Source organism: Gobius niger (genome assembly GCF_951799975.1).
Source record: "Gobius niger genome assembly, chromosome: 15".
Classification (NCBI taxonomy): domain Eukaryota; kingdom Metazoa; phylum Chordata; class Actinopteri; order Gobiiformes; family Gobiidae; genus Gobius; species Gobius niger.
The window spans coordinates 4,316,497-4,383,750 of record NC_136866.1 but is presented as its reverse complement, the minus strand read 5'-3'; the positions used below and the strand labels follow the sequence as shown (position 1 = coordinate 4,383,750).

Sequence of the window (67,254 nt, the reverse complement as noted above, 5' to 3'; positions counted from 1 at the left end):
AGAGTAAGATTAACGGCAAGAGGACGATGTTTCACAAGCTACATCAGGACTATATCTGCACTAAACAGGGACTACTCTGAAGAAGACTGCCCTGAACAATAAAAAAGGTGCTTCTACCTGAACGCTCACTATAAAAGTCCTGCCCTCCTCCTCCGATCCCGCTCTGGTTGGGGAAGATTTTAAAGCACAGCTGGGATCTAGCCCCGGAAGCAATTTTTTCCAGCCCCTGGACTCTCTTTCCATAATTTATATGATTGTTTTCTGCTTTTTCTTTGCCGAATTGTGTCTATCAGAAGCACCACTGCCACCCCCAGAGTGAGCTCAAATGTCTCTATACAAGTCAATGCAGTTTGAATGAAAAGGAGGATCTTATGATATCTAACGTTCTATTGTTTTTTTTGTATCCTATATTTCTCCAGATATATTTTAGTGCATTTTATATATGGGAGGATCCTGGGTAGAATTTATTTTTGGTGCGACCCTCATTTCGGGTCACTCATGTGGCCCTTTATCAGGGGGCGGACTGGGACTGAAAAAGGGCCCTGGACTCGGACCGGCCTGGCCCAAATGAGCGTAAACGCAGCACTTCCACAAAGACATATGTGAACCTCTCACCTCCCGTCTTAGCCGAGTGCACTTCCTCCAGTTTGGTTTTACCCAAATCTAAAACATGTAAAACATCAACAGCATAACGCCTCATTTGAAAGCTAAGACCTACAAAAGTGATTGTACCCCTTTGTTCATTGTTGCAGCATGTTTTTGTTGTTTTTTCATTACTTCTTTTGTGGCTTTTCGTTGTGTTTTCGTCAGTTTTTTGTCGGTTTTTCGTTGCTTATTTCGTTGCTTTGTTGTCATGTTTTCGTCACTTTTTTGTCACATTTTTGTTGCTTTTCTGGCTCACTCGTTGCTATTTTGATGCTTTGCTTTTAAGCTCTTAGATTTGGGTAAAGCTCGGTTAAGGCGGGGGTTGAAGAGGTTAAGGAGAAAATTTAGACTGGTGGCCCAGGAGCCAGTGGCCCTTCTGTGATCTTCCAGAATGGACACATTCCCCTGCCCTTTATACAAGTGAATTGCCCACCCCTGTTTTAAATGGATCAGCTACTATTGAGCATATCATTTTCACATATTTTTACACATTAGACAACACCAAATACTTAAGAGCTTTTAACTTGCTGCTTTGCAAAGTTTCCGATAATTAAAACAGTGGTTTAATGGCAGGACCGTCCAGCTCCACAGATCCGGTGACGTAGATGAAATTCCAGCACGACAAAGACCTAGAAAAATAAGCCAAATGAGTTTGCTTTGACACTCAGCCCGTAACACTGAGGAATCTGTAACCTTTTCTCTCCAAACGTACTCTGCCGACCCAGAGGAGGGGCAAAGCAGTTCAAATGTCTAAAACAATTGTTATTTTTCGCAGTGCGGTTAGCACTCGTGCTTCACAGCGAGAAGTGTTTCGATGTTTGGAGTTTGCATGTTCTCCCCCCGTGCCAGTAAAGGTTTCCTCCAGATGGTTTCCCTTACCACTAAAAACATGTACAATACGCCAGAATGAATGAGAGTGTGATGGTGGAGGTCGGAGCGGCCGATGGCGCAGATTGGCATCAGTCTACCCCAGGGACAGCTGTGGCTATAATAGAAGCTTACATCCCACAAGTATGGAGAGAATGAATGATTACAGAGCCTTGGTAACACACTGCAAAAAGTGGATTCTCAGCAAGTAAAAAATGTCTTACTGTAATTGATTAATTCTATGTTGATGTTTTATTGATTGTATTTGTTTTCTTATATTTATGCAACTGTGAAGCACTTTGAATTGCCTTGTGTATGAATTGTGCTCTACAAATAAACTTGCCTTGCCTTGCCTTGCCTTACTTTAAGAAATAAGTTTTTATTTTTTCCCTAGAAAGTAATAATGTTTTGCCGAGCAAAGTTTTCTTGAGAAAAAAAATCTTATTTTAGGGAATAAAATCTAGCCATTTCTTGTTCAGATAAATTTACTAAAAACATGCTATTTTTTCTTGTAACAAGAAAGAAAAACTTATTGAATCTTCTTCAGCTTTAGACAAAGAATATTTATTCTTGTTTTAAGAAAAAATAAGATCACAACAACTCTTAATGTAAGAACTGATTCTCACAGAGAGATAATACATTCCATTCTTTAAAGTGGGCGGCTCGGTGGCACAGCGGTTAGAGCCTCAGCTTCACAGCTCAAAGGTCCTGGGTTCGATTCCCACCAGGACGGGGCCTTTCTGTGTGGAGTTTTCATGTTTACGTAGGTTTCCTCCAGGTACTCTGGTTTCCCTTACCACTAAAAACATGTGCAATAGGTGAATCTTCTGGCCATCTGGCTCCACATCATGGCGATGGGTCCCCAATATTTTCCTTAAATATTAGTATTTATTAAGAACATTTTGCTCAAAAATGTGTGTAATTTAGAACTTAAATCAAGCAACATTTAAGTAAAATATCCCACAATTTTTTACTAAATAAGAATGTTTTCCTTAAATTACTCCATCTTAGGACATTTTGCTCAATTCTAGCTATTTGTTTGCTTAAATTTAGTGTTTCTTTCTCGTTTTATGATAAGAAAAATATTCTCGAAATAAGAATTCTTAGCAAGAAAAAAATGCTGACCCCACTGGCAGAATTTTTTCCTTAAAACAAGACAAAAGGCCTTATTTTAAGATTTTTTTCCTTGTTTTTAGTAGGGCAATTTTTGCAGTGCACAGAGTTTAACAAAATATTAGTATCATTATGTTCTTTTAAAACACATGAAGCAGCACGACTTTGGCTGACAATGCAAGGTCACTTCACCTTGTCTGTGCAAACACAACTCCAAAAATATTTATGTGTGAACAATAATATAATAGCCTTCAGATTCAAAGCTGCCACCAGTTATTTCCAGCCCCGGCAAAATAGCAGCCAATAAAACAGAATTAGAAGAATATGAGCGAACATTCCTGACTCATGCCCACACCCTCCCTCTCCATGGCATTGTGTGGGTTTCCTCTGCCATAAAGTCCACACAGGAGTCCAGCCGGGGAGGTTTTCAGTCGTCCAGAGCGCAAATATTTACAAGGAGCATGACTTTTATTGTGTGCACTGACCTCTGGAAATGGACAGTGGTGGCCTATGTTTCCTGTATGTTCACTAGGTTTGGCTTGTTTGACAGAAATGCCCCACTGCCCTCCAATAAAAGCACCCATGACGGACATTTTTGTTTTTTGAATGATATCAGCGGCAGGGGTTGTAGGAGTTACTGTTGTTTGCTTGCGAGAAACATAACTGTGTTTTTTTTTTCAATAACACACGTTTTAAGTGTTTTTTGGCATTGAGCTGCTGAGGCCTGAAAGTCATTTGCCAGTCGACGCGGCCTCTTCTGCAGCCTGTTGTTGCTTCAATTTATTCATCAACAAACTGACAGATTTTATTTTCAGTTTTTAGAATTTGAGTTTGGCAAAGATGCACAGAAGTTTGTAAATGACCAAAGACTATTGTGTCAGAGACTCTTCGGGTCGACAGTGGTGTAGATGGTAAAGCGGATCAGAGGGTTGGGGGTTTGAATCCCGGCTCCTGCAGGTGCACGTTGATGTTGTGTCTTTGAGCAAGACACTTCACCCACCTTGCCTCGAGTGCATGAACGAGAGTGTGAATCGGTGAGTGGTTCCTTTGAGCAGCTACTGTAGGTGGAAAAGGGACACGTTCTGTACATCAGACTTATGTCACAGTTGCCTCGGGCCTTGAGATCCTCAGGGAGGGGTCTCTCTGGTTCCTCGGGTCAAATCTAAACTTGGTGAGGCGCGTTTCAGCTCCGTGCAGGCCTGGAAGAGCCTCCGAGACGACGTGAGACAGGCCTCAACTCTGAGTATGTTTCAGTCCGTGATGAAAACACACTTATTTACTTATATATATGCGGCACGGTGGCGCAGCGGTTAGCGCTCACGCCTCACAGCAAGAAGGTCCCGGGTTCGATTCCCATCTGGACGGGGCCTTTCTGTGTGGAGTTGGCATGTTCTCCCCGTGTCTGCGTAGGTTTTCTCCGGGTACTCCGGTTTCCCCTACCACTAAAACATGTACAATAGATTCCCCTCTGGGGCCAGGACTCCCCTGAAAAAGAGATTCTTAATCTCAGTGGGACTATCCTGGTTAAATAAAGGTCAATAAATATATATATATAAATATATATACTGCCTCTCGAAAGTATTCATACACCTTGAACTTTTGCACATTTTGTCATGTTTACAACCCTAAACATAAAGATTTTATTTTTATCTTTTTACTGAACGTTCACACACAAGTATCAGACAACTGTGAAGTGAAAGCAAAATGATACATGATTCTGTTATTTTTCAAAAAATAGAAAAGTGAAAAGTGGGGCGTGCATAAGTATTCATACAGCATTTTCTGAGTGCATTAAATTGCCTTTAAAACATTCCTAATGACTCCAGAATGTTCACACCTTGGCCTAACGGTTAAATAGAGGCACCTGTGTGTAATCTACTCTCAGTATAATTTCAGCTGTTCTTTTAGGCCCTCAGAGCTGTGGTCGGAGTGTGTTGGTCACTGAACAGCATAATGAAGGTCAAGGAGCACCAGAGAGGTCAGGGATAAAGCTGTGGAGAAGTTTAAAGCAGCCTTAAGTTATACAAAGATTTCCCAAGATTTAAACATCTCCCGGAGCAACTGTTCAATCCATTGTTCAGAAATGGAAAGAGTAAAGCACCACTGCAGACTTACCAAGACACGGCCGTCCACCTAAACTAACAAACTGAATAAGGAGGACACTGGTCAGAAATACAATCAAGTGCCCCATGATAACTCTGGAGGAGCTGTGAAGTCCTGCCGCTGAGCTGGGGGAATCTGTACATGGGACAACTATAAGTCATATCTACACAAATCTGGCCTTCATGGACGAGTGGAAGAAGAAAGCCATTATTGAAAGGAGGCCATAAAAAATCCCGTTTGAAGTTTGCTAGAAGTCATATGGAGGACACAGCTCCATGTGTAAGAAGGTGCTTTGGTCAGATGAGACAAAAATTTAACTTTTTGGCCCAAATGCAAAACGTTATGTATGGAGCAAACCTAACACTGCTCATGGTCCTGAGTGCACCATCCCCAGTTTAAAATATACAGGGGGGGAGCATCATGCTGTGGGGCTGCTTTTCCTCAGCGGGGACTGGGGAGACTGTAAGAATAGTTGTGAAGATGGAAGGAGCCAAATATAGAGACATTTTGGAGAAAAACCTGCTGGAGTCAGAAAGAGAACTGAGGCTGGGGCGGAGATTTACCTTCCAGCAGGACAATGACCCAAAGCACAAAGCTAAATCTACAATGGAATGGTTCAATAAAAACATATTAATGTGTTAGAATGGCCCAGTCAAAGTCCTGACCTAAATCCTATTGAAAATCTGTGGAAAGAATTGAAAACTGCTGTTCACAAACGCTCTCCTTCTAATCTGACAGAGCTTGGGTTGTTTTGTAAAGATGAATGGGCTAAAATGTCAGTCTCTACATGTGCAAATCTTGTACAGTCATACCCCAAGAGACTTGTGCTGTTATTACAGCAAAAGGGGGTTCCACAAAGTATTCATTCATGCTGTATGAATACTTATGCAAGCCCCACTTTTCGGTTTTCTATTTTTTGAAAAATAACAGAATCATGTATCATTTTGCTTTCACTTCACAGTTGTCTGTTACTTGTGTGTGAACGTTCAGTAAAAAAAATCAACATAAAATCTTTATGTTTAGGATAGTAAACATGACAAAATGTGCAAAAGTTCAAGGTGTATGAATATTTACGAGAGGCACTGTATATGGTTTGTCCAATGCTCTTGTTATGTCCATATCAAAAAAACAAATAGTAATAACATATTTTTGTATGTAATTATACTGATTGATTAGTTTTCAATGGTTTTCATTGTATTTTATATTGTGTTTGTGTGTTGTGGTGATGCTGTGAGGCACATTGAGTTGTCTTGTATATGAAATGTGCCTTGCCTTACAGATTGTCTATAAGGCAATCTGTCTGTCCCTATCAAATAAACCAAATAAATAAATGTGCTATATACGTTGAAACCATTTACCCTTAGGGACTCAGACTTAAAGGGACTATACAGAGTTTAAAAATGTTAAAACGATGTATGTTCCTCCCCCTACATGTTCCAGCCATGTCCTAATATGTAGAATGAGCTCAGACCTGTTCACCTACCTCTAAAATCCTGCACTGTCACTCAGAAAGCTGTTACTTTGATCCGAAGTGCCGTCATGCACGAGCTTAATATAGAAGGTGCAGTTACACGTGAGACCTGAAGTGGCAGTAGTGAGTATAAAATGACCAACTTGCATCTTATTAAGTCTCTAATATGTCGGCTTGAGGCCTGACTTGAAAAAATTACTAAGATGTGTGACTTGGATTTTAGTAACTTTATACTTGAAAAATTCATCTTATTATATAAAAAGATGCTTTAACTCACATTGATCCTTTAACTCACATCGATGAGGCCTTGAACTAATCCAAATGTAGCATCACTAACACAGTCCAAATGTTTAGTTGGAGGGGGGGATATAAATCTGATTTGTCAGTCTAGAAAGACTTGAAAGGACTTTTAATTTATATTAAAAAACTGCATCATTCATGTAAGATTTAATACAAGTGTTGGTGTTCTTGTAAAGAAAGGTTAATCGATCACCAATATGATCATATGCTTGTGACATCGGTTTTCGGATCAATGCTGGAGTTGTGTCTTTAAGAATGGTCCCTGCCTGTTTACACTGAGTTGGAGGGCAGCTTAAAGTGAGGAGGAGCTTGACCGTGGGGAGGGGGCACTGGGAATGTGCCTCTCTCTCTCGCGTCCCTTCACTTCGGAGCACTTCATTGTGGAGCTGTGGACAGTCCGAAGGCTGATTAGGACTCACTTCCTTCCTCCTCTGAGCCTCATCATCATGGAGACAGCCACTTATAAACGGCGGGGCACTTAGCCACGCTCAAACAGCTCAGAAGATGAGGGCTGTGCTGCTGATTCTCCTTTGGGTGCTCTCCGGGGCAGCCCAGGGGGAGCAGCCCACTGGAGGGTACTGCATTGGGAGCATGTGCTTTGCCCTTTTTGAGACAATGAGTGACTTTGGGGGAGCACAGGACGTATGCAGTCAGCACAGGGGGAACCTGATGACAGTGCGCTCCTCCGTGGCTCATGACACTCTGTCCTTGTTATTGGGCAACACCACCGGGCAGCACTGGGTTGGATTACATCTTCCAAAAGGTGGGTGCAAGTGTGTGCATGTAAGAGGACCTTGATGTCAATGTGTGATTATAGAAAACAGGCTAGAGCACAGAATACTCTCAAGCTATGTTTGATTAGACCAAATCTGATGCAATAGAAACAGAACATTAACATCTGTATAACAATGAATATTGAAAGTGATATACTGTAGATCTGAAGCTCTGACACTTTGTCACTCAGTCAACATTAGCAATGTCCTGAATGAAACTGGGACCACTAGGACCAACGTAGAACTCTGCAAAGCCATTGAGAGGTCTCTTCTCACATAAGTCACTATAATTCTGGGACCTGGACTCAACAGGCAATCTTCAAGTTCTGGCTTGACTACTCTATACATCAAATGCTGCAAAATACATGTGCACACAAAGACAATAAGATTGAAAAAAAGTAAATATCAAACATTGGCTTAAATGACTTGAATTGAAATGTTTCTTGTTTTGAGCGGTTTTCACTCATTTAGACACTTTTCCTGATCGGACCAAGTTTACTTTGCTTGTTTGAGGACATTTCAGACCTAAGGTCAATCTCGCTTGAAATAAGAAAGTAAAATTGCCAATGAGATAAGACCAATTTTCTTACCCCATTGGCAAAGAAAATGACCTGAAATAAGCACGAAATGTATCGAAACGAGTCAGAAACATCTCAGAACAAGTGAAATAATCCAGGACAAATGCCCAAGAACTTCTTAACTAGTCAGAACAACTAAAATTTGGATTATTATGCTCAAATTGAGATGTTTACACTGATCTAGTTAGATTTAAACCTCAGACACATGCAACATTTACGCAATTGTAATCATCATAAGTCTGAGATGCAAAAACAGACGTGAACAACACAGCAGTGAGGAACCTTGTGGGATCAGCAAAAGGCGCTCTTCTCCCTGATTTCTCATACAAATGATCTCGGACAGAGCTCTTCTATCTTCTATAAGAGAAATGTCAAAATGTCGTCCATCATCACAAACATGTCTCTATAAACTTCTCATCTTTGCTCCATTAGTGCAGATTCCATTGGAACAAGTCAAATTCGAACCATGAGGCGTTTGGTGTCACCCTCTGCTGGCAACAGTGGGTAATGGAGCATGTTGAAATAGCTCAATAGCAGCACACACTAGAAAGATATAAAATATTTGGCACAGCTGCGTCTTCCTTTTTGGTGCTCCAACAGCAAGTTATTTACAGATTGTTATTAATACTTAACTCATACGTCTTGGGCTTGTGAGTCACCATATTATACTCTCTTATATCTGTCAGGCCTGGAGCAGTCAAACTCAGTGCACTGGTGAGGACCTATCAGAGTGGCTCTTGTGCCAGGGTACCTAGCAGGAGGAGTAGTCGAAGGTTTTTTTAATGTTCCAACAAAGCTATGTCGCGTGTCAAAAGACTGTTCCTTTTCCATGTCTCTGTGCAGGCTGCCCGGACCTCTCCAAAGAACTACGGGGCTACCAGTGGGTCACGACAGACACCAGCAGCGACTTCTACAACTGGGCAGAAGCTTCACCCTCTGTGAGCGACTGTCCCCCTTCAACCCCTCTCTGCATCACCGTATCCAAGGACAACAAGTTCCAGTGGCAGGAAGACCTTTGTCAACTTCTGACCGATGGATTTCTCTGTGAGTTCGCTTTCCTGGATGGGAAGTGCCAGGGCATCCCAAACACCGACGTCTTTTACACCACGCCCTACGGATTTAGAGTCGATGATGCCGTTAGTTTGCCACCGGGAAGTGTCGCCGAACATCCAGATGAGAGTAAGCAAGTGTGCGCGTCCGGACAGTGGATAGGAGCGCCGTGGAGCTGCGAGATTCAACGTGGCGGTTGCGAACATAGGTGCACGGTAGATCCGGAGAACCGCCCCGTGTGCTACTGCCAGCCTGGCTTCACCGTCAACCCCGCCAACGGGCTAACGTGCGAGCCCGCCATCGACGACCCGTGCGTGAAGCTTCGTTGTGCACACGCGTGTTACAAGTACTCGGACTCGTTTCTGTGCACTTGTCACGAGGGGTTTGTTTTAGCCGACGATAAGACGTCTTGCGTGGACTTGAATGAGTGCTCGGACGAAAGGCAGTGCAAGGACAACGAGAAATGCATCAACACCCAAGGCTGGTTCAAGTGCGTTTGTCAAGATGGCTACCGGCTCAAGGGGGGCACGTGCGTGGACGTAGATGAGTGCGAGTCGGCCCCTTGCGAACACATGTGCAACAACAATCCGGGCGGGTATGACTGTTCATGCTTCGATGGATACAAGGCGGACCCCGCGTCCCCTGACAAGTGTAAACTCTACTGTGGAAAGGAGGAGTGTGTCGCCGAATGTGACCCTAATAACAAATACCAGTGCTACTGCCCGGACGGATACATCAAAGAGGAGCGAGGCGACCATTCGGTTTGTATAGACATGGACGAATGCGAGTTCTACTACTGCGACCAACATTGTGAAAACTCTTTTGGAGGCTACGAGTGCTTCTGCAATCCGGGATACACACTTGTGGGTAAAGTCGTTTGTGAGATAAGTGGGACTATAGGGGTCACAGAGGAAGTCACTGTTGTTACTGTGGCGCCCACACACCGACCCTCTGGTGTGAGCGTCGGAGGCTTCGTAGGAATCATAATATGCACTGTTTTCTTAACTTTACTCGCTGTGTTCTTCATACATCATATATTGTGCGGTAAAGGGAAAACAGACAGTCCTGAGGCCCTCAAAGCCGCTGAGTCCCCTGAAGCACACGGCCTTCATCAGGTGACCACAGACACAACCACGTAAAGGAGAAGACTCAATTTGAGCTGAACATGTATGTGCACTGAAACAGTTTGTTTGGCTCCTCCTTAGAATAAGAGATTAAACACATGATTCAGTAAACAATGGACAAAAGCTGCTGGATATACTTTGAAGCCAACTTTTTTGTGTGTGGGTTGCAAACACACAGTAATATTATTGTAGTGTTCACTTTGACGGAAAGGACAAATCCAGGGCCTAATGAACTTGTCCAGTTTTGAACCTACTGGTTGAACCAATTTCATTACTTCAGAAAATGCTGTGAATAACCTGGTCTATGTACGAATGTTAGAATCACATTTGCAGATGGACAAGTGTCTGGATGTGTTTATAAACTGATTGTATAACATGCACAAACTGGTAATGAAAAGCCTGTATAGAGTTTGTTTACGTCAAAGCACTTTTCCCCCTTTGTTGGCTTGTTCAGTGCCCTGGTGTGACATAATCTGGGCCTGTGGAAAAAAAAAAGAAAAAATGAAAAAGATCTTGACATTTGATTGTACATAAACCATGTGAGCGGTGCATGTCTGTGCTCGCGTGGGGGTTGTTGGGATTTTTACTATTAAACAAGTGAATAAACAGCTCTTTGGTGCCTTATAAAACGCTCCATGATCTTTTTTTTATTGACAAATGCTGCCACCGTGTGGAGAGTTCAGGCAACGACAACTCTCACCAGCTCAATGCAAGTCAAACAAAAGCAAGTGTATAAAACGGCAATATTGTGTCAACTGGAATTAATTGTTACAGTGTTTGTTTGTTTTTTTGCTTAAGCCCTTCAAAACATTAAAGTTAAAAAAGGCCAGTGCGTAACACAGGTCTGTTTGAACGTAAAAGCCAAAACTTAATGTGACACCACGAAGTATTGACAGCAGACCAGAGCTTAACAAAACCATCGGAGGAAGGAGGAGGTTGCAAGGTTTTCGAGGGGAAATTGGGAAACACTGGTTCCAGTTTACTTTGCGGTAATAGAAGAAGGCTCTGCTCCTTTGGCGACGGGGGAGCGCAGGAGGGAGAGGACTAGTCCGTGTGTGGGCAGTGGAGAAGACCTCTGACAGCGATTAAAAACAGAAAGATAGAAGTAGCTTTACAAGTTTGACATTTGCACATCAGATTTTGGAAAAACACTGCGCTGCGTACAGGGAACACTGAGATTGCTAAAGAACCCCCAAAGATTTTGGCCATTGAATCAAAGGAGCAGCACTAGTTTTCTCCAGAAACATTCCTTTGATGTTTAACATGAAGAGGAGGGAGTAGGACAGGTTTAATTCCAACTAGAGGACAGGGTGTTGTCCGAGGCCCAGTGTGACGTTAATGCGGCCGTGCGTCAGAGCGCGCGCTCGGAGACAGTAGGAGTCGGGCTGAGCCTGACTCTAGGGTCATTATTACAGTCGTTTACTACATTTGAACAATGAGCTGAAGTTAGACTGATGTCAGACATTAGTCCTCTGGCTTATGCACGTTTGATACAGCGACGCTAGCGCGGCTGAACCAAAAGCACAAAATCAGACCGTCGGACCTTGGAAGCTCAGCTGGGAAGGGCCTGGTCGGTGCTTGGATGGGAGACCGTTTGGTAACACCAGGAAGCCTAGCGAATGTAGAGAGTGAGTGAGTGGTTGGTGGTGGTCTGAGGGGCCGATGGCGCAGACTGGTTGCCTCGCTTCCGTCAGTCTACCCCAGGGCAGCTGTGGCTACAATAGTAGCTTACCACCACCGAGTGTGGAGTGAACGAATAGTGCAATGTAAAGCGTCTTTGAGTGTCCAGAAAAGCGCTATATAAAACCAATGCATTATTATTATGATTATGATTATGATTATGATTATGATTATTATTATTATTATTATTATTATTATTATTAAAAACAGACAGAGTCCTCCAGCAGCAAGACAAAGTCTGGACGAGGAAAATACGCACAATAGCGGGAAAAAGTCGACTTAAGTCATGAGCGTGTTGCTCTTCTCTCAAGCCGTGGACATCCGTCTGATAATCAGCTCAACTTTAACATTAACTGTGTTCGAGATAGAAGCGGCTCTAGGCAGAGCGTGAGGAGAGCGCAGAGCCACATTCACAAGGACCTGCTCCTCTGGCCACATTCACGAGGACCTGCTCCTCTGGCCACATTCATGAGGACCTGCTCCTCTGGCCACATTCACGAGGACCTGCTCCTCTGGCCACTTGTCCTCCCGGAGTCGACATAAAACCGCCTCACAGGGCTCCTCAGTGCGCGCTGGAGTTAAAGGCAGGCCCAGAGCGTCCCCCTCCTCCACCACAGCACTTTTACCGCTCACGACGCCTTTCTCAGCCCAAAGACTGATGTTCTGTTTGCTTTGTGAACAGAAGATGATGCCTTTGTGGGTGCACGTGCGTTTATTATGTGTGTTTTGTTGTCTTATCGCCCCCAAAATGTAATTTTTTTGTGAGCACCCCCAAGAAAGACCTCGGCTCCCATTGGGACAAATGTCTGGCGCCGCCGCTGGACAGGAGGAGTCCAAACACGCATTCTGGAATAATTTATTGATTATCTGAATTTGGAGCAACATAACCACCTCTTCTACATCATAAAGACACAAGTGAAACGAAAACGCTGTCTGAAAGAGGAGGAAAAGCCCCAGCAACTGTGGTTTGAAGTGCCTTTCCTGAGCTCAGGCGTTCGGATCAATAAACCTATGAAATCGCGGGCGAAATAAAGGACGCACTGGAAAACAAACACGTTTTAAAGGGGATTTTATCATGACATGATCGATGGACAGACAGGTAATGCACACTCACACTCACACACATTGAAATAATATCCAGGAGAGGAGAGAGGAAAGAGGCGAGGTTTGCCTCATGCGTCAGAGAAATGTAGGCTGGTCAAACTATTCCACTGTCACCAAAGTACAACGAAAGAATCAGGAAACTTTTTTCATTCATATCTTGGTGCTTAGCAGCAACAGGGCAGATTGCCCAGCTCTACTCCTCTCTGTGGGCTATATCTGGGCTCCGGGCTGAGGGCACTGACGAAGCCTTTTGGATGAGTGGCGAAATGTTCGACACAACTACAGAGAACAGAAGAGGACTCAAGAACCTTCACTGAGGATGGATAATGTCTGTATGACTGAAAGCCTACACAGACATAGTACATGCATATTGTTCTGTAGATGAGCGCTCTGCCCCATCAAATTTGGCACATATAAATGTGTTTTGATGACGGACACAGTGATATCAGCCTGTGGTTATTGCCTGCCACATGCAGATAAATGTCCTTGGCCACTCCCATAACGACCCAGAAACACTAATTTGCAGGGGCTGCCTCTCTCTTAATGAACTGGCCTCAAGTGAACAGAACTGGTGTTGTCCTAATCCCCCTTTAGCCAGGCTCAAACCGCTCAGAAGATGAGGCGTGTGCTGCTGATTCTCCTTTGGGTGCTCTCCGGGGCAGCCCAGGGGGAGCAGCCCACTGGAGGGTATTGCATTGGGAGCATGTGCTTTGCCCTTTTTGAGACAAAGAGTGACTTTGAGGGAGCACAGGACGTATGCAGTCAGCACAGGGGGAACCTGATGACAGTGCGCTCCTCCGTGGCTCATGACACTCTGTCCTTGTTATTGGGCAACACCACCGGGCAGCACTGGATTGGATTACATCTTCCAAAAGGTGGGTGCAAGTGTGTTATGCATGAATATTGAAAGTGATATACTGTAGATATGAAGCTATGACACTTTGTCACTCAGTCAACATTAGCATTGTCCTGAATGAAACTGGGACCACCAGGACCAACGTAGAACTCTGCAAAGCCATGGAGAGGTCACTTCTCACATAGGTCACTATAATTCTGGGACCTGGACTCGACTGGCAATCTTCAAGTTCCAGCTTGACTACTCTATAAATCAAATGCTGCATAATACATGTGCACACAAAACACATTACAATTGAGTCTCGATTCTTATAATACTTAAATACTTTGTTTTACATAGTTATTAATGCTTAGCACTTAATAATTGTCTTGGGCTCGTCAGTGGCATGAGACAACAGAATTCAAAGTCACCATATTATACTCAGACATGCATGTCTTTAGATGGAGAGGAAGTCCTTCAGTCAGGGTTGGAGCGTTGGTGAGGACCTATCAGAGTAGATCTTGAACCAGGGTTGTGGCCAGGAGTACATACAGCAGGAGGATTACTGTTCCTTTTCCATGTCTCTGTGCAGGCTGCCCGGACCTCTCCAAAGAACTACGGGGCTACCAGTGGGTCACGACAGACACCAGCAGCAACTTCTACAACTGGGCAAAAGCTTCAACCTTTGCCTGTCCCCCTTCAACCCCTCTCTGCATCACCGTATCCAAGCACAACAACTTCCAGTGGCAGGAGGACCTTTGTGAACGTCTGACCGATGGATTTCTCTGTGAGTTCGCTTTCCTGGATGGGAGGTGCCAGGGCATCCAAAACACCGACGTCTTTTACACCACGCCCTTCGGATTCAGAGTCGAGGATGCCGTTAGTTTGCCACCAGGAAGTGTCGCCGAACATCGAGATGGGAACAAGCAAGGGTGCGCGTCCGGACAGTGGATAGGAGCGCCGTGGAGCTGCGAGATTCAACGTGGCGGTTGCGAACATAGGTGCACGGTAGATCCGGAGAACCGCCCCGTGTGCTACTGCCAGCCTGGCTTCACCGTCAACCCCGCCAACGGGCTAACATGCGAGCCCGCCATCGACGACCCGTGCGTGAAGCTTCGTTGTGCACACGCGTGTTACAAGTACTCGGACACGTTTCTGTGCACTTGTCACGAGGGGTTTGTTTTAGCCGAGAATAAGACGTCTTGCGTGGACTTGAATGAGTGCTCGGACGAAAGGCAGTGCCAGGAGAATCAGAAATGCATCAACACTCAAGGCTGGTTCAAGTGCGTTTGTCAAGATGGCTACCGGCTCAAGGGGGGCACGTGCGTGGACGTAGATGAGTTCGAGTGGGCCCCTTGGAGACACCTGTGCAACAACAATACGGGCGACCCCAAGTCTCACTGTGGAAGGGAGGAGTGTGAAGCTGAATGTGACCCTAATAACAAATACCAGTGCTGCTGCCCAGACGGATACTTGTTAGATGAGTACAAGGACCATTCGGTTTGTACAGACATAGACGAATGCGAGTTCGACGCTGACTGCGAACAACATTGTGAAAACTCTTTTGGAAGCTACGAGTGCTTCTGCGATCCGGGATTCACACTTGTGGATGAAATCTATTGCGAGATAAGTGGGACTATAGGGGTCACAGAGAAAGTCACAGTTGTTACTGTGGCGCCCACACACCGACCCTCTGGTGTGAGCGTCGGAGGCTTCGTAGGAATCATAATATGCACTGTTTTCTTAACTTTACTCGCTGTGTTCTTCATACATCATATATTGTGCGGTAAAGGGAAAACAGACAGTCCTGAGTCCCCTGAAGCACACGGCCTACATCAGGTGACTACAGACACAACCACGTAAAGGAGAAGACTCAAAACTCAATTTGAGCTGAACACTGATGTGCAATGAAACAGTGTTGGACTATCCTGGGGTATTTGTACTTCAAGCTTCCGAGACAAATAAAAAAGATGTGGTTGAACCAATTTCATTACTTCAGAAAACGCTGTGTCTATGTACGAATGTTAGAATCACATTTGCAGATGCACAAGTGTCTGAATGTGTTTATAAACTGATTGTATGACATGCACGAACTGAACAAATTAAAATCCTGTATAGAGTTTGTTTAAGTCAAAGCACTTTCCCGCTTTGTTGGCTTGTTCAGTGCGCTGGTGTGACATAATCTGGGCCTGAAAATGTTTGTGCTTGCGTGGGGGGTGTTGGGAGCTTTACTATGATTTAACAAGTGAATAAACAGCTCTTTGGTGCCTTATAAAACTCTCCTTAATCTTTTTTTATTGACAAATGCTGCCACCATGTGGAGAGTTCAGGCAACGACAACTCTCACCAACTCAAAGCAGGTCGAATAAAACTGCAATATCGTGTCAAATAGAGCTGACACAATATGAAACAAAATATTAAAGTTAAAATAGGTCTATGCGTAATACTATTTCGCCATCATCGAGGTCTGTTTGAACGTAATAGTAAATGTAATTATGTGACACCACAAAGTATTGAGACTAGAGCGTCGACAAGCTAAACAAAACCATCGGAGGAAGGAGGTTGTTGCAAGGTTTTCGAGAGGAAATTGGGAAACACTGATTCCTGTTTACTTTGCGGTAAAAGAAAAAGGCTCTGCTCCTTTTGGCGACGGGGGAGCGCAGCACGGAGAAGCCCAGTCCGTGTGTGGAGCTGAGAGCGCGGGGCGCACAGGTGAGAAGATCTCTGACAGCAATTCAACAAAGAAAGAAGATAGAAGTAGCTTTACAGGTTTGAAATTTGCACATCAGATTTCGGAAACAGTCTGAACACTGCGCTGCGTACAGGGAACACTTTGTCTGGAAAGTAGGTGCTCGACAGTCGACCTGCAAACTGCGAGGAATGCGAAACTCCACAAGATAAGACTCGCCCAAACGTAGCCATTAAAAAGATGAAACGGGTTTGATTTTTTTCAGTGGTGGCGCAGAAACAAGGGTAAGCACAAATTGCTTAAAGCAGTACTAGGGAAGCGCACAGAACCACAGTGTTTAACCTCTTAACTCCCGCCTGAACCGAGAGGATCTTTTTCCTCACGTCATCAGATTTTTTTCCATCATTTTTTTGTTGGTTATTCAACGCATTTTTGTAACTTTTTTGTCATTTTTTTTTTTCGTCACATTTTTGTCATTTTTTCGTCAATGTTTTATCACATTTTGGTCACATTTTTTTGTCTTTTTTTTGTTGTCATTTTTTGTCAATTTTTTGTAACTTTTTTGTCAATGTTTTATCACATTTTTTGTCATTTTTTTGTCAATTTTTTGTCATTTTTTTGTCATTTTTTTGTCAAATTTGTATCACATTTTTGAAATTTTTTTGTCACATTTTTGTCTTTTTTTGTTACATTTTGGTAATTTTTTTGTACAATTTTTGTCATATTTTTGTAATTTTTTTGTCACATTTTTGTCAATTTTTCGTCAATTTCTTGTGACATTTTTGTGACAATTTTGCCATTTTTTCATCATTTTTTCATCACTTTTTGGTCACATTTCCATCATTGTTTTCGTCTCAGTTTTGTTGCTTTTTTCACAGCTTTTCTCCAGAAGCTTTTGGATTGGGGTAAAGCCAAACTGGAGAAAATGTGCTCGGTTCAGGTGGGAGTTAAGGGGTTAAAAAATAAATAAGATAAATAACGCAGCCTGGAGTCGTTTGGGTTGCATAAAAAATATAATTTTAACACATTTTCTTCTTGATCCTGTTTTTTTTTCTTTCTTTTGCTTTTCTTTACATGTAAAGCACCTTAAGTTCCTCTTTTGGTATAGCCTACATATACATGTTTGATTGATCCAATAAATGTGTAAGAAGTCGATAAATACACTGTGATATGAATTTCTGTGGCTGACGTGAATGGCTTTTATTTGTGTTTCTGTATTACAGTTGAGGTCCACAGCCCAGCATTTACCAGGGTAGACCAGCGTTAAACAGCACAGAGGTTTTCTTACTGAAGAGGAATCAGCAAAGGACCATGACCCTGCCCAGACAAACACACCGCTCCGGCTTGTGTAAACACTCTCTGCTCTAGTCTCTGTGTACAGGCAGTATGGGGACACTGGTGCTTCCTCTGCTTGTGCTCAGTTTGTACAGACCGGTAAGTGTCTCCCTGGGACATGTGGTTCCCCTGAATCATGGTTTTTGGGGAACATAATGAGGTAAATTTTAAAGAGGGGGTATTATGCTTTTTTCAATCACATAGCACCAGTCTATATCACACTACAATGATGACCAAACCTTCTGTTGGTCTGTAAATGCAGTAAATTAGAATAACTGCCTTGTATAAAATTGCTCTCTCAAAATGGCTGTAGTGAATGTCTTGAAATAGGCCTCTGTCTCTTTAAAGGAATATGCCATCGTTTTTTACATACTGAGATATGTTCTTACCTTAGCTTTGACGAGTTCTTTAGGACCTGTCTGATCTTCCCCCGTGCCTTCAGTCACGTAAACACAGCGCAGTCGGCGTTAGCATTTAGCCTCTCCCTCTCTCCTCTACAGCTCCAAAACAGGTCAAGATAGAAGCTACCAAGCTCTTCCACGTTTTCCCTATTTAAATATGGTTACGTGAAGTGTTCCACTGCAAAGTATAAGTACACAAAATTAAACAATGTGGATTTTCTATGCGGATAAAAGGGTGGACTGTATTGTAAGGTGTAATAATACCAGGAGTAGTTTGAAATCCGCGCAGTAATCTTCACTTTACTGTGCGGATGCCAAATTACTCCTGGTATTATTACGCCTTACAATATAGTTCCCCCTTTTATCCACTTAGAAAATCCACATTGTTTAATTTTGTGTAATTATACTTTGTAGTGGAACACTTCACGTAGCCATATTTAAATAGGGAAAACGTGGAAGAGCTTGGTAGATTCTATCTTGACCTGTTTTGGAGCTATAGAGGAGAGAGGGAGAGGCTAAATGCTAACGCCGTCTGCGCTGTGTTTACGTGACTGAAGGCACGGGGGAAGATCAGACAGGTCCTAAAGAACTCGTCAAAGCTAAGGTAAGAACATATCTCAGTATGTAAAAACGGTGGCCTATTCCTTTAAGAACCTCTGAGCCTTTCCGACACGCCCCCTCCTCACGCTGTCTGTGGCATCAGTGGGGAGGGGGTTCTGCTGAGGAGCAGTGGTTGGTTACTCGGCTGGTGACGAAAGCTCGGAGGCGTCTCCAGGAGGTGGGGGCGTTCCTAGGAGGACTCAGGCAAACCTATCCCTAAAATGGCCGCCATCAGAGTTTTTACAGATGACTCAAAAATAACTTTAACATTCTCATAACAATGCTGTATCAATGACCAAAACTATTAAAGTAGAAGCTATACATTATTTACAAGTCTCATTTTATCAAACATAACAGAAAGCACAACAAAAACTGTATATGCCTTATTGTCTTATCAGTGCAATTTGAATAATGAAATCTGTAGAGGACAAATTCCCATGTGGGCCAGTCCTGGCTTCATCTTATGTTTTCTCCTTTCAGGTGCCCGTGTGTGCCTCCTGTCAGATGCATGGTGTGATTGCAAGTTGCAGTTTTAAGAATCTTACCGAGGTGCCCAGCCTGCCGGCCAACACTCGGCAGCTGTACCTGGACCATAACCGGATCTCGGTGCTGGACATTGGGTCACTGCGAGGGCTCCGCCAATTGGAGCGTTTAAACCTGGGCTTGCAGTTTGTCCGTTTAGTGATCAGAAACAACGCTTTTCTGGGACAGCAGCGCCTAAAAACTCTAATCCTGGGCTCGAACCTAAGACTCAGACTGGAGCCGAGAGCCTTCGTCGGCCTCTCGGGTCTGCGGGAGCTTTATCTGGACTATTGTAATCTAACGGACTCCATACTGTCAGGAAACTACCTGCAGCCATTGACGTCCCTGGAGACTCTTAATCTAGCCTATAATCAAATTGTGAGAGTGCAGCCGGCAAGTTTCTTCTCCACACTGAGGAACTTCAAAGATCTTGACCTCAAACTTAACCCCATAAACCGAATGTGTGAAGAGGATCTCATCGGCTTTCAAGGCAAATCTTTCAAGCGATTCAATTTAGAGTCCAACAAGCTGTTCGAAAGCCTGTCCAGCCCTGACTTTGACTGGGCGCAGTGCGGAAACCCTTTCAGAAATATGGGTTTCGACCACCTCAGCCTGTCCAGCAACGGTTTCAACACCCACACTTTGCAACTATTCTTCAAAGCAATAGATGGAACTTCTATTACTTCGCTGCATTATTCAGGGGCCCTTGGTTCCGGCTTTTCCTTCAGAAATCTTCCTGACCTTGACAAAGACACATTTGCAGGTCTCCGAAACAGTTCAGTTCAAGTCTTAGATCTCTCCAGGAATTACCTTTTCGCGCTTCAAGAGGCCGTTTTTAGCCCTTTGACCGATGCTATTATCATACACGTATCCAACAATAAAATAAACCAGATTAACCGGGGTGCTTTCAAGGGCGTTGAGGGCAATTTGCGATTGCTAAACCTCTCGTTCAATCTCCTCGGGGAAATATACGCTTACACGTTTGATCACTTGACAGACTTGAGGGTGCTGGATTTGTCTTATAACCACATTGGCGTCCTGGGACACAAAGCCTTCAGCGGACTGCCCTTTCTCAAAAGCCTGGACCTCAGGGGGAACTCACTGCGGAGGTTGGGGACCACAGCCTCTTTGCCAAATTTGCAGCATCTGCATCTCAGCGACAACCGGCTGGGCTCGCTGTGGGGCCTCGCCGAGCTCGCCGGACAGGACATTACGTACTTAACCGTCGAAGGGAACAGACTGAGCTTTTTGGACGACGTTATCGCCATCGTCAAGCTCTTCCCGCTCATGGTGAATTTGAATTTTGGCGGCAACTTCATCAAGTGGTGCGTAAACCCGAGCCAAGCGCCGAGTGGGAACAACAGCTTGATTGTGCTCGATCTCCACGACAGCTCCTTGCAGATCGTGTGGGCCCAGGGCTGGTGCCTGGATATTTTTCACCGTTTCGACAAATTGCTTGGTCTCAACCTCACGTACAACTCCCTCACAGCGCTCCCACAAGGAATTTTCAACGGTCTCCGCTCCATTATCGATATAGACCTGTCCTCTAATGACTTGACATACCTTCAGCCTGGTGTATTCCCAGAAACTCTGCATACGCTTCAGCTGTCCAAAAACTTCCTAGCAACCCCCAATCCTGATACTTTTCGGCGTTTGGCTTTTATCAACTTAGCAGGAAATCGCTTCTTCTGTGATTGCAACCTCGAAAGCTTCCTCCGGTGGATGAACAGCACAAATGTGACATTTCTCAGCCCCAAAGAGGAGCTGGAATGCGGGTTCCCGTCGCAGCACCAAAACCTGCCCTTGCAAAATTATTCCACCATCATAGAGCCGTGTGAGGAGGACGACGAACAGGCAGCGGAAGATCTCAGGTTGGCCCTGTTCATATTGTGCTCTGTTGTGGTTGTCGGGACGATGCTGGGAGGGCTCGTCTACGCCCGACTGCGAGGACACGTCTTCGTCATATACAAAAAGATCATCGGGCGCGTCCTGGAGGGCCCGAAGGCGCCCCTGCCGGAGGAGGACATACAGCACGACGCGTTCGTGTGCTACAGTGAGGCGGATTATAAATGGGTGGAGATGGCGCTGCTGAAGAAGCTGGACTCTGGGTTCTCGGAGGAAAACCTGTTCAGGTGCTGCTTCGAGGCCAGGGATTTTCTGCCCGGAGAAGATCACCTGGTCAACATCAGAGACGCCATCTGGAGCAGCAGGAAGACCGTCTGCGTGGTGTCCAGGGAGTTCCTCAAAGGTAAAAAGAAAGCTGCTACATTTACTGCAACAATTACTCTGCAATCACTGTTTCATTTTATTTATTTATTTCATTCAAAAGTGATGTTATGCAATCACAATAAAACCACCAACACAGTGTGAATGAAACGAAGCAGAGGAGAAGAACAAGTCTTATAATATCTGCCCCTTTTGTTACTTCACACTTTACACTTCACACTGTTGTCCTTTGGAAAATGTCTACATACATATATTTACAGTCTTATGTATATATATATTTACAGTATTAACAGATGTTTTTATATTCTATATTCAGTTTTTTCAATATATGAAATACAGAACCTTTATATTCTTGAATGTTTACAAATAGTCAAAAAGAAACAAACCGTCATATTCATGTTTGTTCAAATCAAATATCCCACATTATTCATGTCCAAGTACTTCATACTTCTTTAACATTGTAGCTTTTATGTGTATTTTAAACTCCAGGAGAGTTTATTACTTGTACTTGAATAAGCACAAGCACATTTTGTCTACTACTTCTGCTTTACCTAAATCTAAAAGCTTCTCGACAGGAGAATGTAACGCCTCATTTGAAAGATGAGACCTAGAAAACGGTTTTGTTTAATTTTGTGACTTTTTTGTAACTTTTTTGTCCCTGTTTACGTCTCGTTGTTGTCGTTATTTTGATTTGAAGAAGTTAGATTGTTAGATTTGGGTAATTCCAAAAATGTGCTTGGTTAAAGTGGGGGTTAAGAGGTTAATGTGTTTGTGTAACCTCTCAGTCATCCAGGCGTTTTTCATAGTGTCTTCTTTAAGACCACCTCTGATCCTTCTGTGACTTCTGAAGTTCCGCATACACAGACTGGCTGATGCGTTTATGCCTAAATCCAAAGCTCGTGTTCAGTGTGTGGTTGTTTCAGACGGCTGGTGTCTGGAGGCTTTCACTTTGGCTCAGGGGCGCAAACTGGAGGAGCTTTCCAGCATCCTCATCATGATCGTGGTGGGAAGGGTGAGTTTCAGACATTATTATTTAAAATAATAACATTTTTAGCGTGTTTGCACCTGTGTGGTTTGGTGTTTTGTGTCTTTTCTTACCTGTCACTGTAAAAGTTAAGTGAATTTATTCCAAACATTCACTCTGACCCGACTCTGCTGTAGTGCCTGTTTCTGGCCTCTAGAGGTCAGACTATACAAGCATAAAACATACAGATATTTCTTAAAGGCCTGGCACATTTTAGAAATGTCTCTGTTCAAATATACTTAAACCAAAGGTGGGCAGATTTGTCAAAATATTTACTCGAGTAAGAGTAGCGTTACTGTAAAATGATTTTACTCAAGTAGAAATAAAAAGTAGTGACACAAATAATTAAAATAAAAAGTAATTTTTCTTGAGCACTGCAAGTGTTTTTTTTTAATATTTTCGGAGAAAATCCAATAATAATGTTCAAAAAGTAAGAAATCATAAATACATATTTTTTATGAATAAAGTGTAAGATTGTTCTCTTAAAGAGACTATACGGAGTTTAAAATTAAGCATTTTCCTCCCCCTAAACCAGGGGTGTCCAAACTTTTTTCCTGTGGGGCCGCATACTGAAGTGTACACAGGGTGAAGGGCCCATAGATCGGTGGTTAGTGCCGCAAAACCTTTGACTAGCAGAGGTTTAAATTGCGCCCCACACCTTTATTTCTGCTCAAAACCTTCATGCAGCTCTGTCTCACAGTAAAAGGTTAGTTGTTTGGTTCGAATTGTGTAGAATTATTACATTTTAAATAAAAAAGGAATATCTCTGATGATGTGTCCCGATACAGCAAGAGGCCGAGGGCCACCATAAATTGGTCTGAGGGCCGCAGCCACGTCCTGATGTATAGAATGAGCTCAGACCTGTTCACCACAACTGCCTCTAAAATCCTGCACTGTCACTCAAAACGGTGTTACTTTGGTCCGAAATGCCGTCATGCACGAGCTTAATATATTTATTTTATTTTATTGACCTTTATTTAACCAGGATAGTCCCACTGAGGGGAGTCCTGGCCCCAGAGGGGAATCTATTGTACATGTTTTAGTGGTAGGGGAAACCGGAGTACCCGGAGGACACCTACACAGACACGGGGAGAACATGCAAACTCCACACAGAAAGGCCCCATCCAGGTGGGAATCGAACCTGGGACCTTCTAGCTGTCAGGCGGGAGCGCTAACCACTGCGCCACCGTGCCGTTAGACGTTGCAGTTACACGTATGACCTGAGGTGGCAGTAGTGAGTATAAAATGGCCAACTTGTGTCTAGCCCCTTTAAAGATTTATGCACAGTGTAAATTTTTCTTTTTTTTTTTTACTCAAGGAAGAGTTCAGATACTTCATTGTAATATTACTCAAGTAGAAGTAAAAAGTACTTGCAAAAGTTCAGTTACTTCAAAAAGTTACTTAAGCTCATGTACTTGTAAATGTGTAAATGTAACTGAGTACTACCCACCTCTGACTTAGACCAGTGGTTCTCAAACTGTGGTGTGCACTACTGGTGGTACCTTGGGCTTCTTCAGGTGAAATCCAGAGACATCTTCAAGTTTAGAAACTATATAAAAGTTTGAACTTCATCAGGAGCTGGGAATAAGAAGGAAGAACTTTATTTATACATCGCCTTTCATAGTCATGAAACCGCTGGATATGAGGCCATTTTACATTCATCCATTTCTCTGTGGTGTTCAGTTTCCTCTGGGGGAGACTGACTAATGCTGTCACGACGGCACACATCTGACCACCACCCTGCATTCACACACACATCATTCACACAGGCCTATTGTACATGTTTTTAGTGGTAGGGGAAACGGAATACCCGGAAAATCATCAAGCCACTGCACATTCCCATTGACAGTTTGACCAGAGCCCTCCGGGTTCTCATGTGTCGTCCGCAGGTGGCTCACTACCAGCTGATGAGGCACGACGCGATCCGAGCGTTCGTTCAGACCCGCGGGTACCTGCTGTGGCCCGAGGACCCGCAGGACCTGGACTGGTTTTACGACAGACTCACGGCAGAAATACTCAAAGACAAGAAGCAGAAGAAGAAGGCGGCAGACGAGGACCGGGGGCAGCCCGCAGGGGAGGTTCATGTACCACTGGAGATCATCCCACCACAGGCCGTCTGAACGGTCAACACCGTGGGGACGAATGGCCACAATATTTGACCATGAAAAAAAAACAGATGCACTAATTTTGTCTGATAAACTTGTGTAGTAAAATGTGTTATGTGGATTTAAAACGTGAAGTAGGTTCTTGTAACCATTGTGCATAGCTCTGGCTCTATGGGTCGAAAGCAGTTCAACAAAGAACAGTGATGAAGACCTTTGGATACACTTAAAGCATCTTGATGATACTATAATATAATGTTCTATAATACATCAAGTTTTATGTTTTATTATAAAATCCTGAAATATATTTACACTCTGATATTCTTAACCTCTTTGGGTTTGGCTTTACCCTAAGTAAAAAAAAGTGTAAACAAAAAGTGAGAAGAAAACAAGGATGTAAACGCAACAAAAATGTGACAAAAATTCAACCAAAAAGTGACAAAAATTCAACAAAAATGTGACAAAAATTCAACAAAAATGTGACAAAAATTCAACAAAAATGTGACAAAAATTCAACAAAAAAATGACAAAAATTCAACAAAAAAATGACAGAAATTCCACAAAAATGTGACAAAAACTCAACCAAAAAGTGACAAAAATTCAACAAAAAAATGACAGAAATTCCACAAAAATGTGACAAAAACTCAACCAAAAAGTGACAAAAATTCCACAAAAAAGTGACAAAAATTCAACAAAAATGTGACAGAAATTCCACAAAAATGTGACAAAAATTCAACAAAAATGTGACAAAAATTCAACAAAAAAATGACAAAAATTCAACAAAAAAATGACAGAAATTCAACAAAAATGTGACAAAAATTCAACCAAAAAGTGACAAAAATTCAACAAAAATGTGACAAAAATTCAACAAAAATGTGACAAAAATTCAACAAAAAGTGACAAAAATTCAACAAAAATGTGACAAAAATTCAACAAAAATGTGACAAAAATTCAACAAAAATGTGACAAAAACTCAACCAAAAAGTGACAAAAACTCAACCAAAAAGTGACAAAAATTCAACCAAAAAGTGACAAAAATTCAACAAAAAAGTGACAAAAATTCAACAAAAATGTGACAGAAATTCCACAAAAATGTGACAAAAATTCAACAAAAATGTGACAAAAATTCAACAAAAAAATGACAAAAATTCAACAAAAAAATGACAGAAATTCAACAAAAATGTGACAAAAATTCAACCAAAAAGTGACAAAAATTCAACAAAAAAATGACAGAAATTCAACAAAAATGTGACAGAAATTCAACAAAAATGTGACAAAAATTCAACCAAAAAGTGACAAAAATTCAACAAAAATGTGACAAAAATTCAACCAAAAATGTGACAAAAATTCAACAAAAAGTGACAAAAATTCAACAAAAATGTGACAAAAATTCAACAAAAAGTGACAAAAATTCAACAAAAAAATGACAAAAATTCAACCAAAAAGTGACAAAAATGCAACAAAAAAGTGACAAAAACTCAACCAAAAAGTGACAAAAATTCAACCAAAAAGTGACAAAAATGCAACAAAAAAGTGACAAAAATTCAACCAAAAAGTGACAAAAATGCAACAAAAAAGTGACAAAAATTCAACCAAAAAGTGACAAAAATGCAACAAAAAAGTGACAAAAATTCAACCAAAAAGTGACAAAAATTCAACAAAAACGTGACAAAAATTTTAAAAAGAAAAGAAATAAAAAACATAAAAAAGGTGACACACAGCAACAACGCGAGGAAAAAGATCAGTTTTGTGGGTCTTAGCTTTCAAATGAGGTTTAACACAGGCCTATACAATAGCCAAAGAGGACAGAATGCATTTGGTTTAGGCGGGTGGTAAAAGGTTAAAGGAGCTATACCTGATTGTACAAAGAAATAGCTATTTTCTGCTCCAAACTCATCTCAAACTTTCCTAATGCATTTACAACATCAACATTCATCACATGGACACAACTTTCAGGAGGAAAACTGTCACTTCACAGAAAATATGCCTTTTACTGTTTAAAAGGCTTTAAAACCAGTGTTTTTTGGATAAATGTTTTACCATATACTAAAGGACAAAACAAATTTTATTCCAATAACAGAAAATAAAAAAAATCAGGGATAGCTGCTTTAACCCTCACCTGAATCAGCACATTTTCTCCAGTTTGTGGTTACCCCGATCTAAAAGCTCCTTTGAAAGAAAATCGTTGCAATAGTGACACAAAACGAGACCAAAACAAGGATGCAAACGCAACGAAAAGACGTCAAGAAAGTGACGAAAATGTGACAAAAAAGCAAAAAAAAATGGACGAGAAAGAGACAAAAAAGTGATTAAAAAGCGGTGGAAAAAGTGGCAAAAATGACACAAAACTCAATGGAAAATACACAAAAGAGCAACAAGCAAGTGATGGGAAAAGGGGCAAAAATCGGACAAAATAAAAGTCAAAACAGTGACGACAACAAAAGATCAGTTTAGATGAGTTTTGTTGGTCTTAGCTTTCAAATGAGACCTGGCCTATTAGCTCTCCAGTTTGGGTAATGCTGAACTGGAGAAAATGTACTCGGTTAAGGTGGGGGTTAAGACGTTATAACAGATGTAACGGGAATCAAAACATACATTTATTATATAGCTGTTTTGTTTTTCAGTCTGATGTATTATTATGTATGCAACATAACGCATGACTCTATGACATGGGCAGTTTTTGACGTGAGCAGTGGACACACGTGCGCTCGGGCTGGTCAAAGCTCACGGCGACTGTGGTGGTGAAAGTTTCATCCCTCTGAGTCTGAAACAGGAAGCCACTGGGCAGAGGAAGCTTCCGTCCACTCTCCCCTGGATCACGTAGGCCACACGCAGGATGTTTTCAAGCAGAGCCACCAGAGGGCCTCCCCAGATCTCCTGCAGGGATTCTTTACTGGGAGACAATATCTATATCAGGGGTTCTGGGAGAAACACACAATTCTCTGCAGTTTGCTTCATTTTGATTGCGTCTGATTCTAACCCCGCCTTGGACTGGTGTCTGGAGGTTGCCTGGTTGTGTCGACTCTCAGCCTATTCGAGCCTATTTAAAGATGAGGAAGTGGGTGAGGCTGCACCAGGCGAATCTGGTAGACTCAGGAAGACAAATATTTTCTTAATTGGCACCTTGCAAAACAAAAATGCTCAGGAAATATAAGTGTACTTGTGTTGATTGTAGGATAGGCCTATTGCAGGGGTAGGCAAATCTAGCCCTCCAGCACAGAACCTCTGGCCCTCAAGATGATTTTGAGAAACACTATTACACAAATCAGAGAGAACTTTGAACATTATGGGAGAAAAAAAGCTAAAAAAAAATACTGTCAATGCCCTCAATGAGGTCATATATTATGTACAACACTGGTATTTGAAAGAACTGCACTGGAAAGAGGAAGGAAGAAATTAGATAAAACCTCTAGTAGTATTTATTCTCTTAAATCAGACAATTTTGTGTCATTTCAAGTGAAAAAAGATTATTTGTCTGACTTCTAGAGGGTTTGGTTCTTGTTCCATCGGCGCTATAGCATTCGTATCTTGGATTAGTTCAAACCGACTCAAATTCAACATAGAAGAACTTTAATTGAAGCAATTTTAGGTCATTTTCCCAGTGCTGTGCTTTACGTTAATCAGCGGCTTTGGCCCTCGGTCTGTTTACAATAAAGAAAATCGTCCCTCCACCAAGAAAACCTGCCTATCCCTGGCCTAGTGTATCATAATCCTGATGGAGTTTCTGACATTTGTAAAACTTGTTATTGCGCACACATGAAAATGCTTTAGACTTTTTACCCAAACACTGTGAACGTTTGTGGCCTAATGGAAGGGAAGGCCACAGCTCCATAAATCTGGCCCAGGGCAGCAGAACCTCATGTGAAAAGTGGAGGCAAATGTTTACCTTGTAAACAGGCGCCGGGGCTTCTCCGTCTCCTCAGTTATTTCAGACCTGTAGCATATACTTAGAACAGGCTCATGGCCCTGTGTTCTCCTGAAACACACTGCACCTGCTGCCTGCGACCAGCAGGGGGACTGAAGGATAAAACATCAAAACACTGACAGTTGGATGAGAGAAATTCACTAATTGAAAATAACATACAGAGCTTTATTTGTTTCATTCTTTAGTAGCAGTGGAGCAGCGGGCGCCCACAGAAGTAACTAAAAGAGCTTAATGAAGATGATAATAATAGCTGACGGCTGCTAGCAATACGGACTCAATATACAAAACAAACGCTCAAGCAGCAACTTTTTTTAGTTGTTTTTTCTCATCTATGGATCCAAACAGAGTTGAAGTTAGAAGCAACCAGGGGTGGACTGGGACTGAAAAACAGCCCTGGGCTCGGACCAGCCTGGCCCAAATTAGCGTAATTGTGACTTCCACAAATATATATTTTAACCTCTTACCCCCCGCCTTAACATTAACAAGTGCATTTTCCCCAGGTCGGCTTTTTATTATTATTTTTTTGATTGGTATCATCAGCAAAAAGAACGGGAAAGGTGGTCGTAGAAACAGAAGCAAAATCATTAATATAAATAATAAATAATAATGGTCCCAAAATTGAACCTTGTGGCACACCATACTCCACGGAATTCCTTTTAGATTCATGTTTTTTTATACTGGGCTTTACCCAAATCTAAAAGCTTCTCGACTGGAGATCAACAATGTAACGCCTCATTTGAAAGCTAAGACCTACAAAAGTGATGGAAAGTTTTCGTCACGTCGCCACATTTTTGTCATATTTTTGTTGTTATATTAATGATTTTTTCTGTTATTTTTTGTTGCGTTTTTCTTGGCTTTTCATCCTCTTTTTGTCGCTATTTTGATGCTTTTCTTTTTAGCTTTTAGATTTGGGTAAAGCTCGGTTGAGGCGGGACCAGTGGCCCTAGAGCCAGTGGCCCTTCTGTTGCTCTTCCAGAACGGACACATGGCCAGTCCGCCCCTGATAGAAGCTACCAAGCTCTTCCACGTTTTACCTATTTAAATACAGTTACATGAGCCTTTACATGATCCAAGTAGAGTCACACAAAATTAAACATGTCGATACTGAGCGGATAAAAAGGAGAACTATATTGCAAGGCGTAGTAATATTACTACGCCTTGCAACATAGCAGTATAGGCGTACTTGCAATATAGGGAAAACGTGGAAGAGCTCGGCTGCTTCTAACTTCACCCCCTTTTGGATCCACAGATGTGACGAGGAGAGGCTATGCTAACGCCGTCTGTGCTCTGTCTACGTGACTGAGGGCCCGCGTAAAGACCAGACAGCTACGCATCAACTCGTCTAAGCTCGACATATCTCAGTATTTAAAAACGGTGGCCTATTCCTTCAACGTGCCCCCTGATATGAGGTGAACAAAAAATACAAATTGTGATGCTGATTTATGAACAAAAACTACACGCAACGTCAATGTCGTTTATGTTTTTATTTTTAGTTTCGATTCTCAAGACACTTATACAGTATGATTAGAAAGCAGAATGCGCCTTACACTCAGAAACATATAATGGGACTCTCTCCCAGCGCACTGGTCCCGTCTTCCAGTAAAGTGACTGAATTCTGGAGGTTCTTATGGGGATATTCCTCTTTTCAGTCACGCTGTCCTCGTGCAGCTTAAGGCAACACAAGTTCAGTTGTCGTACTTTTTCTAAACCAGTGCTCATTCTGTTTAATCTCTTTTTTTCTTGAAGCAGTTGGCAGCCATTCCCCTCCATGCCCTCTTCTCTGTGGGTGGCAGACTTTGAGCACAGTGTGTCTTGCTTTTCTGGGCCTTGTTTGTTTGTTTGTTTGCGGGTGTTTCTGGGGGGGGGGGGGGTTATTATGGGTGTGACAGGCCCAACATCTCTAATGCCTCTGAATGTTATTTTCCGAGAGTGTTTTTCTGGAGCCCTTTCAAAGGCTGTGGTGGAAACTAGCATCTCCCAGTGAAGTTAATGCCTTGTGATGAGCTAATCGAGTTTCCACAGAAGCCTCCGCAGAGTGTCTGGGAAGCGAAAAATAAAACAGTAAATTTAACGTGTCAATGGAAATGACGGGGAAAAAAAAGGACTGGCTCCGACGACTCGCTGCAGTGGGTTCTTGAAGACGGTGCAGAGCTGTTCTCGGCGATTAAAGCTGTCCGAGCGGCCGATGGCTCCCTCCTCCTCCAGAGCGTTGGCCGTGCGCTGATGCCAGTTTACCTTGGCCTCTCGCTGCTGTTTATTTTAGCTGACAAATGGACTTTTAATAAGGACTCTGGACGGCCGGGTGGATGACATTAATGCTGACGCACATTAAATGGTTCATGGAGCATTATTCGTTTTAATAATTAAGTCAATTCTCACTGGCACTGACGAAAACACGAAGAAGAAAAACCTAAAAGCTTCAATACCGGGACACTTTACAACAAATGTGACAATTAGCCGGCTGAAAATATGGTTTGACCCCCCAAAAAATTGCTACAAAAGGATTTTCAATGGTTTTCTGTAGTAGCAGCTTATTAACATACTAAAAGTCTACCAAAATCTGACCACTGGAAAGGTCTCATTTTCAAGATGGCGTCCAAGAGGGTGGCGAGATCCTCCTTTATTATTCATCCTAGACATTTTGGTGTCTAACCCCATGTTCTGGGTGTCTAGGAATCCAATGGGCTTGTTCAAGTTGTAGTCACATGATCACATAATTGTATAATAGAAATCATGGACAAATACTCTATATATTAACATTAGCGAGTTTGATAAAATGCTAAGATAACAGAGAGGCTAAAACTCTTCCAGGTCCACCATGTCAGGGCCGACGTGGTCGCTCACCTCGCAGACTTTAGTGAATATCTCCGCGAGTAAATGTCGCAGAGACTTGCCTTTTATTGCGTTGGGAAGAAGAGCGTTGGGGCTTTAAAACGAGGTTTGCGAGGTTGCGTTGAAAATGTGTGCCGTTGCCGTGACAAACTCGCTAATGTTAATATATAGAGTCTTTGTCCACGATTTCTATTATACAATTATGTGATCATGTGACTACAACTTGAACAAGCCCATTGGATTCCTAGATACCCAAAACATGGGGTTAGAACCAAAATGACTTGGATGAATAATAAAGGAGGATCTCGCCACCCTCTTGGACGCCATCTTGAAAATTAGACCTTTCCAGTGGTCAGATTTTGGTAAACTTTTAAATGTTAATAAGCACACCTGATACTACAGAAAACCATTGAAAAACCTTTTGTAGCATTTTTTTGGGGTTAGGTGTTTTTTTTTTCATATATGCAGCCGACTAAATCCACAATCCACAATGTTGGACTTGGGACTGTGGGGAGTGGCTGTAGTTTGGGAAACTTTGGTCTAGAATAAATAGTGACAAAAGAGACTTTGATAATTGTCATTGTGTCCTTAGGAGACTCTTCACCCGCACTGCCTCAAGTGTCTGACCCTCCCCCCCCAATGTTTCAAGCTTCAAAAGGAAAGAAGTCATAAATTTAAATCTACTGAAAAGCCATGACCTTGTGAACCGTTTCTTTACAAATGGCAAGTTCTGTCCTTTGCAGTGTAATCCGACTGATAATAGTTCTTGTGTACACTGTGTCAGTCACGGCCATTTCCAGGACGTGACGCTGTGTGTAAGCATTAGCATTAGCCCTGCGGCGCTAGTCATTATGAGACAATAAAGCAGGTGTACGCTGCAGCGATTACAGCTGCAGATCAACAGAGCCTCGCAGAGTTTATGGGCTGTGCGTGAGCAGAACATGACACTGGCACCGGGAAATCAGTGTAAAAAAAAAGAAAAAGTCATTTTAATCATATATCTTTGTTATCTGAGGCATGCGCAGACATGATGCACAATGAGGTCTGTTTTCCACAAAGTGTCAGACAATGATTTGTTTCTGCTTGTAAAAAAAAAGTGGCACATTGTTTTGTTGTGATAATAACATTAAGGGCAATTACACAGAATCACAACTCGAGTGTGGGATTCTCGTGGAGACATTTTAAACAAATATTTTCCACAGCAAGTCCAAAAGTAAAATCTAAAGCACTTCCTGACTGATTTTTTTGTGTGAAATACTCTTTTACAGTGGGCGGGTTTAATGCAATAGCCTCAGTGACAAAGAAAACACAGTGTGGCACATGTGGAATATAAATATGTAAACTCTTTAACATAAGGTCTCTGTAGGGGGCGCTGTGCTCGTGTTGCGTTTGGGGCTGCCTTCAGGTTTGGGCTCACCTGAGTCCTGTTCTGAATTGCACTTGTTCTTAGTCCTGCCGCCTCCCTCGGGCCGGTCGGGTGACGTCCGGTCCCGCCTCTGTGTGCCCTCTGTGCTGCTGGGGTCAGTCTGTTTACAGCAGGTGTCTGTGGGCTGTGGCGCTGAGGCGGGACACTGGCCACTGTCCAGGTGTGTTTGTGAGGGGGGGCTGGGCGGGGCCTCCACCTGAGAGGCCTGGGAGGAGGGGATGTGAGGGACAGGGGAGGGATGGTGGTTGGCGGGGGGGCTACAGTGCTTTCTAACGGGGCAGCCGGTTCGTCCCTGATGACAGTGCTGGGGGGTTGGGGGACACTGCACGTACTGAGTATAGAGAGGGTCCTGGTCTGTCTGTGGGGGCCAGTGTGGTCTGTCTGCACAGGAGCAGTAGTGGCAGGTGGGCAGTGTGCTGTAATAGGGGCTGTTGTTTGGAGGGGTCCCATTGCACAGGGGCTCCTGGGGCTTGTCCTTTGGGCCAGAGGCGAGGGGCTCTAGTTCGTAGTGCTCCGCCTTAACGCCGGAGTCCAGCTGGTACTTGTCCTGCACTGGAGGGGACAGGGTGTTGAGGCGCAGGCATCGGGGCAGGGGGATCTGTCCACAGGAGCCCTGGGGGCCCAGGCAGCGGCACATGCACTGGAAAAAGAAGGTAGCGAAGGCCCAGCTGATGCACATGATGAGCATCATGAAGGTGCCCAGCTGCGTGTAGGCCAGCACTGTAGACGGCATCATCATGGCCCCCGCCACAAAGGTGGTGAGTGCCGCCATGGCGATAGCTGAGCCCATGCGGGACAGGGAGAAGACGACCTTCCCCTCACGGTCGGGCTCTGGAGCCAAGCGGTAGGCCACTCCGTAGTGAACAGCAAAATCCACCGACAGCCCCACCGCCACAGAGATGGTGACAGACTCCAACACGTTCAGCTCCCAGCCCAGAAGCACCAGGGAGCCCACAGTCACGAAGATGGTCCCAGCGATGGACAGGATGGCGTAGAGGCTGATGATGATGTTCATTGTTGTCAGCAGCATCACACTGAACGCCACAGCAACAGAGAGCGCCATGGCGACCAGGGTGCCGCCCGACAGGCTGTCCTGCAGATCATAGAACTCCAGGTTACTGATGAACCAGCCGTGGCTGAGGCCGGCGGGGGCTGAGCGCAGCTCCTCCGAAATCCACTCATCCACCTGTAACAGAAGGCAAACAGATGTTACCAAACACTTCACACACATTAGCCCAGGGGTTCTCAACCTGGGGGTCGCAAGACAAATTTCGGGGGTCGCCAGAGCATATAGATAAAATATATATTTTAGTATTATTATTATGGTGTTGTAGCATACATGCTATTTGTTCTAAATTTAATTCATTTTTGTTTTAGCCATTGTTTTTTCTTTGTTTTTTAAAAGTTATGTAGGTTAACCTCTTAACTCCCGTCTGAACCGAGAGGATCATTTTCCTCACGTCATCAGATTTTTTTTCCATCATTTTTTTGTTGGGTATTCAAGTCATTTTTGTAACTTTTTTGTCATTTTTTTGTCACATTTTTGTCATTTTTTTGTCACATTTTTGTCAATTTTTTGTCACATTTTTGTCAATTTTTTGTAATTTTTTTTGGCACATTTATTTCATTTTTCCGTCAATTTTTTATCAAATTTTTGTCATTTTTTTTGTCATTTTTTCGTCAATTTTTTAATCAATTTCTTGTGACATTTCTGCCATTTTATCATATTCTTCGTCACTTTTTTGTCACATTTCCGTCATTGTTTTCGTCTCAGTTCTGTCGCTATTTTCACAGCTTTTTTCCAGAAGCTTTTGGACTGGGGTAAAGCCAAACTGGAGAAAATGTGCTCGGTTCAGGTGGGAGCTAAGGGGTTAATGTCCCTGTTTTTCCCATGGTCTGACCCGGGTGGGGGTCACGATCCTAATGAACTGTTATAATGGGGGTCGCGGCTCTAAAAGGTTGAGAACCACTGCATTAGCCTATATTATAGACTGAACAATGAGTGAATTCATCCCATAATAAAATGTCCAATGTCCAAATGTCTAATCAAGCTACGGAAACGTTTATTTTATTATCTGACCTCTTGATAGAACTGGTACATTTTCTCGTAGGCCAGAGTGAAGAGGTAGGTGCTCTGAAACTCCAGGACGATGGCTCGGATGGTGTCGTTGATGTCGAAGCGGGGCCCCGGCGTCTTGCTGTCCAGGTGGTAGTTGGTGGTGCGGTCCAGCTCCATGATGGCCCTCTTCATGCACAGCTCGAACACGTCCTGTTTGTACGGGAACATGGACTGGCTGCAGCAGGGGTACACCGAGGCCTCCTCACAGTCATGGTTCTCCATCCACTGAAAAAAACAGACAAACATCATTAAAGACAGTCAACTAATAGGTGTTTTTAGACGCAGTTACGCTTGCACTGACCTGTTTGAACGTCTCTATGAAGCAGCTGGTGAAGTCCTGCCCCTCCGACTGGAACACAAAGCTCTGGTTGCGGAGTTTTTGGCAGAAGTTGAGGATCCACAGCTGCGCGGCAGGGCTGGCAATGTTAAAGCTGCCGTCCAGAATGAGCTTGCCCTTGTTCTTGGGATTTAAGGGGTCTCCGTCGTCCACCGGGATCACGCCCCAGATGATTGTGATGGGCATGTGCAGGTCCTCCCCGTGGTGGACCCGCTCGAACATGAACAGCTTCTTGTACTCGGCGTCGTAGCGTTCGAACGGGTGCGAGGAGCGGAACACCTGGAACTCAGCCAGCTCCAAAGACGGCAGCTTCATCTTGGGGTTCACACACACGACGTACGCCCCGCCCACCGTGAGGGCCAGGAACCACAGCAGCCACAGGTAGCGCAGCCGGATGACGATGCAGGGCAGCACTTTCTCGAAGAAGATGCGCGAAGCCTCTGACACGGTGAAGAGGCATTTGGCGGCACTCTGACACAGGCCAGCCCACACCCTAGTGCAGGTCGCCCTCTGGTGGTGGGGTGAACTGGGGCAGGAAAACACGTTGGGCAGGTAGCGCTCGTGTAGCACCACCACAGCAGGAAGCCACGTCACCATGAGGATGTAGTTGATTATAATGGCAGTGCCGGCGTAGACTCCGAAGCAGCGGATGGCGGTGATGTTGCTGACATAATTGGCATAGAAGGCGGCAGCGGTGGTGAAGCTGGTGACGAACATGGAGAGAGCAGCATGTTGTAAAGTAACACGAACAGTTTCGGACAGATCTGCGTGAGGCTTGTCAAACTTGGTGTAATTCCACACGTCACACAGAACAAAGGCATCGTCCGCTCCGATGCCCACCAGAATGATGAGCGCGGTGAGGTTCATGAAGGGAAAGAACTCAAAGTTGAAGACCAGGCGGTACAGGAAGTAGGAGACGATGAGGGAGCTGATGATGGCGATGATGGTCATGAGAGTGATGAAGACTGAGCGGGTGTACACACACATCACCAGCAGCACGATCACTATGGCGATGGCTGGGTACAGCGTGTCCGTCAGAAGGTAGTCCTGAAACAGGTCATGTTTGATCCCAAACTCGATTCCAGTTACCGTGGTGACGCCGTCCGAGGCGTTCCAGGTCTCAAAGTTGTCCAGGTAAATGTTCATCATTGACTCACCCTTCTCCGTGGGGGAGAACAGCATGCTGTATTTGAGCACTGGAGGGGGGGAGTTCAGACTCTTGGGGCTGAGGAAGTCTTTGTCGACCAGGAAGTGCAGGATCTGGTAGACGGCGTTGTACTTGGTGCACTTCCGGGGCACGTTGGCACATTTACGGTCTTTCCGGCGCAGGGCCATGTCCCAGCAGTCTGGCCCCAGAGTGCCATTGTGGTAGTATTTGGCACATGAACGTAGAATCTTGAGTGTGTGTGACACATCCCGGTCTGTGATCTTTTGGCAGGACGTCTGGTTGGTCAGCACCGCGATGTAGTTGCCCAGAGTCCAGCTGGGACAGCAGGAGGCATCGTTGGTGCGCTGACACAGGCTCCAGTAGTCTCTATGGGACCTCACCTGGACAGAGCAGAGCAGACATGAGCCTTTTCTGTAGAAATCAACACATGGATCGAAGCAGAAACACACCGTACCCTGATGTTATCCAGATTACACATGGATTTGATGGCCTGGGTGGTCCACAGGTTCTTGCCCTCTGCTGAGGAGAACACCAGCCTCGAGTAACTGTCACCTGTGGAGACAAGACACTCTGCTTTCTAACAATATAACGAAGAATAAACATATGAAAAGGCGTCAACAAAACATACATTACAACTCCATTAAAACTTATCTATGTTTTTTAGGGCTGAAACAACTAATCGATTATTGAAATAGTTGTCAACTATTTTACTAATCGATTCATCATTTTCTAGTAAACACAGACTTAAAAAGAGCAAAAATTACATGAAATTTTTTTTTTATTTTTGATGGAAACCTACTTTGTTTTTCTAGGTTAGGGTCTTTAGTGTTTTGTACATTGAAAATTTCATAAATATCTGTCTGTTTCTCATCCAATCATAAAGCAGAATCAGCAGAAAGAGCCTCCAAAAACACTCACTTTAAGTTTACTCCATCAACACATCCTCAAATGATGCCGATTTAGCTTTATCTGATTAAAAAAAATGAAAAAATAAAATGTTCATATACCATTCACAGCCAAGCGATTAATCGATTAATCGTAAAAAATAATCCGTAGAGTAATCGATTACCAAAATAATCGTTGGTTGCAGCCCTAGTGTTTTTACCAAATCTTGCTCTTCGAAAAAAGACATATACATACTTCACTCTAGGGACGCCGCAAATAAAACAAGGCTCAGTCTTTTTTCATCCGTTTTGACGATGAACAGAGCCGTTACCTGGAACGTCGCAGAAGTAGTCTTTGCTGAAGTCCCACTCCGCTTGTCGCTTGTCCCGGTCGAAGTGGTCCTCGGGCCAACGGGGTTCCTGGTGACTGCAAACAAGCCAAAACACACACACTCTATGTAACTCTATGGCTAATGTCAAAGCATGAACTCCGATGACAGGAGAGGAACAGCGTCCAACCCAGAGGGACCGAATGAGAACACAGTGAACAGACACTTCTTTGGCCAAGCCGTGGTGACGCAAAGCGGAGGAGGCACACGGAGTTTAGCGATGAAAATAAGCAGCTGTAATGACCAGGTCCCACCCAAAACACCGGTGACTCACCACAGAAATGGTATTATGTCCGTTATAAAAGGGGGCTCTAATAAATGGGCCAAGGTCAGGACGTTCAGCTACGTTCAGGAGTGTTTTAAGGTCCATTTTCAAACTGCTCTGGCATATTATATCCGTGGAAAATTACATGCATGTGCCATTAGGCTTCCAAGCCCTCATAACTTTAGGGACAGGCGGCCTACTGTTGGGACCAAACACGATGAGGTTGCATTTCAGTTTTATGCGGTCAAAGTCTAAATTCCTTCCTGAAGAGACAGGTCTTAAATCTAACAATGTTCAAATATATTTTTGTTTGCTCTGGTTGATGTGTTTCCCCACCCCCCCCCCACCCCCTCTCTTTAATTTAGGTAGAAGGAGAAAGAACTCATCCAAACAAACTGAGTGCACTGCAAAAAGTATTTAACTAGATCAGTATAAACATCTCAATTTGAGCATAATAATCCAAATTTTAGTTGTTTTGACAGTAGTTAAGTTGTTCTTGGGCGTTTGTCCTAGATTATTTCACTTGTTCTGAGATGTTTCTGACTCATTTCGATACATTTCGTTCTTATTTCAGGTCATTTTCTTTGCCAATGGGGTAAGAAAATTGGTCTTATCTCATTGGCAATTTTACTTTCTTATTTCAAGCGAGATTTACCCTAGAACTGGTCTGAAATGTCCTCAAACAAGCAAAGTAAACTTGGTCCGATCAGGAAAAATGACTAAATTAGCGAAAAACCGCTCAAAACAAGATACATTTCCTCAATTCAAGTCATTTAAGCCAATGCTTGATATTTACTTTTTGTAGTGTGTGTGTCGTGAATGAATGAATGCTTCTTACTTTCCTCGATTGCAATTTCGAAAAAGGAATAACGGCAGAAATAACCGCCCCAAGTCCGAGTATAGTGTACAATTCCATGAGCAGACAAGACGGCAGACAGACAATAGAGCCCGAGACGCTTGCGGGGCAGAGGGAAAGACTGGCTGAAAGCATTTATAATCACTGAGCTGCAATTTGCACAATGACGGGACGGTCCAATGTTCCGAGCGGGGTCACTTTACCCGCGCTCGCAGACGCCCCGAGGACCGCCTGATTTTCTGCAGCCCGTCTACCAGTCATCAGAGTCAATTTAAAAAAAAAAAAAGCAGACATTATAATCTATCCACTGAAATATCCTGGCTCCTCATAGTGAGCTACGCTTTAGGTCAAAATACTTGTATTATTTCAGTATATGGGCAAATGAGATGCAGCAATTACTAGTTCCCTGTTGTTCCCTTGTCGAAACATATCTGGAGTTATGCATTGAGCCATTTGGACGATCTTTGAATCTTCCACACTGCAAAAAGTAATGAAGTAGATTAGTATAAAAGTCTCAATTTGAGCATAATAATCCGAATTTGAGATGTTTTGACAATGAAAGATGTAGGCGGGCTCCTGACCCAGATTATTTCACTTGTTCTGAGACGTTTCTGACTCGTTTCAATACATGTTCTCCTTATTTCAAGTAATTTTCTTTGCCAATGGGGTAAGAACATTGGTCTTATCTCATTGGCAGTTTTACTTTCTTATTTCAAGAGAGATTTACCCTAGAACTCGTCACAAACGTCCTCAAAAGAGCAAAATAAACTTGGTCAGATCAGGAAAAAAAGTCTAAATGAGATAAAACTGCTTTAAACAAGAAACATTTCCTCAATTCAAGACATTTAAGCCAATGCTTGACATTCACTTTTTGCAGAGCAGGGCAGCCATTCAAAGTGCGCTGGCGCCCGTTCTTACAATACTCCTCTAATATCCCCCGAAATTTCTCCCATGGCCCTTTGTAACCAAGAAGATCTCTCCTTACCAACCATCCTGGCCCCACTCTGTAGAAAAGCACAAAACCTTCTGCTACGAGCACCGATGTCCGACAGCGATCAAGCAACACAACTGATTCAACTTGACGCAAAACAACTAAATCGAACCTCTTCAGGAGTTGGAAAAGACCTGCCGAAGACAATGAACAACACATCCCCACAGTCCCCCTCTTTCATCTCGGTGAAAGATTGAGGCTTTTCATCAGGTCCGTCAGTGCTGTCCATCAACACGCCGCGCCCAAAGCCCTCAGCACCTGCGCCCCAGTGTCTCCATAACCTTCATTCACAAGCAACGTATTGTGGACTGGTTTTCCACTATCTTCGCCGATAGAACGGATGAGTGGCTCTCAGTTGCAGAACATCACAAAGCTGTCATTGCAAAAACAGCAAAGGCACACCGCATGGCAAGCGTTTTCACTATCAATGAGAACATTTTAAAATCAATATACCATAAATGCTCTAAGACTGGCCTGTATTCCATTAGCGGCCGGGTCTCTGACAGAGGCCGGGTTTGCGGCTGCCGGAGGCAAATTAAAGCCGGTCTCTAAAACAGGCCGGGGCTTTTATTAGAAACTATAGCGGTAGAAATATTCCCCAAGTTAGGAATCCGGGCCGAGGGGGACGCTGCGGAGGAGCTGATCCGAGCGTAACTTTGACACAGATTTAGACACTTTTCAAACCTCCTGTGACTATTTGTGGAAACAGGGGGAGAGTTGTGTGACCCTCAAGGGTTTTAATAAAGTCTCCATCGCGTCTTCAAAGCACGTCCAGCTGCTCCGTGTGCAGGTCAGTCCCACGCCTCAAAATAACTCCTCCCATCAGCGCGAGCGTCTCGTCTTCTCTCGGGTCAGTCTCATGATCGATCACAAACACAAACGCTCCGTCTAAACTCGCCTTTTACACAAGATAACAACAAATAATCCGGTCCGCGGTAAAAACGAAACAGAAACCTGCAGTGACATTGATGTCAAAGCTCCGCTAACAGCAACGAAACACTTCCTGTTGTCCCGACAAAATAAAAGGCGTCAATGTTCCAGCCGCTGGGAGAGGGTTTGAAATGTTCATTAATAAATAAACCTAATATTTTAGGTGCAAATGGACACAAATCTCGTTTTTCTTCATTTTCCTGGTCGTCCGTTTTGCTCAAATAGAAATAAAGGCCTGTCTCTAACTGTGGCCTGGTTCCAATAAAGGCCTGGTCCTAGATGCCTTTGAGTAAATAAAGGCCCCGGCCTATATTAGAGCATTTACGGTAAAAACTTCAAGAATTTGCTATGATTTTCAATGTTTAGAGAAGACCAAGGAGCCCCGAGTTCATTTCCTTCCTCTTCCCATGGATAAAATGCAGAATACCCTGACATGACAAATTATACTTTTTGCTTTTATAATGATACATATGCACAATATTCGCCTTGTGACCCAACACTCTCAGCCCATTCCATGTTTCGTTCAAGCCCCCGGTACCTTTTGGCCTGCTCATCAGCGTATTTGAAAGGATAGTTGGCCAGTGTGGCTTTGTAGCCCGTGTTCTTCACCATGTTGTTCCATGTGACCAGTCTCTGGCCGATCGCTGTTCCCCGAGGCTCGAACCCCTGCAGAGAAACGCTGAGATGAAAATAGACGTACCAACAAGCAAAAGTAGCAGGTTGGGAATGACAGAGCTGTTATTATATCACTAAATGTGGTATGATACTTTCTTTTTTCAAATGCAGAATACAGCCAACTTAAAAGCCTACAGATCTATCAAATACAAAAAATATGGACGCCTATGCCTATCTAACTTTGCCGTGGAGAAGAAAGTTGGCACTGGCCCCAACAGTTTACATCGGAGGCGCTAAAATTAATTTGTAATCTGCTGTACAATGCAATAAACATGGATTCAAATGGATTTCAAAACAACATATATGAAGTGCAAGTGTGTAAAGAAAATTAGAATATCATTAAAAAGTGCATTGATTTCTGTTATTCAACTTCAAACTGTGAAACTAATGTGTGATATAGACTCATTACATGCAAAGTGAGATATGTATAACCTTTATTTGTTATAATTTTGATTATTATGACTCAGCTGGTAAAAAATAAATGGATATTTTGAGCCATAATCATCAAAATTATAGCAAATAAAGGCACGGTATATGTGACTTACTGCATGTAATGAGTTTATATCATATTAGTTTCACATTTCAAGTTGAATCACAGAAATAAATGAGCTTTTCAACCATATTCTAATTCCCCAAGTTTCACCTACAAATGAAGATAAGTTCAATAAAATACTACGTGTGTGAAAAATAACATTGCCAAAGCAGAATATCGAACTTTAACTAGGTAACTGAGTAAAGGATGGGCTAAATGCAGAGGACGAACTTCCCTACACGGACAACAAAGTACACCTCGACCCTAAATATACCGCATTTCATTTCTGCCCCTTCCAGAGTCTCGTGCACTCACCAGCAGTGGGTCGGAGAAGTCTGGTAGGTCTGGCACCAGGACACCCACCAGAGCACACACCACAATGAGGACAGTACACACGCCCAGGACCACCACCGGCCAATCAGCGATCAGCTCCGCGTAACTGCAAAGGACGTAGAATCACACTGAATCACGCCAAACTTTAACCGATGATGATGTTAATGACAATAACAAGCCACTGTTAGTGAGTGAGATAGGGACGAACAGGTCGGACAGCTGAGGGAAAGTAGAACAGACTGTAGTTTCAATGAGCAAATGTGTGAAGAAATCTAAATGCTCAATCGTGCTCATTGTCATGCAAAATAAAAATAATAATACAAATACTTTTAATGCAATATTTGGAGACACTACAATCTTGAGCTGTTCGCAAACACAGGCCAGAGACAAACAGGAATGACACCGTGGGATGGGATGGGAGGGGAGGGGAGCATGAAACCATCAGGCAGTGAAGTCAATGGCAGCTCTTACCTTTTGGGGAATCGAAAAGGCCGAACAGGGCTGAAAAACAGAGAGATAAATCAGGGTTACAAGTCAAAACAACGGCCCAAACAAAAGACTTTAGAAAGATATATGTTATAGCTATTAGTTTGCGGATTATCTTGCCAGAAGCATCGGTCAGACCCACATTCAGAACAGGTTTCTTCCAACTGATTTCTGACATATAAAAATCAAACTACCAGGTAAAAATCACACAGCTCTGTACAATATTTGTCTCCTCCACTGTGACCTGGTCGTAAAGCCTAAAAGCTTGGATTGTAAGTCCATAAGAGCTGATCTATAGAACATCATTGCTTTATGATGCATGATGGCATAGGGCAGGGGTCGGCAAGTTTGCTCGGTGGAGGCCGGTTTTTTCCTTAATCATAAGACAGTAAGTAAGTAAATCATCACTTTCTACAAAGCCAGTGTTATACATCATATACACTGGAAAAATGTCCATCTTAAATTAGATAAATTACTTAAAATTACTTGAATAAAGGGTTTTTTATGTTAAATTTGAGTCGGTGTGAACTAATCTAAGATCAGATAAAAACACCAATGCCAATGGAACAAACAGAAATCTCACTGGAAATCAAACAAATTAACTTTTCTGTAAAAGATATTTATTTTTCACTTGAAATTATACAAAATAATCTGAATTAAGAAAAAAAACTTGTGCTTGTTCCATCGGCAAGAATAGGTTTTATCTGCTTTAAGGCCAGACCAAATCCACTCAATCTTTAGATTTAATCTCTTAATTCAAGTAGATTTAAGTAATTTCTTAGTTTTCTTAGAGTATTCTTTTGGGATTATGACTTAAAGGATGCTCTGTTAAGACATTTTAAGGAATTGACAGTGTTTTTCACATTTCTAGAGAACTTTAACAGGCATTTGATCTATGATTTGGGTCATAATATTTCTCAAAATCATCTCGAGGGCCAGAGTTTGATGATGGAGGGCCGGTTTTGGCCCCCGGGTCTGACGTTGCCTATACCCCTGGCATAGGGGTTAAATCACACATGTCGTTTCTGGTGAACGTCTCTCAAAACCTCCCTCCATTTACTGTCCTGTTTATTAACTCAGTCACTCCAAAACAGTAGATTCAACTCAATCACACCTCGAACAATCATTAAAAGAACCATTGAAAGTACCATTAAAACTTCTCAAATAACTGAACATTTATATTTTGATTTGCCAATTGAAACCATTGAAATAACAATTACATGTAGTTTAAAGGATGCTCTCCCTGTATGAAAGATGTAGTGATGAAAACACTAAATCAGCTCTAAACTAAAACCCTTTCATGCGCTCGACCACTCCGGGTAAAAGTCATTCATTTGACTCTGTGTACATGAGCGACCGGAGTGATTAGATCTGACAGAGCTGTCAAAGCCACACGTCTCTAAACTCCTTCAAATCCATTACAGATGTCAGCGGAGTCTCTATTTCTCTAATATGCGCCGCAGAGGCTGATAATTCCCCTCAGTGTGAGCGTGATCCTGGGGGATTTCAGCGCAGATCAGGGGAGCGGGCCAGCGTGAGCCCAAACACAACACTAATGTTTTTAATAACAACATTTTTCAGCCACATCCTTCGGACAGAAACCCGCAAAGCTCGAGCCGCATCCACAGCGATTACGATTCAGCAGTGACTTCTTTTATTTCTGACTCCTGGTGCATGTTCCTTTACGTTACTGGTTACTGTATCATAAAGATGCAGAAAAGTGCTGCTGCCCCCTGCTGGTCTCCTCGCATGTCTACGGCCCCAGGAAAGACGCTTTAATCCAGGGGTAGGCAACGTCCGGCCCTCCAGCACAGAACCTCTGGCCCCCAATATGATTTTGCGAAATATTATTATGCAAATAATGGATCAAATGCCTGTTAAAGTGATCTAAAATGCGAGAAATAGTGTCTTTTTATAGTTTATGTTTTAAAAGTCTTTGCAGAACATCCCACTTGGTCAAATATAATGTAAAACAGTGATTCTCAGCTAGTGGGTCGCGAGCCTATGGGGAACTTTGTTTTTTCAATATTACACACTGGAGTCTGTTCAAATTAATATTATTGGGTTGGTTTGATCATAATTTCAGTCTTAAAAGCAAATCTACCGCTTGTTCAATAAAAACATGTGGTAAATACAATATTTTATGCGATATACGACAAATTACAGTTTTATTTGGGTCGCAGAGTGTCATTAAGGTAATGGCGGGTCTCTGAGCCGGACCACTTTAGAACCACTGATGTAAAACATTGGCATTGGCAGAAAATGGTTCTCAACTTGCAGGGCCGTGGGAAGATATTTTGGCTAGGGGGTGCTGAGAGACAAGATTGCCCCCCCAAAACGCTATTTCTTTGCTTATTTCCTATTTATTTAACCCCTTAACTCCCACCTGAACCGAGCACATTTTCTCCAGATTGGCTTTACCCCAATCCAAAAGCTTCTTGGAAAAAAGGTGTGAAAATAGCGGCAGAACTGAGACGAAAACAATGATGAAGATGTGACAAAAAAAAGACAAAAAATGACCAAAAAATGTGACAAAAAATGACAAAAAATTTACAAAAACTAGTTTAATACCCTCATCACAAAAATTGGAAAAAAAAATCTGATGACGTGAGGGAAAAGATCCATTTAGATGAGTTTTGTAGATCTTAGCTTTCAAATGAGGCGTTACACTGGCCTACAGGATTTGGGTAAAGCTGAACTGGAGAAAATGCTCTCGGTTCAGGCGGGAGTTAAGAGGTTAATATTGCTTGTAATGCATAGACGATCCACCAGGGGGTGCTGTAGCGCCCTCAGCACCCTGGGTTCCCACGGCCTTGTTAACTTGGCTACAATGGTGAGGTTCGGCCCTTGGTGTTTTGGCTGTGATGAAAATGGGCCCTCCATGGCGCAAACTTGCCTCCCCCCTGCTTTAATCTATTGCTACTAAATACAAATAGTTAACACATCAGCGCTGGTTCATACTGAGGCCCATTGCTACAGCTGCTGGTAGTCGCGGTCTGGATTTCTCGTCAGTCTCTCAGGGGAGCCCTGGGGGGAGCGTCCGGAGTAAGAGGCTGCGTTCCCGGATTTGGGGGGAGCAGGAAGGGACGGATCAGATAGGAGCACCTGATCGGGACAGGCTGCCGCAGGAGACGGATGACAGGGGGCAACGGGGCTGACACATGGAGAGGAAGAGGGGCAACAGGGTCACGGTTTAGGCAGTGGGCGACATGGACACTGGCTTTTCCACTAAGTATCCTGAAAGAGGGATTTTTGAAAGAGGTTATGTTGAATATTTTATGGTTGCATAGAGATGAAAACTAAAAGTAACTATAATCGTCTATTTGAGTTTTTCTTAAATGGAAAGAATCTCTATATACACTGCCCACCTGTCTAATAAAAGGTAAAAAGTGATTATAACAAGATTCTGGGGTTAAAATAATTGCAAGGTGGATATTTGGAAATAATTGCTGCTTCCCTCATTACTCCCTCATGGCCTTTGACCCGTTTTGACCAACTAATGCAAACCACATTTCTCTTATGTTTGAACCACAACCCAAAAGGAGCAGTCAAAAAATGGTAATGTCATTTTTTTTTTTCCCTTCCCCACTCCGCTGCCGGCTATCCATGTAAGGCTTTGAACTTACAGACCCGAGCGCGGAGATGTAGCCTCAAACCGGGGAGTGGACGTATTAGAAATGGTTGGATTGGATTCATACAGGCTGCTTTCAAAACACGATTTGTCTACCGAAGGTCTGTTTCGAGTTTCGCTCTGCATTGCCTCAGCTGATGTTACTGGAGAGATGAAAAACATACCTGCACCGACTGGCCTTTTCCAACGACAAAGGCGAGACGGCTCAAGAATCTGTCAAGACGACTGCTTTAGTTTATCTCCCCTCCATAAAAGTCAAAATCGACTTCTGGTGGTGATGCATTCAGCATGCCCCGGGGCTCCCGAAGAGGAGAGTGTACGAATCACTAAAACTGCATCATTTTGCGATATTTGAGTCATTGATACGACATAAAAGCTGGTCAGCCGCTCCTCCTCCAGTGATCTGTGCTGCTATAACATTCTTGGGCAAAACACTTCACTCACATTGGGCCTCATTCGTGAACGTTTACAACACCTTCTTCTTGCATAAATTTGTTCTTAAAGGAATAGGCCACCGTTTTTACATACTGAGATATGTTCTAACCTTAGCTTTGACGAGTTCTTTAGGACCTGTCTGATCTTCCCCCGTGCCTTCAGTCACGTAAACACAGCACAGACGGCGTTAGCATTTAGCCTCTCCCTCTCTCCTCTATAGCTCCAAAACAGGTCAAGATAGAAGCTACCAAGCTCTTCCACGTTTTCCCTATTTAAATATGGTTACGTGAAGTGTTCCGCTACAAAGTATAATTACACAAAATTAAACAATGTGGATTTTCTAAGCGGATAAACGGGGGGACTACATTGTAAGGCGTAATAATACCAGGAGTAGTTTGAAATCCGCGCAGTAATCTTCACTTTACTGTGCGGATGCCAAACTACTCCTGAAAAATGAAAAAACACTATTTCAGAAGCCGCATGTAGCTCTTTAAAGGCCGTGGTGCGGCCCTTTAAAGCTTTAATGAAAAACTGCAGTTGATGAAAAAGTAAACCCATAATGTGCATCTATATGAGTGACAATCTGCGAGAGTAAGAGGAAAATCTGTGCCAGAACGAGGCTGAATTTTCACAGAGTCATAAAGATCCACAAATATTTCCTACAATATACTGTTTCAAAGTCTTCATCAAGTAAAAAATGTGAATGCTTTGAGGATAAAAAGTACTATTAGAGCTCTTTCCTAGCTTGTTAAAAATTCTAAATGTGTTTCATTTCAAGAACAGAAGTGTTAACTGTGCTCCATATTCTAAAAGCTAAATGTCCTCCTTGTGAACACAGCCGGAGGTGCTGGTGTGTACCCCTGTCCGCGCCGACGCCTGATCACAGAAGCTCGAAATTCAGCAGGATGACGACCTGTGGAGTAGAGTTTCCTCGGCCTCTCTGATCACTCTGCTCCTGACGGCTCGGAGCAAACTGAAAAATGCCAGCTCTGTGCCGGCCCCTCCGCCGTCCCGCCTCCCGCCTGGCTCTCCCTCCCCTCGCTAACCCCGCTGTGTTTTTTCTATTGACCAGAGGGAGAGTGTTTCTGGATCACTGGGCTAATTAAAAAGGTAAACAGGGGACGGCGGCGCTCACTCAACGCCGCGCTGACAGAGGAGAGCGGCCCAGACACGAGTCCCCGTTGGTCCAGACCAAAACAAGACAATGGCCTACACCTATTCTATCAGGAATGGAAGAATATGGCCATTATGGGAAAAAAACAAAAATCAAATTCCAAACTTCCCGATGCAACAGAAAAACTTGGTTTGCTAATCACATTTCAAAAGTGTGACAGGTAATTGAAAAAAAAGGAGAGAGGGGAAAAAATAAAGGCAGTGTAGGGACAGCTGGGGTTAACTGTCAGCAGATGGAGGGTAAATATTTCATGAAAAGCTCTTTAAGTCAGAGCTGGAGCCATTAGTGTCACCGTCAGACGACCAGAGCACGGGGGCTAATCAGAGCTGCACTGGAACGCTGCACACAATTACAGTCCAGTCCAAGCCGTGAAATGAGCCTTCAGCGGATTGGCCGGGCAACACAGGCACAATTAAGGCAACTGACTACATATTCTTATGAGAAACAAATGTTTCCTGCGGGCACGAAAAAAAAACTTGAACACATTACAACATCTTCATGAAGCTTATTCATGAGAGAAGGAGAGCCCCTTCAGCAGCCCCTTCAGCCTCAGACTGTCATTCATAGGGCATCGTGTTTCTAACAGGCTCCAATAAACACTGCGGCCCGTGCTGTTTAAACACAAAGGTTAAACAGGGGTCGAATGGGGACACTCTGCTCTCATTATCACTGCACTGAAACTGCTGCAGAAACAGATCAACCAAGACTTAGACAATGAATAGGAACATCAGTTGCATTAGAATAAGAGCGGAGAGAGGAAGAAGCCCTGAGGGACACCTCTGTGTTGCAGTGGTTCTCAGCCTATTTTGTCTTACAGATAGGGCTGGGTACCGTTACCAATAACACTACTTTAACGATACCTGCTTTTCGGTACCGGTGCCTTAACGGTACTTTTTTCGATACCTATGTTATTTTAATTGATTTAAAATAAGGTGTATAAAAAGTATCGTTCAGGACGAAATCCAAACACGGCACATCAGAAAACAGGCGCAGCAGCGTCACCTGTGACTTCATCTTTTGAGCAGAATTCCCACTAAAGCCGTGATAAAAAGAGAGAAAGGACATTATTACCTCCCGAGCTGCAGGAACAGACCAGATCCACATCAGGACCGTTTACTGAAGATAAACTTTTCTAAACTCACTGAGCTGTTCCACAGTGAAAGCTCCTCACACGTCACAGATCTGTTACACAGTGAGAGCGCTCACTCTGTCACTGACAATGCACCATAACTGTTCCAAACATGGCTAATGCAGAGTGAGCGCTCACCTTTTCCAGAAACAATCTTTGATCCAAACGCTCCGGTGCAGCTGGAGTTTAAACAACAGCAGTAACTTCAGGCTCTGCGGCTAAAGCTAAAGGTTAAGCTAAAGGTAAAGGTTACGCTAAAGGTAAAGCTAAAGCTAAAGGTAAAGCCAAAGAGTTTCTTGTTGTCACTTTTCTATTTGTCTAAGAGTCTAGTTTCTTATTCAGTCCAGGTTTTTGACAAGTTTACTGTAAGTCCTGGTTTAGTCCTGGCTTAGTCTTGGCTCAGACTGCGGCTCTGCCATCTCTGATAATGACTGAAGTGTTAGAGTTACAGCTTCGCTTCTGCATTCGCGCTAAAGCTGCTCATGAGTTCAGGCTTTTTTAGACTCACTGTGGATCATTTATTAACGTTTGGAGAGAAAAAGTACCGAAAATTAGCACAGAGAAAAAAAAAAGGCTTTCGATACCGCCCCCTCCGGAGCTTTTCGGTCGGTACCAAGTAGGTACCGTTTAACGGTACCCTGCCCTACTTACAGACCCCTTGGACCCTTCAGTGGTAATCTGTGTACCCCTACCACAAGAGTTGTTGAAGTTTATTTAGCAAGAAATCACTTAAAAGCTCGATGTGTAAGAAATAAGACAATGTTATGTTCAAAATACACCTAAAATACTCCCACAACTACATATTTTACTGCAAAAGTTTAGCTTTTCCTTTCAAAATAATGCTCAGTTTCACCTTTTAATCTGAAATGGCTCCAAGTACCCCCTGCTAAGTCCTCGAGAACCCGAGGTTGGGAAACACTGGTGTAATGCATGCCATCAGTGGACCCTTGAGCAGTGGAGACTTTATTTTTCCGGAGTGACTTATCGCGCTTCTCCATCTGGCAATCTAATAGACTAGTCTCGGTTTGGTGGTTGCCAGGAGAAAGAAACCTGTCTGAGCGCATTGTGGAAGAGGAATCATGGTGTGTGTGATACCGGCGGAGTTTGAACGCTCACACCTCTGCTCCGGTGTCACTATATCACTGAACCCACATCATAGCGTTCTCTCTAAGGCCACCGCCAAAATCTTACTGGGACTTTTCTAGTTTACCAGGGTCTGACAACTCTCTGAACCTGCTCAATGCCTGGCAGGGAGCGGACTGGCCATATGTCCGTTCTGGAAGAGCACAGAAGGGCCACTGGCTCGAGGGCCACCAGTCCCGCCTCAACCGAGCTTTACCCAAATCTAAAAGCTGAAAAGAAAAGCATCAAAATAGCGAGAAAAAGAGGATGAAAAGTCAACCAAAACGTGAGAAAAAAACAGACAAAAATGATAGAAAAAATCATTTAAAAAAAACAACAAAAACGGACAAAAATGATAGAAAAAATCATTAAAAAAACAACAAAAATGTGACAAAAATGTGGCGACGTGGCGAAAAGTTTCCGTCACTTTTGTAGGTCTTAGCTTTCAAATGAGGCGCTACATTGTTGATCTCCAGTCCAGAAGCTTTTAGATTTGGGTAAAGCCCAGTATCAAAAAACATGAATCTAAAAGGAATTCCGTTGGGTACGGTGCGCCACAAGGTTCAGTTTTGGGACCATTATTATTTATTATTTATATTAATGATTTTGCTTCTGTTTCTACGACCACCTTTCCCGTTCTTTTTGCTGATGATAGTCAAAAAAATAATAATAAAAAGCCGAGGTTAAACAAAAATGTGTTGAAAATGTGACAAAAAAAGTGACAAAAATTAAACAAATATGTAAAAAAAACAACAACAACAAAAATGTAATAAAAGTGTTGAAAAAGTGACAAAAAAGCAACAAAAAAAGTGTAGAAAAAGTGACAAAAAAGCGACAAAAAAGTGTTGAAAAAGTGACAAAAAAGTGACAAAAATTAAACAAATATGTTTAAAAATAAAAACGACAAAATTGTAATAAAAGTGTTGAAAAAGTGACAAAAAAGCGACAAAAACGTGTTGAAAAAGTGACAAAAAAGCAACAAAAAAGTGTTGAAAACGTGACAAAAATTAAACAAATATGTTTTAAAAAAGCGACAAAAATTTAATAAAAGTCTTGAAAATGTGACAAAAAAGCAGCAATAATGTAATAAAGAACTGTTTAAATATGTATTTGTGGAAGTGTCACAATTACGCTAGTTTGGGCCAGGCTGGTCAGAGTCCAGGGCTGTTTTCCAGTCCCAGTCCAGCCCCTGATGCCCGGTTGTGCGGTGAACATTTGTCGGCCCGTGTCCACGCCGGCTTGTACGTTCCAATGACAGCTTCCACTGCTGCACGGAGCCTTTTCGGATTGCACCTGCTGCACGCCGGATTCTTGGGGATGAAATATGGCCGCGCACAGATCCCAAGAATCCGACACGATTTGACGCCGTTGCCGACCGTTGCGGGCTGTCAGTCAGAGTAACGTCTCTATCATGGGTCCTGTTCGGAGCACATTCATCAGTGGAGGTTTTCGGGTGTGGAAAGACATCTGTGGTACAAGTAAGTGCACTCGAACCCTCAACTCTATACAATGCAAAACATAAATATGAAAAGACAAAATATGCCGTAAGAATGCAATATAGTTTTTTATTAAAAGGATTATTCTTTGAAACCAATTTGAACTGATCTATAGAGACATACGATACGGAGCATGCCTATCTGCCAGTGGCACTTTCATCTTATTCGGCGGCGGGACAGAGGAAGGGAAAGAAGGGGAGCTTTTTCTCTGTCAAACGTTCATTTTTCACTCGCCACCATTTCCCTGAGTCCATTATTAGCTCATCACAGCGCACCATCAATCTGAGCTGCACTTAGCCTTTGTTGGGGAGCGGCTCTGTCTGGCTTTCGGGCCGTCTGAGGACACCGGAGCCCCGGGTCAGCGTTTGTTCTGACCGCCGACTCATCATTCACACAGCGTTCATTTTGCTTTTCCGGTGGATTAGATTAAAGATAAGGCTTCCAAAAAAGACATCTCCGAGTTGCGAAATAATGGTGGCAAATATATTATGCTAGTCTTTGTTGTTGAGCCATTCGAAGGTACAAATATTATGCTTGACTGAAGTTTCAGAGACATTAGCCTTGAGATCTTTTGTAGGATGAAAGATTTTGAGACATGTTTATGAAATCTTCCGCAAAATATGATCATGGTGAAGCTTAAATCATGAACTGGACTGAGTTTGGTTGAGTTGAGGACGTTTCGCATCTAAACGCAGAAACTTCATCTTAGCTTTTGGGGTCAGTTTTGAAACATTAAGAGTTTCGCACAATTGAAGATTCAGTTTCAACCACGATGAGCATTTTGGCGGCTAATGGCAGCTAAGAGAGACCCAGAGGGCAGTCATACACATTTTGGCGCTCATATCACAGAGTGAACGGCTTTTGGCCTAAGCCGCTCTGCTAATAGAACTTTGTCACCCTCCAACTCAACATAAAGCGGGCTCTGCAGAATGTTATGATGTCACACGGACGAAGCCCATTGTGACAAAAGCATCAAAAGGTCAATAAGTTAGCGGAGTTGTCATTGTAGGTGTCAGTGCGGCAGATGGAGCATGCCCTGGGGGAGTCACTTTGACCCGTTGTGAGTGAAGTTACGCACACCGTAAAAACAAGGCTGCCGGGCCGTCAGGCGGGACTTTGGATTAACTTTCAAGATGTTTTTTAAAGGTGTGACAACATCTTTTCAAATTTAATCAGATCAAATGTTTGTTTGCTTTTCTTACAGGGATTAGCAGTTGTTATATAGTAGGTGTATACCGTGGGTGGTAGCGCAACGGTTAGCGCTCGTGCTTCACAGCTAGAAGGTCCCGGGTTCGATCCCCACCAGGCACTCCGGTTACCCCTATCACTAAAAACATGTACAATGGGCTATATGCACATGGACCCCACGTGATTTCCGCCTGGACAGTAAACCAGACGCTGTCCTTCCTGTCCGTTATCTCTTCCTATTAAAAATGAGCAGGTCCCACAGAAATGAAGCAATAGCTTAAGATTTGGTAAAGGACAGCGAGTAAAAGTTCAGATGTGACGGAGCAGGTTAAAAAATATTACATGAGACGTAACGACTTCACTGGAGGAAACCTCCGTGTTCATAACGGTGGATGTTTTTGTCTTGAGGCTAACGCGGCTAACACACAATAAAAAATAAAACTAGCGCAAAGTTTTGAACGAGCCTTTGCAAAAAAGAATCGTCCTGTTAGTCGTTTAAATAATATTTACTTGTTTACATGTTATATTATCATTTTTCAACACTAGCCTTTAGCTCTAAGATAAAAGCTCCGCCCCCACGACAGCTGGCGTTTCCTTTGGGGCTGGATTCACAGCGAACATGATGTTTGTAGTATGTTGCTGTGACTCCATCAGTAACTCGTTGTCCTTCACCAGATCCTGAGCTTCTCTTTATTTGTGCTAGTTGTGAACGTAAACGATCGCTGACAGGAAGTCCAGCGTCTGACTGACTGTCCAGGAAGACGGCACGTGGGGAAACTGTGCATAAGCCTATAGGCCAGGATGAATGTGAGTGTGTTTGAGAGTGCGAGTGTGGGACAACGGATGCAAATTAGCCCAAGGCTACCATCCGGCATGGCGTGTTTACATGCATGAGTCCCATATATGTTCATTAACGTCCACTGTTGCACCCAAAAAAACAAATAAAGGAAATATTACTGCAAAGGCGGTGAGGGTGCGATAGTGCAGAGGACAAATATCGTTTTACAGTTCATATATAATGACAAATAAAGCAACAAACAAACAAAAAAAATTGAATCATCGGTCGCTTCTCCTCACGTAAAGTTACTTTAAATACGACTTATTCTTATCGTTATGCTCTGAGTAGGCAAGGCAAGTTTATCTATAGAGCACAATTCATACACAAGGCAATTCAAAGTGCTTCACGGTTGCATAAATACAAGAAGGCAAATAGAATCAATAAAAACATCAACATAAAATTAATCGACTACAGTAAAAGGCGAGAGTGCAGATAATATACTTTCAGTCATATTCTCGGGCAAAAAGAACTGTTTTCAGCCTGGATTTGAACATTGACAGAGTTGAGGCCTGTCTCACATCCTCGTGAAGACTGTTCCAGATTTTAGCTGCATGAAACTGAAACGCAGCCTCACCGTGTCTATTATAGTAAGTAGAGTAAGTAACAAGTGTATTTAACCAAATCAAGATGAGGTCTGAACTCTACTAAGAAGACGACAGCTTTGATGACAAAATCAAACTTCTTGCTGTACATGAATTGACATCACACCCCATTGACAGGAGATCGTAGAACAAACTCGTGAAAATTTCAGCCTAAATGGGATGTATTTGCGTCGGTCTCCGCTGAAGAGAAGCAGGAGCATTCAGAGAAGAACTTATTTGGGAAAGGGCTGTTCAGGCAGGACGCCCGGCGAACAGTTGTTGCGCTTGATAAAGTGCAAAGCCTCGTCAAACTGACACCATGAAATAATGACACAGTCGTGCAGCTGTTTCACACAACACACTGAGCCGAGGTGTTCGAATGCAGACAACATCCAGAGCCTGAACAAAAATCTTTATCCGAGAGCACGGCCAAGTACGGCTTCAGGAATGTCTGATTTCACAGATAGTCACGTGTGGTCTAGGTGTTAAGATGAATCAATTCTGCTGCATCAAGTAAACTGTACAGTTTTTTTTTAGTTTATTTATTTGAGTCAGTATCTTCACACAAACACGATTGACTACAAGACATGGAAACACTGAAACAATGACTGAAAAGGGTTTTGGCTGAAGTGAAACACTGATTTAAAGCCAAACCCTATTGCAACTTAATAGTAACTTAGAGTAAACAGCAGTTTTACCGTCTGCACGATGAGGACAAAATGATTATGTTTCTGTATCAATTAGTTACAAAATTAATTCGCACAAGTCACACATCAATCAATAATGTAATAAAGACAGAATATAGTGCACACAGGACAGTTTATATGTGAGTTAGCGCTAGTGCCTTATAACTACTAATTACATTAGATTTGAACATTTTTTTGAAAGCGTTTAAAGATGTTGAGTTTTTTAAGGTGTCATTCAGACTATTCCAGACGTTTCCTCCTCTGACTGAGACACATCTGGCTTTGGTGTTTGTTCCAAATGCACTTTTCTGATAGATATGAGTTCCTCTGAGATTATAGCCAGTCTCTCTGGGTTTAAACCTTTCTTGTTACATTCAGGAAGCTCATGGTTATGAACCTTATACATAACGACAGCTGTGCCAAGATCAACTAAGTCGTGTAGTTTTAGTGTTTTTAATTTAATGAACAAAGGATTTGTTGGGGCAAAATAATCTGCACAGCTGACTATTCTGACCGCTTTTTTTTGTAGGATAAAAATGGGTTGGATTGTACTTTTATAATTATTCCCCAGAGTACCACAACATCATTTAGGTGTGGAAGAATGAGAGCGTTGTATAATAAATGGAGTGATTTTTGATTTACAACTGCTTTGATTTTACACAATATGCCAATTATTTTTGATACTTTTGATTTCACATAATTTACATGACTTTCCAATTTAGTCTTTCATCAACATGTACTCCCAAAAATGGTGTATGACACACCCTCTCAATTTCCATTTGGTTGATTTTTAATGTTGTTGGATTATCAATTCTCTTATTACCGAATACAATCTATTTTGTTTTATTCACATTCATTGATGATTTATTATAGTCAAACCATCTTTTTAGTAATTCTAGTTCCTTTTCAACTGTATGCATTAACTGTTCAACATTTTGTCCTTAACAATAGAGGCTGGTGTCATCAGCAAACAAAATACACTGCATGTTCTTAAGGACTTGACAGACGTCATTAATGTACATGATAAATAATTTTGGCCCAAGAACAGATCCCTGCGGGACACCATGAGTTATGGGGTGTTTTTCAGAATTAACATGATTAATTTGTACATATTGCTGCCTCCCACTGAGATAACTTTTTAGCCATTTGTACGCGACTCCCCTAAAACCATATCTTTGCATTTTTGATAATAGTAATTGAGGATTAATCGTGTCAAAGGCCTTACTTAGATCTATAAAGACACCAACTGTATTTTCTCCATTGTCTGTTGCAGTTACAGAAATGAATAGTGTAAAAAACTACTAACCCATGAACTCTCCTCTTCTCCTCCTACTTTACTACATGTGTTACAAATGACAAAAAAGCTGACATTACTGTTAGTTTGGCTATTTATTTTAGTCTTCTCTCAAAAGTGTTGGTCACATTACAGGCTTATGAGAAGGTAATGCTGCTTGATTTTACATTTATCACATCAGTACGAGTCCCAAAATAGCCATATTGCTTCTCAAATTAATTTCATTACACGTTTGACTCCGTTTTTGAACATCCATTGTCTTCATTCATGTCCTCTTGTCACTATCCTGCTGAAAAATGGATCTCTTGCCTGGGGCGAAATGAGCGCAGACGAAAAACATGACACACGATTTAATATTTAACTCAAAAGCCCGTGCCCTGGTGCTGACGTCCAAAAACAAAATGGGTGAGCCGCGCTGCGCTTTGCTATTGTCATGTTTTCATGCGGTTATCCCCGTAGCCAAGGCAACATACCCACCTGCTTGGCCGAAACGCGAGGAAATTTCGCCTCATTCCAGATAGTAAAAGCTGACCTTTTCGAGAGAACTGTCAAAGGGAGTGAGAGGCAGGAATTTGCGCTATCTGACAAGGCATGAATCTCACCTAAAACTATGAGCTGGCGTAAACAAGTGGAAGGAGGGAAAGGCGTTGTAGCTCCGGGAGGGACGGGAGAAGGTCAACTGCTCGGGCTGACCCGGGGATGGTGTGTGTGTGTGTGTGTGTGTGTGTGTGTGGGTGTGCAGGTAGGGGCAGGTCACCCGGAGGAGTGGATGGCCCGGAGACACGCATAACTCCGTTTATCCGCGGCTAAGCCTTCACTCCACCAGGTTTCACGAGTGAGCCGTCTCTAGAGTAAAGATCTGGATCTACAGTGAGGGTTTTTTTCAGAGGTGGGAGTAAGTCACTAAATGCAAGTCTCGAGTCAAGTCCAAGTGGTGGAGGTCCAAGTCCCAAGCAAGTCCAAGTCAATCGGTCATGGGCTCAAGTCAAGTCAAGTCTTGCTTTAGCCGGCAAGTCACCTCAAGTCACACACGCCAGCGTGTCTACTTTTCAAAACGTGATTAATCTTGAAAATAACAAGTGCTTTCTCAAGATATAGCGATTTTGAAAATTTAGGCTAAAATCAAACTCATGGATTTGGATTTCAAGTCTAATCAATATTTAATCACCATAAAATTCAAACTATATATATTCTAAATGCTCCAGTCTATGTACAAAATTACTGGGGCAGCATTTTGAGGAAGGGGGCCCGGGGGGGAAACTTAAAAAGAAAAATGAAACAGTCTTTTAAACATGAGCTGCTTTTCCCTGCGGTCTGAAATATAAATATAAAGTAATATTTTTATTTTTGTTAGTTTCTGGCAGTTTTTCTGTCAGTGGTTCCACTGTACTGCCCCGGCCCCTGTATACTCAGATTCGCCCCTGCTCAAAATAGATTCCGCGTAGCCTTCAGTCCCGCTGTCACTGGGCTCTGTGTGCGGATGCGTAAAATAATAATATAATAAATGCTGTAAACTTTGTGTGAACGAATCAAAACATCGAAAAAAAATCCAAGATTTCTGTTGATGAATCAGCTCTTACATGGTGGTTCTGGAGGCTCCGTCTGCGCTGTAGGTCCAGCCCATTGTTTCAAACGTTTTCCTGTCTGTAAATCTCCACCTCTTCACTGTCTTTAGAAAACTTTTCATGCATCCAAAGAAACACGTTGTATTTCCTCCTGCCTTTTCGCGCTGTATTGATTAGAAGCGCTGTGTCGGGAAACCGAACACGCATGTGGCTAATTACCATAATGTAAACAAAGATGCGCCGCTTTTACATAATGAATCCTGATCTTTCGACAGTTTCACTCAAATAAACAACTATAAAGTCACAGCGAGTCATTGAGAGTGAATGGCCTCAAGTCCAAGTTAAGTCTCGAGTCACAAACAGCAAGTCCCAAGTCAAGTCTTTTTGGAGCTTTGGTCAAGTAAGTCTCAAGTCCCGAAAATTGTGAAAAAAAATTGTAAGAGATTAGGACTATACAACCTGACGCTTTCCCCAAAATGGCAGCACTAGATAATCTTTCGAAAGCGATATCGACACGCTACACGGTCATAACGCTTTTCGCAGGCACCCTCGGGGGCCAAAATCAAATCCGTTACAAAAACACAAAGGAACGGGTCAGTGGTGAAAGATTTCAGAGTGTGCCAACTTTCCTCAAAATAGAAACATTAAGACGTGCTAATCTCTGCAAAATGGATTAATGTTTTGTGAAGCCGAGGGGCAGAGGTGTAGAAGTTACCTCAGGGGGGAAAAAGGTCTGTATAAAAAGAAAAAGAAAAAAAAGGTCCAGTCCCGGAGACGTGTGTGGGACGGCGGGCTTGTGCAGGGCGGTGAGCGTAATCCAGCACTAATCCAAAAATCACAGATCTGGCCGATACCTGAAACCGTTAAATTGTCCCCGCTACACCATAGAGCAACATGGCTGAACCGGCTTCAATGTTACAATAGACTTAGCCCCTTTTCTGCTTTTTGACTTGACATGAATCATTTGGCTCAGAGGGGCTTTAGTCTCATTACCGTACAGGGCATACTGCTGATATTTTACATTTGCTTTGACAAAAGGAGGCAAACATGTACAAGAAAGGATGACCAGCAGAGGGTGCAAAGACAGAGGCGCAGTAAATGCTAAAAGCAATAGCTGCTAAAAGGTGTGCGGTAAGTATTTTGAGTTCCTGGGAAAGAGACAAATTGAATAGGCAGGATTACTGAAATACAATAAAAAACACTATCATGGTGGGGAAGTTGTCATCGTCTCACCTCTGAAACTCATGATAGCCAAGTTCAAAGGGATCTTCCACCTGGCGCAACAACAGCATCAGCGCAGAAGAGAGTGACATCTTGTGTGCAAACAAACAATACGCCAGTGGGATTGACTGCGGCCCTTCTTCTCTCCCCATCTTTAGGCTACATTAGCGTCGTGCGCGGCCACATGTACTTCCTTCCACATTTATGTTGCAACATTTTCAAGCTCTTACAGAACAAACTACAAACTTTATTCCACTGTGAGTTAAGGCGAGACAGGGCAGGTGAAAGTATTGATTTTTCACGCAGTGGTCGAAGTGGAGATTTTGATCAATTTTCCTCCCTTTACATCTTAGTTTTCATGTCAGATATAAAAATGATGATGTTTATTTTATGATGTTTTGTCTGCGAGGTGGGGGCAACCCGGAAGTAGCTGCTGCGCCGCGTAAAAAGGCTGTCTTTCCCGCGGGTTTTCATTCATGAATATTGACAGATTTGACATCCACGTGTCCTGCGAAGGGGCCCCGTGATGACGCTTTCACCCAAATATGGTGTTTTTCCTCCTACGAGACGCTGGAGCGGAAAAGTGGAAGAACGGGCCGAGCATGCGCACTCGCTACAAAACTTCAGGGCTGGTTTTCTCTGAATGAGAGAAGCCGCACTCGGGCAGAGCCTGAGCCCTTATAGAAGCTCCCACAGACTCCAAACTTTACAGTCTGAGACCTAACAAGATTTTGAAGGTTTTTTCAGAGGGATTTTTTAATATCTAATTCCTAGCCTGATTTATTCAGCTTTGAAACCAAAAAAACAGGCGGAATTTGAGTTTTTACAGATTTTTTCACTGATGATTAGTTTATTGAAAAACTAAACAAAATATCCAAAATCCCCTCTGAAAAAATCTTAGTTACTAACTCGGGAGGGACCACTGTTGTACATCACATCGCCATTTCCCACGTTTAACCCACTTACTGCGTTTAATCTGCAGCTTTATAACAAGAAAAATCAACTCGGAGTAGGAGGGTTGCGCAAAAATTTGACCTTTCCGGGAATCGAAAACTATAAAAACGCAAATGACAGACCGACGGACCAAACCTGCGATCGGTAATTGCGTTCCAGAATTCGGTGAGTAATCCGTGACACATTGATACACAGGAAGAGAAGAAACCTGGCCTGTAATTCCAACCTGTCAGCACCAAAGCCAGCCTTGTTTGCTAAATAAGACGTGCTTAAACATTAGGAACTGTACACCCATAGCCACATCTGCACCGCATTCACCCTGTGACGCAAAAGGAGGAGAGAAGAAAAAGAAAAAAAAACAGCGTAATGGTCGTAGAAAAACTGGGAAATTAAAGTAAAAGGTGGGGGGGGGGGGGGGTCGGTGGGGGAATTAGAGTCACCGCAAAAGCCTGAAGGGAACCGTGCCCACCCAAACTTTCATTCGAGCAGACCACAGCTTTCAACACCACTCACGCCGGCTGGGAGAGACTTCACTGGGTTGGCTTATTGGGTGAAGGGCAACTACGACACAACAGCTACCGAACTGTCACAAAAGGTGTCACAAAACCAAACTCGGGCACTGACAATGCTACAAATATATCTCTGCGTCATCTGCTTCAACGCATCACATGGCAATTCGTGCATTGTGTATCAAACCAGCGCTCTGTACAGTAATTCCAAGCTCTATTTTCCACTAATTACACACGGATTGCGGGAGATTTAATATAAGATTAATGATTTTGCAAAGAATGTAATGGTTTGAGAAGTGGCCACGCTCGGCAGTCACCAAAGCTAAAGTAAGCACATCAAGAAACGGGACTACTTTACACATCAAGTTGTAGATTCCTTGAGAGACAAGCAGTTTCAAGCCTGATGTAAGAGACCTTGACACAGTCCTTGTCGAGCCGTAACACAGTCCTACTTTAAACCTGGATTCGTTCTGTGCACTTCTTCCCGAGGATCTGACTGTGCTTTGCTTGGGTCATTTTAGCCCCGTAAAGTTTATAACGAGAAGCACCGGTTTAGAGCATTAAGGGTTCAAAATGAGCATAATGTTGGGAACTCTGTGGACTCCTCATCATCGGGCTTGAGGGAACGTTTCAGGCGCTTCACCGAACGTTTGAAGTGCGGCGCCCAACTGTTCCCTGGATTACTCCTGTGCTTTATGGACTGAGTGTAAAAGCATTTAGCTCCACTCCTATGGACTGTACGTTACGGGGGAGTTGCACAACAGATTGTTCAAACACAGGCAAAAGGTAAAAAAAGTTGCTACAAAGATGCCTTCCACTTAAACCTGTGCACAAGCAAAGACGGCTGTGAATGTCCTTTTTGCTTTGATTTTCTTTAAAAAATACAATATTAATCAAGGATTTAAAGGGACTATACAGAGTTTAAAAATGTTAAAATTATGTATTTTCCTCCCCCCACATGTTCCAGCCATGTTCCGAATTGCCGTCATGCATGAGCTTAATATAGAAGGTGCAGTTACACGTATGACCTGAGATGGCAGTAGTGAGCATAAAATGGCCAACTTGCATCTAGCCCAGGGGTTTCCAAAGTGCAGCCCGGGGGCCAAATGCGGCCCTCAGACCAATTTTTGTTGGCCTTTTATCTGAATCAGTAAATATCAGCGATGGTCCTTTTTATTTGAAATGTAATAAATCGACACAATTCTAACCTAACAACTAGGTTAGTTAGGTTAGAAACAACTAACCTAGTTGTTTCTAACCTAACTAACCAATAAAAGGTGCTCTGTCTCACATTTTATTGTGAGACAGAGCTGGCATGGGGGATGATCACAGGAAGTGATCAAAACTAAAGCAGGTAAACTAAACCTTCTGCCTTACTAAAAGAACAAAACGATAATAGGCTAAGAAGACGGTATGAACCTTTTACAAAGAGCTGGCACGAAGGTTTTAAGCAAAAATTACGGTGTGGGGCACATTTTAAACCTCTGCTTGTCAAAGGTTTGATGGCACTAACCACCGATCTATGGCCCTTCACACCGTGTACTCTTCAATATGTGGCCCCCCATGAAAAAAGTTTGGACACCCCTGGTCTAGCCCCTTTAAAGAGGGGGTATTATGCTTTTTTCAGTCGCATAGCACCAGTCTATATCACACTACAATGATGAGCAAACCTTCTGTTGGTCTGTAAATGCAGTAAATTAGAATAACTGCCTTGTATAAAATGTCTCTCTCAAAATGGCTGTAGTGAATGTCTTGAAATAGGCCTCTGTCTCTTTAAGAACCTCTGAGCCTTTCCGACACGCCCCCTCCACACGCTGTCTGTGGCATCAGTGGGGAGGGGGTTCTGCTGAGGAGCAGTGGTTGGTTACTCGGCTGGTGACGAAAGCTCGGAGGCGTCTCCAGGAGGTGGGGGCGTTCCTAGGAGGACTCAGGCAAACCTATCTCTGAAATGGCCGCCATCAGAGTTTTTACAGATTACTCAAAAATACGTGAATGTGCCAAGGCAACACTTCAGGCATGTTTTTAATGAGGGAATGACATAATAACATGATGGAAAGCTTAATACCCCCCCCTTTAAGGCATCACAGTTTTCTGGTCATTCAGCCCCAACACACAATAAATTGCAAAGACTGTAAATATTTAGGGAATATAATACCCATGAATAAAGACTACCATGTCTCTGTGACCTGATACCTTTCAGGACAAAAAATCTTCCAAAATCATTCAGCCTTGTTCAAATAAATTGCTCTGAATCACTGCTGTGGAACTCCATAACTGCTGTCGTTGGCATGAGATAGAGTTTCCAAAACCGCAATACAGCCAAACCGACTTCATTAATTCATTTATTTATTCATTATCAATGGAGGGGGTCCTGCCTCTGAAATAAGCGGGTTCTTCTCAGGATCTAAAAATGGAAGTGACAGGTCCAAACACACTGACAAGAGAGAGCTTATGGTCCGCTTTGGGCCAATGAGAGAGCCTCTGTGTCCTGAAGTACACAAGAACACGCACAAACAGAAACTCCTCTGACGTGTGCTGGCCGCGAGCACACAAATACATAACACCAATGAGAGGACACTTTTGAGCATCCAAGAGTTTTACAGTTTTCCGCCCTGATGTGACCAAACGAAACCCCTAGTTTGTCACTGAGCTTATTCAGAGGTGGACCATGGGCGTACTGAAAAAGTAAATATCGAGCATTGGCTTAAATGTCTTGAATTGAGGAAATGTTTCTTGTTTAAAGCAGTTTTATCTCATTTAGACTTTTTTCCCGATCTGACCAAGTTTATTTTGCTGTTTTGAGGACGTTTGTGACCAGTTCTAAGGTAAATCTCACTTGAAATAAGAAAGTAAAACGGCCAATGAGATAAGACCAATGTTCTTACCCCATTGGCAAAGAAAATTACTTGAAATAAGGACAAAATGTATTGAAACGAGTCAGAAACGTCTCAAGACAAGTGAAATAATCTGGGTCAGGAGCCCACCTACACCTTTCATTGTCAAAACATCTCAAATTCGGATTATTATGCTCAAATTGAGACTTTTATACTAATCTACTTCATTACTTTTTGCAGAGCACCCACTAAACAGTTCTGATAGACGTACTTAAAAGGCGCTATACCTGATATACAAAGAAACAGGGTCACTCAAATTTCAAATTGCTATTTTCTGCTCCAAACTCATCTCAAACTTTCCTAATGCATTTACAACATCAAAATTCGTCACAGGGACTGAGTTTAAACCATTCACTTCACTGTAAAAAATGCCTTCCAACCTGACAAACCAGTGTTTTTTGGGATAAATGTCTGCTTTTACCATATACTAAAGGACAAAACCAATTTTATTCCAATGACAAAAAATAAAAAATAGCGCCTTTAATTTCATTTAATGTTTTTTTTCAAGACAGCATTGGAAAAAGCGATGTCTTTAAATGGAAAGGGCGTAATCGCAATCGAGCTGCTTGATACAGTTGGTGTTAATGTCATACAAGGGGGCGTTTTCTGGCAGAATACAAACTTACACACAAATAAAGCAAAGTCTTCCATGTGGATGTTTTTTTTCACCAGATTGTTCAGCAGAAGCGAAAAAACAGCAGTCATAGCTAGCGTTAGCATTTAGCATGGTGCTAATAAGAAGCATCATGTTAGCATTCACTGTTATTTATGTATTTATGGGCTGTTGACCCACTTTGCTCCTCTCCATGACTTTGTATCTTTATTTTGTTTAGAAAACTATATTGAAAATTCCGCATTTGTTGAAGTAGTTTGAGTATTTATAGAAAGTTTAGATTTTTCTCCCCTTTGTTTTCCCCCTCAACCTCTCCAAACGTGACCATGGGAGATTCCAGAGATGCTGATGTAAGATTATGCATCTCCTTCCTCTCTCCTCCCTCTCCTCTTTCTCTCCTCTCTCGGTCCTTCGTGAGAATAATCTAAACCCTAGCTCCGATGTGAAAGCCATCTCGTCATTTTAAAACGGTTTAAGTTTCTGTACACAGCAAAGCAAAGCAAAACCACGCGCTGTTAAACTCTGAGCTGTAGAGAGAGAGAGAGAGAGTAAATGGTCTCAAATGGTAAATGGTCTCAACTTAAATAGCGCTTTTCCACCTACATTAGGCACTCAAAGCGCTTTACAGCAAGGATCCACTCACCCATTCATACTTATATTCATACACCAGTGTACGCAGACACTGGGGGCAATGTGGGTGAAGTGTCTTGGACACAACGACAATACAACACTTTCAGGAGGTGGGATTCAAACCCCCGACCTTCCGATCATGAGACGACCCGCTCTACCATCTGTGCCACTGTCGCCCCTAAAAGAGAGAGCTCCGCGCGTCAAACAGAGCAGCGCTGCGTCTTTACTTTAATAATTACGGCTAACACATCATGGCTTCTGGCAGGTACTGAAACTAGCGCGCATATTAGTTATATTCGTGATTGCATTTACAGTGCAATCCCTGCAAAGTTTGTAGGTTTACAAGGCCCACAGAAGACCAGTGCGTGTTTCTGACAGGAGGGGGCGTGGCATCACGATGGTGTCTCTCCATCGTGATGTTGCCCATCCATCACGATCATCGGCACAACCCTAGTGGCTTAATAATTTGGAAAAATAAATGGTCCAGGTCATACGTATGTTTCGAAGTCATAAGAGAAACTGTCGCTGTGTGAAACATGCAGCGACATCAAACATGCTCCTAACACCCAGCTGTTACGTCAAAGCTGTTTCTGCAGTGGGTTATCAAAATAAATGATTTCGAAGAGGCTAATGCAATATCCCAGCACAGGTCTTTTGCTGTATTTATCATCAATAAAACCACATCTTATTAAAGGTAATAAGACGGTGTATTAGGCTTACCTGATGTCGGGTCTGTGCGTATGGCTGTGGAGATGCTCCTGCCACCTTTGCTGCTGGTGGCGCTGGTGAGCACAGAGCGTGGGGGCGAGATGGGGCGGCTGGGGATAGGAGCACGGCGGGACGCAGCAGGGGCAGGGTGCGGTGCTCCCGGGGTGGGCCACAGTGCAGGGACCCGGGGCGGTTTTAAAAAGGGGACAGTCCGGCTGACCGCAGGGGCAGCGCAGAGCGAAGGGGTAGTGACACTGTTGGCAGCAAACATTTCTGTGCTGGTGGGGCGGCGGGTGCTGGCATTGGCTCGACTTTTGAGGGGAAATGTTCCTTAGAGAGCCGTTCTGCTTCACCACGCTGCCATTTTGCTTTGGTTTGTTTGCTTTGTGAACAATTCGAGGGTCAGCCTGAACTTTATCTCCGCCGCCGACGTCTTCATCATTGTCCGCGGTGATGGAGTCCCCGCTGGAGGCTGCCGTGAGCGGGTCTTGACCGTTGCAAACCGCGGCGCTGGATTTAGGAGACGCGTGTCCATTTCCGGAGGGGAGGGAGTGGTGCCCTCCGTTGGTGATGGCGGGAGGGTTTGCGCTGGCATCGTTCAACGCCATAGTCCGCTCCCAGACGGGCTGGCAGGGACACGAGCAGTCACTCTGAGGAAACCAAAAAGAAAACAAATTAATTACATTAAGTACAAAGACATTTAAAGCAGTACTAAGCAACTCATGCCTCTAGAGGCCATAAGTGCAACTGCAAGTGTCGTAGCATGTTGAGCTTTTTACACATTAATTGTCCGTGAGAGTAAATACTACACTGAAAGAAAAGACAAAGGGAGAGAGGGATATTGTATTTTCACTAAAACTTGGCTGTAAATACTGTTTAAAGGAATAGGCCACCGTTTTTACATACTGAGATATGTTCTTACCTAACCTTAGTCGAGTTAATATATACCCGTCTGGTCTTTGTCCGTGCGCTCTGTCAGGCAAACGGAGCACATACGCAGCCTCTCCCACATGTCACATAGCTCCAAAAATGCTCACGATAGAAGCTATCAAGCTCTTCCACGTGTTCCCTATTTAAATAAAGTTACGTGAAGTGTTTTCATGCGAAGTATATTTACACAGAAATGTAGCATGTCGATTTTATAAGCAGATAAAAAGGGGAACTATATTGTGAGGCGTAATGATACGAGGAGCACAACGTCCGTGCTGTAACTCTATATATTAACTCGGCTAAGGTTAGGTAAGAACATATCTCAGGATGTAAAAACGGTGGCCTATTCCTTTAAGTGGCGCTAGCCCGCAGTTAGCTTTTCCCGTTAGCTTGATGGCTTCTTCTTCGTGATTCCATTAGTGTGTATTGGTGGCTCCGACCCGGAGGCAGCAAAATTGTAATTGTGGTTTTCTGGCCAGAGACACCAGGGGGAGATGAAATCATCCCGTCAACACTTGTATTACCCCCACAGGGACTACAAAAAGGATTTATTGAGGTAAACAAGTACTGCTTTAAGCAAAAGTTTCATATTTTCTACTCCTCCTAGCAACATGCACAATGCATTAGATAAAAAGTGAGATCTTGTGGATGGTTTCCTGGCTTAAATGATGCAAGAAAATGCGGTAATGGAAAGATACAGTGTTGAAACGGTCAGCTGTTGCTCAACTGACCCTTGGCTCCAAGAGATTCTGAACTCCTCAGTTAATCCAACGCAAAGCACAAAGCTATAGCACGGATATACAAAAAAAAAAGGCCTAAAGAGCATTTTCCCAAGTCCCAGGACAACTGCTCTTAGTAATAACCATGAGTGAAAGCAATGTTGCACAAGATTTTGTTAAAAAGGAAGAAAATGCCAAACTGCAGACTTCTTATCTGATACAATAAGAAACCTCGTTGTCCAAGCAG

The 67,254-nt window shown here is 43.1% G+C and overlaps 3 protein-coding genes across 5 annotated transcripts; 2 read left to right on the top strand and 1 right to left on the bottom strand.

Annotated features, from left to right (window-relative positions):
* The first annotated feature begins 6,887 nt into the window (after positions 1 to 6,887).
* LOC306974532 (thrombomodulin-like) lies at positions 6,888 to 15,606 on the top strand. Of its 3 annotated transcripts, XM_079571818.1 has the most exons (3): positions 6,888 to 7,262; positions 8,694 to 9,987; positions 15,449 to 15,606. In XM_079571818.1, the coding sequence occupies exons 1-3, from the start codon at positions 7,004 to 7,006 to the stop codon at positions 15,504 to 15,506; spliced, it is 1,611 nt and encodes a 536-aa protein (XP_079427944.1). In that variant the 5' UTR covers positions 6,888 to 7,003; the 3' UTR covers positions 15,507 to 15,606. The 3 variants fall into 3 exon arrangements, with proteins under 3 accessions (XP_079427944.1, XP_079427945.1, XP_079427946.1); XM_079571819.1 differs by lacking the exon at positions 15,449 to 15,606 and having other exon boundaries at positions 8,694 to 10,626; XM_079571820.1 differs by lacking the exons at positions 6,888 to 7,262; positions 8,694 to 9,987 and adding an exon at positions 13,413 to 13,683 and having other exon boundaries at positions 14,236 to 15,606.
* A 1,994-nt stretch (positions 15,607 to 17,600) lies between these two features.
* LOC306974661 (toll-like receptor 5) lies at positions 17,601 to 24,607 on the top strand. The gene is made up of 4 exons (XM_079572032.1): positions 17,601 to 17,766; positions 19,149 to 21,438; positions 22,340 to 22,428; positions 24,330 to 24,607. The coding sequence occupies exons 1-4, from the start codon at positions 17,719 to 17,721 to the stop codon at positions 24,558 to 24,560; spliced, it is 2,658 nt and encodes an 885-aa protein (XP_079428158.1). The 5' UTR covers positions 17,601 to 17,718; the 3' UTR covers positions 24,561 to 24,607.
* Positions 24,608 to 32,575: 7,968 nt separating this feature from the next.
* disp1 (dispatched homolog 1) lies at positions 32,576 to 65,999 on the bottom strand. The gene is made up of 9 exons (XM_079571785.1): positions 65,371 to 65,999; positions 42,676 to 42,705; positions 42,187 to 42,310; positions 41,203 to 41,330; positions 37,566 to 37,660; positions 36,804 to 36,901; positions 35,146 to 36,729; positions 34,806 to 35,069; positions 32,576 to 33,911 (listed from the first exon to the last, which is right to left on the bottom strand). The coding sequence occupies exons 1-9, from the start codon at positions 65,964 to 65,966 to the stop codon at positions 32,646 to 32,648; spliced, it is 4,185 nt and encodes a 1,394-aa protein (XP_079427911.1). The 5' UTR covers positions 65,967 to 65,999; the 3' UTR covers positions 32,576 to 32,645.
* Positions 66,000 to 67,254: the final 1,255 nt, after the last annotated feature.

Bases quoted from the DNA above. Each gene is read 5' to 3' on its own strand.
- LOC306974532 (XM_079571818.1), top strand. From the start codon at position 7,004: ATGAGGGCTGTGCTGCTGATTCTCCTTTGGGTGCTCTCCGGGGCAGCC. The intron at 7,263-8,693 runs GTGGGTGCAAGT...GTCTCTGTGCAG, and splicing joins TGGATTACATCTTCCAAAAG to GCTGCCCGGACCTCTCCAAA. The intron at 9,988-15,448 runs GTCCCCTGAAGC...GAAAACAGACAG, and splicing joins GAGGCCCTCAAAGCCGCTGA to TCCTGAGTCCCCTGAAGCAC.
- LOC306974661 (XM_079572032.1), top strand. From the start codon at position 17,719: ATGGGGACACTGGTGCTTCCTCTGCTTGTGCTCAGTTTGTACAGACCG. The intron at 21,439-22,339 runs GTAAAAAGAAAG...TGGTTGTTTCAG, and splicing joins GTCCAGGGAGTTCCTCAAAG to ACGGCTGGTGTCTGGAGGCT. The intron at 22,429-24,329 runs GTGAGTTTCAGA...TGTCGTCCGCAG, and splicing joins TCATGATCGTGGTGGGAAGG to GTGGCTCACTACCAGCTGAT.
- disp1 (XM_079571785.1), bottom strand. From the start codon at position 65,966: ATGGCGTTGAACGATGCCAGCGCAAACCCTCCCGCCATCACCAACGGA. The intron at 36,902-37,565 runs GTAACGGCTCTG...TTGTCTCCACAG, and splicing joins CTACTTCTGCGACGTTCCAG to GTGACAGTTACTCGAGGCTG. The intron at 35,070-35,145 runs GTCAGTGCAAGC...TGTTTTTTTCAG, and splicing joins TCATAGAGACGTTCAAACAG to TGGATGGAGAACCATGACTG.